This window comes from Nothobranchius furzeri, chromosome 11, assembly GCF_043380555.1.
Source record: "Nothobranchius furzeri strain GRZ-AD chromosome 11, NfurGRZ-RIMD1, whole genome shotgun sequence".
In the NCBI taxonomy this organism is placed as follows: domain Eukaryota; kingdom Metazoa; phylum Chordata; class Actinopteri; order Cyprinodontiformes; family Nothobranchiidae; genus Nothobranchius; species Nothobranchius furzeri.
In genome coordinates, this window is record NC_091751.1 from 27,922,776 (window position 1) to 27,994,864 (window position 72,089).

The 72,089-nt window shown below is 42.8% G+C and overlaps 1 protein-coding gene across 2 annotated transcripts; it reads right to left on the reverse strand.

Moving 5' to 3' along the window:
- Positions 1–1,919: 1,919 nt before the first annotated feature.
- snx13 (sorting nexin 13) lies at positions 1,920–47,910 on the reverse strand. 2 transcript variants are annotated; one of them, XM_015955869.3, is made up of 25 exons: positions 47,641–47,910; positions 22,688–22,800; positions 22,512–22,614; positions 22,250–22,339; positions 17,555–17,676; positions 17,348–17,466; positions 17,102–17,206; positions 16,926–17,014; positions 16,749–16,832; positions 16,539–16,677; positions 16,359–16,447; positions 16,170–16,269; positions 14,804–14,997; positions 14,562–14,666; positions 14,308–14,478; positions 12,098–12,167; positions 11,445–11,587; positions 11,260–11,367; positions 6,230–6,340; positions 5,924–6,085; positions 3,012–3,083; positions 2,791–2,936; positions 2,636–2,704; positions 2,444–2,556; positions 1,920–2,373 (listed from the first exon to the last, which is right to left on the reverse strand). In XM_015955869.3, exons 1-25 carry the CDS (start codon positions 47,821–47,823, stop codon positions 2,153–2,155), a joined length of 3,021 nt encoding a protein of 1,006 aa, XP_015811355.3. In that variant the 5' UTR covers positions 47,824–47,910; the 3' UTR covers positions 1,920–2,152. The 2 variants fall into 2 exon arrangements, with proteins under 2 accessions (XP_015811355.3, XP_070412149.1); XM_070556048.1 differs by having other exon boundaries at positions 11,445–11,623.
- Positions 47,911–72,089: the final 24,179 nt, after the last annotated feature.

The window sequence follows — 72,089 nt, forward strand, 5'->3', positions numbered from 1 at the left end:
GATGTAGACCTGTAGCGTTACGTGCAAATACACACCTGTTCCGTTCTGCTGTCAGGTTTGGCTGCTTGGGGAATTGTTATAATCGCCGATCCAGTTGGAAAAGCCCAGAGGAAAGCGTGATGAACGAGGAGAATATGTTTGTCTAAAGCAAGAACATGTTTTCATTTACTGGACCTCCTGTTGCACAGGTGGGGCTGCTTTCATGTGAAGTGAAATTAAATAACATTTGCAATGTAGCTTTTGGTTTCCTGACTAGTAGCCAGAAAATGCATAGACATGAGACTACATGCCATTTTGAGTTACCTTTTATTAGTGTTATACTGGTCTGAGCACAAGTGCTCACGAGGGAAACTCTGCTAAGCATGATGCCAAAAATAAAATAAAAAACGAATCCCATACTCTAGCCTTTTGAGTGATGACATTTTGATTGACTTGTTTGGGTAAAGAAAAATATGAAAATAGTTTAAAGTACATTTAGGCACACTATTAACACAATGTACACTTATATGCACAAATTCTCTGAATCATAAATTCATATATATATATTTATATACTGAGATTTTAAAAAGCCTTCCTGCATGAAGAGGAGTGCAGAAAGTTAAAGGTGACATCTCCATCTCCCAAGAGAAGATGTGCCAGTTCATGGCTTCCAGCTCAGCCAATCAGAGTCCACCAGGGCTGCTCAGAGCAGCACATCAAAGTAGGAGTTCAGCTGAGTGACTGAAACAAAACGTTCAGGCAGTAGAAACAGGACTCCCAGTTGCTACAGTAATTGCTAGTTAGCAGTGACTCCCTAGGTTAGTCTCCTCTGCGAACTCTTGGACCTTTGACAGGGGTGGGGGGGTAGGGGCGGGGTGCACCGAACCTGACTGTCCTGAACACATACGCTACCGACGAGTAAAAGCTGTAGCTATAGCCACATGAGGAAATCAGACTTGTGACAAAAACAACCTCCAGTCACTCCTGGATCAACACCCAGCAGATTCTGCAACAGTGGGCATGGGCACAAAAAACTCAAATGTTTAAAACGAGTCTAAATAAAGACAACGTTTCAACAATGGAATGTTAAGTCGTTGGGGTAAAAAGACAAATGTGGGAGACTTGTTTCATCTTTTCCTCCCTAAAAAAATCATTTTAATACACAAATGATCGAAATGCAGATGCATTAAAGAAAAAAATCGATATATTGCACCAAAAACTAATATTTTGTTAGAAGTAAAGCAAAAAGGGAAATATCTTTATTTCCATGTAATGTTCAAACAGTGAAGGAAAGCTCCCTCTAGCCTGCTTCGCGTGGTCAGTTTTCACTAAATAGATTTAAGGCTGGTACACACACACACACACACACACACACACACACACACACACACACACACACACACACACACACACACACACACACACACACACACACACACACACACACACACACACACACACACACACACACACACACACACACACACACACACACACACACGCGCTTTGGTTGTCAGGTTAGGAGATTAAAGGGGAAGTGGCCTGGTTGTTAGTGGGTGAAACACTGGAGCTCATCAGAAGAAGCACAAAGGATGTTAATAAAGAGGAAAAAAAGAAAAATTTCAAACCATCTTCAGTCACATTTTGAGAATGGCTCCTCTTCAACCCAGTGCTTTTGACAGTTTGCTACCAAAATGATATTTTCTAATGAACAAGTGCTTCTGCAGCATGTGGGTACGATTGATTCCAGCCGTATGGCTCTGAGATGGACGACTGAAGCAGGAAGGTAAGGCAAGGTGTGGGATTACACTAAGAAGTCCTCCGCTTTTTAAAAACTCTGTTGTCTGCTCTCTGGACCACAGGGAAGCAGCTGGACACAGATAAAGCTCAATGCAACAAAAAAGTCCCCCAAAAAAGGGAAATTATAGAAAAAAAGAGACTCCATGTTCAATCTTGGTGCAAATGATCAGGTTTGGGTTTGCTGTTGAGTCAGACGAGTTCGGCAGAGCTGCTCCTCCGGTTCTAATTAGTCAGACTGCAGGAGTGTTATCCACCCACAGGAGTGTGTGAACAGAGAGGGCTGGGCAGTGTTCACACCAAGCGCCCCTCACACACCCTCCCTTTCAGGCCTCCGCCCATCTGTCACGTGTTCTGATGCTGCCGTCCTTTCCTGTCACCTTTTGAGCTTCTGGCTGAATCTACGGATCCGTGGCGAGCGGGAGTGCAGCTTGACAAACAGCTCAGGGAACTTGTACTGGGGGAACATGGTTTCCAGGAAGCCCTCCAAAAACACGTAGACGAGTCGTCGATTCATAGGCTGGTACTGAAACATGTCAAAGACGCGGAGGATGCCCTTTCTGGTGGTGTCGGCTCCAATGATGTGCTTCAGCTCATCTAAGGAACAGAGATAGTACTCAGGGGTGTGTAACAGTGTGTTACAGTATGACTCAGCGTACATGTTCACCTGGCATGATGCCCAACAGGCTGGTCTTGGCAGCTATCCGTGTCCTCATTCGGATGCACTTGTCCCGGCGGGGTGGAGTCTCAGCTAGAATTCCATTAGGCCAGTAGGAATCCCTGAACGCACATGGAAACAATTACTCCAGATTCCTCAGAGGAATCAAACAAATCTGAAACCAAAGTGAGGGAATCCTACCTGAACTTCTTCACGTAATCAGACACCTGCTCGGGTGATGTCAAGTAGTCCACATGGTCCACGATTTTCCTTCAGAAACAGAAAACTAGATGAAAGTTGTGCTCCTTGTGAAGCAGAATCCTCCCGAGCGTGGGGGAACTTTGTGAGTCTCTGACCTGTTGATTGTGTCACCATAAGTGGCTCTGATGAGCTGCTGCAGCAGGTTCTTTATGTTCCTTCGCAGCCACTGGTTTTTCTCCTTCAGATCAAACACCTCGTCCATTAGAAGCAGCATCACTCGTAACGGGATGTTATCATCCACCTGATCACACATTTACCGTTTTACCAAAACGCAAAGAGAACAGAAAGACAAACGTCCAGCAGGTCAAAGACTCACATTGTCGTCAAGCTGGGCGGAGACTCGGCAGTGTTCTGGGTCGATGTCAGACTTGGGAAGGAGTGGAGGCACCTAGAGCAGAAACAGGCTGGTGTTAGGTCACCTAAAGCAGGTGCAACAGGAAGTTAGCCTAGACTCCAGTGGGCTTGGGTGGTATTACTGTAGTACCGTATACACCCGGAGCAACGGCGTCGTTCCACTACAGTCATGGAAAAAAAAAAAAACTGCCTACGAGGGTTAAAAAATAAAAACAAATAGATGATAAAGATAATTTAATGTATAAAATGGATGCATGGCTGGATTTTCTGTTTTACTTAAATAGTTTAAAATGTTTTGTCCAAATCTGAGAGACATTCCATAAAGTTTATGAACGTGATGTCATCACGTGACAGCGCAGAGACGGCGCTCAGAGAGAAAAACGGCAGCTCGCGCACCAGCTGACTTGGCGTCTAAAACCAACACAACTTCTGCAGTTTGGGAGTTTTTTAGGTTTGAAACAAACTTAAAAGGAGAGCCGGTAAACACTGATGAGGTCACTTGGGCAAACAAAAGACGACTGCGAAAGACGCACGCCTGTCGACACCGCCGAGGAGCGCGCCGTAGCCGATTCTACTCGCCAATAGGAGGTGGGCGTTAATTTCAGCCGGCCAATCAGTCCGTAGTGTCACCTTGGTCCCCAGTCAGACCACCGAGGAAGACGTCTGAAAAAAAGTCACTGCAGAATGGAAAACGCACCGGCCCACACTGACCCAGATATGGAAGCAGCTTTTCTTTAGATTGACAGCATCTCTAACCGCCGGTGTCCACATGCAGGTTCGGGGGTTGCCACCACGACACGCACCAAACACCCCGTGGTCACAGCAATTGTGTCCACTCAGACTCAATGTCCCCTGCTTCCCTCAGGACGTGTTCAAAATTCTTTCAGAGGTGGGAATTGAAGCTCTTTCTGACAGGAGACTCCACCAGACGTTCCAAGCAGATCCTCACAATACATTTAGGTCCGCCAAGTCTGACCAGCATCCTCCCCAACCATCAAAGCCAACTCACCACCAGGTAGTGGTCACTTGACCGCTCTGACCCGAGTGTCCAAGACGTGGCCGCAGATCAGATTATGAGATGACGACAAAGCCGAGCGGCAGCCTAAGGTATCCTGGTGCAAAGAGCATGGACACCTTTATGCTTGAACATGGTGCTCATGGACAATCCATGATGAACACAGAAGTCCTGTAACAAAACTCCGCTCAGATTCAGATCAGGGGGCCATTCCTCCCAAACACACCTCTCCAGGTCTCACTCGTTGCCCAGGTGAGTGTTAAAAGTCTCCATGGAGACCAATGGAGTTACCAGAAGGAGCGCCCTACAGCACCCCCTCTAGGGACTCCATAAAGGGTGTAAAGACTGATGTACAAACAGTCAGAACCCGTCCTCCCACTCAAAGGCAGAGGGAAGGGCCCTCTCTTTCAACGGAGTAAACCCCAACATACACCAAGATGGGGGCAAGAAGTATGCCCTGCTTGGTGCCTCTCAGTGGGAGCAACTCCAGAGTGGTAGAAAGTCCAACCCTTCTCGAGGAAACCAGTTCGGGAGCCAGAGCCATGCATCGAGGTCAGTCCGACTATATCTAGTCGGAACCTCTCAACCTCACACACCAACTCCCGCTCTCAGATTCTTCTGCCTCTTGGAGGGTGCAGATGCTTTTCTTTCTCCTCCCTTCTCTTGCAAAGGCTCTTTGTGCTGTCTGTCTCCACTCTACATTGTTTCTGAAATCTGGAAATTACTAAAATGTGGATCTGGTCAACTGGACTTTCAACACGATTGATGACAATGAGATTGGCGCAGGGAGCGCCTTCATGTCGGGATGGAATGCACCTGGTTTGGATTCCTGAAAGAGGTGGAATGCAATATGCCTTTCCCAGCTTTCTGTTGAGGATATTGAGGGTGTATGGATTTTTGAATTTCTGAATACCGGATTTCTGCTTTTTGGCATGGGCAGTTATCTGGTATATCAGAAATTAGGGACGCACCGAAAATTTGGCCACAGAAATTTTTCGACCGAAATGACCCAAAAGTGCATTTTCGGTTTTCGGCTGAAACACCTAAATCACAGAAACAACACAGCCGAAACTGACCCTCAGATGAACCCCGTTTTCATTTAATCTCGCTCCTCCCTCTTGTGGCAACTTGCTCTTTGCTTCATTAAAAATAGTACATTCATAGGGGTAAGCCTAATCCTGATTGGGAATCACTGGTTTAACCGGTAAAGCACCACAAAATAAATGCGAGTCACATAAAAAGCAGCTGATGACGTACGGTAGTGTTCTATACTGAACACTTAACTACAGTACATCATGACCTCAGGTAGCCAGTCAGCAGGGGAGGAGCTACATCAGCAGTGTGGAGATGCTCCCAAGTAAACGAAAGTAAGGCTGACTGTAAACTATTCATATTTAAGTAGCTCAGTTTACTGTTTGTACAGTTATTGTGTCAACACCACTTCTTACAGTAACAAGTAATCGAACAAGGACCTCTTCTGAAACCAGTCATCAGATTAACATCACTGTGTTCCTACATTTGTCATTTTCCAGAGTACACACACGTACTTGCTTTCTTCATGCCTTGGTGAGCGGCGTCATGGGTGTGATAAATCAAGTTTTTTAGCATGACGATAACACACATGTAACTGACACCAAGCTACACAGTAGAGGGAGGAGAGAGAGCCAGCTAAGGAGGACGATAAGCCTTGGAACGTCATGCTTCCTTTTTGCTCTCATTAAAACGCCCGTTTCAGCTAAAGCTGCCAAACAGGAGGTTAATGCAGATAAGTGACTGCTGCTACACCGCATTCATCTCTTTTTTATTTCAGGCGACCGGAGCAAAGATGGAAGCAGCAAGGGTCTAATGTTCAGACACACCTTGAATATGGACTGTTTGATGTCCTGACCCAGTCTTTCTGACATCCGGCCCATGTTGTCAGAGACCTTGGTCATGCCCTCGGTTAAACTGTCCGGTAGCGATTTTACTGCGTTGGACACGTTCCTCATGGAACTCCGCAGCGGGTTCACAAATGTGTCCATCTGAAAAACCAAGAAATTTTAGAGAATTTAGTTTTATACAAGCAGAACAATTCTGTTTAAACTCCGTGATCGTATTTTAAAAAACATTTTTAGACTTTTAGTTATTTGGGAGACAAAAACAAAAAATGACTGTGAATCAGAGACCTTGCGTGCAAAGTCTCCTTTGCCTTTGCTGTAGGGCTTGTTCTCCAGGAAGTCAAAGACATATGGAATCAGAGTTGGACAGGCCTTCACCATCTCTGGGTTTAGCAGCAGCTGAAAAGCGCACACGCGTGCACACACACACACACACACACACACGCACACACACAAATTACAGATACAGTGGGGCAAGAAAGCATTTGGCCACTGACTGTCCACGTTGTCCCACTTAAAAGATGAGAAGTCAGTTATAAGTACACTCCAACTGTGGTACAAAATCCAGGAAATCACATCTTATGATTTATAAAGATTTTATTTGTAGATAGTTATGAGTAGGAACGGGATGCAGAAAGTATATTTAGGGGCGGTCTTGCACAGAGACTTCTCTAAAATGTTTAAAGTTAATTATGACCCTCTGAATATGGCGATAAAATCAGATTTACAAAGACGTTTTTAGATTTACATTCTAGAGTTGATTCAATTAGATTAAATATTCTCCCAGGAAGGCTCTACGTATTCCAGTGATTTCCAACTTTCAGACCTCAGAAACAGTTTGTAAAGTGCTGTCAAAATACATTTTTGACAGTTGAAGAAAGATGGGATGATCTTCCTCGTTTACGAGAAAATTATTGTGCTGCACATTTGAGCGCATTGATATGTTTGTGTTCCTCAGAAGACACTACAGAATGGAAGGATGTGGAGGGGACAGCTATTATAACAATACCAGTTAAGGCCTTATTATCAGATTTTAAATAGCAGAATATGATCAGTTTGACTGACGAGCCTATTTGTCTTGGATTTAGAGGAGCTGATTCTCAACCTAGCTGCTTCACACTCTGCTGCGAACCACTCCAGCGAATGCCGGAGATCACATTCTGATGAAGCAAACAGGATCACATCATCTTCAAAAAGCAGAAGCCCGATATTCAGGCCTCCAAAATGGATCCCCTCAACACCTTTGCTGTGCCCAGAAATCCTGTCCAGAACAGCTATGAACAGAATCTGTGACAAAAGGCAGCCTTGACTGAGTCCAACTATCACTGGGAACGAGCCCGACTTACTGCTGGCAATGCATAACAGTCCATATCAGAAGGCCTGGCAACCCCCACAGGATGCAGTCGAATGCCTTCTACAAATCCACAAAGCACATGTAGATATGTTGGGCGAACTCCCACGCACCCTCCAGGATCCCCCAAAGGGTATAGAGCTGGTCCAGTGTTCCACAGCCAGCCAAGTGGGAAGCAGTGATGGTCAAATGAAGCCTCATGAACCAATCAGGATTTCCAGCTAATTGGTCTCCAAAACGTTCATACTCCAAGCTTCATTTGCTCAGCCCTATATAGAGACATCTGCTGGTTGGTGTTGAAACATGACAGCCAAGTCATCATAAAAACATCAAGTCAAACCTGTAATGTGGTTTATGCTTATGCTCATAAAGCTACTGCTTCATTCAAGGAAATAATTTTGGTTTCACAAGTGGGGGGTTACACAAATGAGATCTGGTGGGGTGTCCGTGATCTTGTTTTGGAACGGTTTTTCGGCATAAGGGAAAGGACGGCTGATCTGTTTAAGAAAGGATGAGTGGGGCCGTGTGTAGTGAGATTTTGGGCAAAAGCCTCCTTTAATCAGGGACAGCGTTGAAGATAAAACGTGGCTGAATTATCCAACAGGAAAATGGTGCCATTTCCACTATTGGATCTTCAGGGTTATTTAACCCATGCACGTGTCTCCACTTCAGCGGGAAGGCTGAAGTGATTTTTTCTGGGCAATTTCCAGGAACCAACAGAGAGCCTGAACAGGGGTAGGTACTCAGAATGACCCGGTAGAGTCACTGAGCAGAACTTGTAGTTAACTCACACTAATTCATTGCAACTCAGTAGGAAATGACATCAGCAGATGTCACCAAAACAACCAAACAGCACTGGTAACATTGGAAGAGTTGCTGGTGAAGCGGAGTAGAAGAAAAATAAAATAAGCAGCATTCATGCTGCATTAAAGTCACCATTATTAAAGGGAAACTGCAGTTTTGGCCTGTTTTTAGCACCCCCTAGTGTCCATTTAGTAGAAGTGAAAGCAAAACGTATCTCTTCACTGAACGTTCATATTTTTTAACCTCTTAATCCAACAGCTGAAACAGCAATTCTTCACTAAATAAAACAAATCAGCTGTGTTCATGATCTAAAACACGCAGGAAATGTGCTGGAAGCAGACTGCTGCTCCAGGTATGTAAGCTAGAGTCCAACAGGGAGAGGACCGGCACTCTGAAGTTGCAAGTGCGGTATTCAGGTCACAGTGGGCGATGGGGTCTGAGAGACAGTTCATTAACCTTGTAAAAGGGTCATTTTAACACACTGGCTCAAGAAAATAATTTTTAAAAATATGAAAAGGTTGCAAAGTATCCCTTTAAACTCCCAACTAGGGTTGTCACGGTGAGCAAATCTAACCTCATGGTGATTGTGGCCAAAATGATCGCAGTATTTTTTTTCTAAAAGTGTTGCATATTCAGACAACTAAACAAACCCTCTATGGCAGGAAAACGTTGTCCTCAGTTTGTGTCTAAATTTAGCATAACATTTGTTATTTTGTAATTATGTTTATTTACATTTTTCCCCTTTAGTCTTTAAAATATAAAAATTTGCCCATGACCTTTTATTTTTGTCTGTTTGACGTCATCGTTTTAAAAAAGATGACATCAGATGATACTCGGTACTCAAGTAGCCTTCTAATCAAATACTTTTTACCCTTGAGTAATTTCTTGGACAGCTACTTTTACCTGAGTGAAAGGTGTTGAAGTAGTGCTGCTCTACTCTACCCAGCCTCGCCTGTTTACTAGGGCGCCCAAACTGTTTAAGTGGTACAAAATAAAAATCTACATCTCCCACACCTATTTAATATTTCATGATAACTATGTGTTGTTGGTCATTTTGAGGGTATTGCATGTACTAATTATAGCACCAGAAACGTGTTTTATTTTCAGACCACTAAATAAACCCTCTAGCAGGATACCGTAAATCCTCTAATACAGGCCCGGGCCTGTATTTTACTCAAGCTCATCAAGCTCCAGGCCTTTATTGGAAGGAGGACCAGTATTAGAGGCAGGCCTCTATTTCTATTTGAGCAAAATGAACTAATGGTTTGCTGGAGCTTTTGACAATTAAAATTGCGCCCACATTTTCAAAGTTAAACACATTTCTTTCAACAACGGTAGTTTCTGCTTCAGCCCCCCCCCCCCGCCCCGCGCAGCGGCCGCAAACTCACTGATGCGCCTGCAGCCTCTCAGAGTTCCTGCTGCTCTAAACATTAAAATAATTATTTCATTTTCTGTTCCTCACTTCTGATGACCTTCAATGGTGTCTGTTTGTTGCAACCACCAGGTACAAAAACTAACTTGTTTTTATTTGACTATTTTTCTGTCCTGCCTGTTTATTATCTTCCTGCATCTCCTCTCACTCCTAAAGACAAACTGCTACCTGGGTTCATATATATTCACCTTATGAGTTACCTTTGAACTGCAGTTCTAAAAGATCTACTGACCGCAAAAACAGCGGAGTGCTCCCTGCTTGGCGGCCGCATCAGTAATCGGTGCATCACCGGAAGACAAGGTGATGTGCCCCGCTCCACAGCGAAACGCATCAGGCGCAAATAAAAGACAGAAAACATTAAAGGAAATGAACCGACATGAACGATTGCGTGTCAGTACCGACGCTCTGGCACAGCGCGTTGCTTCCAGACGCGCAGGAGCTTGTCACCTGCTGACAGCAGGCTGCTGTCTTTTCCGAGGGCTGCATCTTGCCGGTCATTATCACGTGACAGCGACTAGTCGATGACAGGCATAAAAAGTCACTATAGTGAAGTCGACTAGTTCATTCAACCCCTGCTAGTGCTCCCCAGAGTGTTCTGCAGCATAATCAGCACGTTCTCTTTGAACTTGATATCAAATTTTCGCCTCCTCTTCGTCTCCGCACGGTTAGTTACCCTCGCGGTCTATCACTGGCAAATCAAAAGTGAGACAGATGATACAACCGCCCCCGTACTTGCTTGTTACCACATTCCACCCGGCCACAATAAAATACCGGCCATTATTCACCTCCACCGACTCCGACACCGGCCAAAATATGATACCCGGCCGTTTACTGAATACAGGCCAATATTAGAGGATTTACGGTAGTTGTCCTCGGTTTGTGTCCTTCCAGCGAGCTTTGCAGATTTGGGAAAATGTCATCACGCAGTAATCGTTTAATTCATAATAATGTGGTGAGAGTCAATCTATTACACTGGCGACCAGCTCTTATCTGCCCCCTTGGGAGCCCCATAATGCATGGCATCATTTCAATATGGGGGTGTCTGTGACATGGTTTACATGCTGGCAGTGGGCGCTGCGGCTGCACTATAGGGCGATTTTTTGCATTCTCCCTCAACCTAAAGTCTTTACATCAAGCATTTCAGCTAAACCGCTAACGTTAATTTGCCTTGCATTGACGGTAGTTGTGGGTGATGGTCACGCAGATGTGTCATGAGATTTGAAGTGTTGCTGCCTTTTGCAGACACTTGTTTCTTGAACGTTCTGCAAACAAGATAGCCGTCTTCTATCAACTGTCCATCTGCATTCTTCAAATATCCAAAATATGCCTGTACTTCTGACACTGTCATCTTTGAGGGCTGATAGATGTCCTGACCGCTGTTGTCTCCTCCTTTGGTCATCATTTCTGCTTCAAGAAAGTTTTGGTTGCAAACTACAAAGTGCTCACATGCGGCAAATTCAGTGGATGAGACAGTGGCTGGTAAGGGTCACGGCCGCGAAAATCCACTGAGATAAGACGGTATATATTTTTACTGGGGTTTACGGCTACACCGGTAACCGTGAAATCCCTACTTCCAACACCAAAATTCACAGCAAGGATTTTTTATTTTATTTTTTTGTAAATGCTAAGTGAACCTTTGACGAAAATTACAGACCTCTTAACTTTTTCACTGGCACAATTGGTGGCTGACAAATATTTTTGGACATGACAAATTGAAACAAGGCTTTTTACCTGTAGGTAAGCATTAAGATCTTTTTTTCTCCTCTCCAAAAACTCTCGGTCCATGTTGTTGAAGGTTTTTTTCCCGGGCAACTTGAGGATCGACGACAGGTTCTCAAACTAGAACAACAAATACATTTATGGAAAGGGAAACATGCAAAAGGCTGCTCTACATCGACTTAAACAGCTTAAATCACCTGTCCAGTGATTCTCAAGTGGAAGTCGTGGAAGTCTGAGTAGCGCCGGTAGGTCTTCCAGGAGTCATCGCTACCGTCTTGGTTCCTTCTGAACACGGTGATGGTGTACAGTGCGTAAGTCTTTCCATGATCGTTGCAAACCCCTGTGGCACCCCAGAAGCCAGGAAGACAAGTATCAGCTACCTCACCCCACAATAAATCCCAAACAGGGGAGTTGAGGATGGGTTGACGAAAGGCGGAGAGCAGAAAGTGTGTAGGGCAGGAAAAACAAGCCAAAGAAAAATATATGAAGATATAGGGGAGTAACAGTGTGATGGAATGACATCACATGACAGAACATAAAAACAGTGCTCTGGAATAAAAAAAATAAAGAACACTAAGTGTGAAAAGAGAAAAGGGTACAGAAATGAGGAGCAAAGGAGGTAAAAAAGAACATGCATGGAGGGACTGGAGGGAGTTCAGATCCATACAAACTCAGTTACACATGCACTATCAAGTCCTCAACAACCCCAAAATAACAATATGCACAACCTACAAAGAAATCTGTGATATTTTAAAATAGGGTTTAATCAAAATCCCTGCAGAGACTTAAATACCTTTGAAAAAAACACACGCGTTAATCATTCTGACTAAACTTCATTCATTCTGTGTACCTGTGTCAGAGATAAAGGCATGTAGCTGCAAAAACTCATCCTGGCAGGCGTTGGTCAAGTCATCCAGTGACTGAAATCATTAAAAAAAAAAACACGCACATCAGCATGAACCGACGCGACCATAAAAAAAAAAGTCCTCATGCTGCACACTGCTCCAAAAGATAAAGGGAACTCAAAAATAAGACATCCTAGATCTGAATTCATGGAATATTCTTATTAAATACGTTGTTCCTTACATAGTTGAATATGCCGACTACAAACTCACACAAAAATTATCAATGGACATCACATTTACCAACCCATGGAGGTCTGGATTTGTTGTCACACTCATAATGGAGTGGTGGATCCAACTGTGATGTAATGTCCTGAAAACAGGTCAAAATGAGGCTCAGTGGTGTGTGTGGCCTCCTCGTACCCGTATGACCTCCCTACAACACCTGGTCATGCTCCTGATGAGGCTGTGGATGATCTCCAGAGAGAGCTCCTCTCAGACCTGGACAGTCTGTGGTGCAATGTTGCATTGCTGGATGCACACGATGAGACATGATGTCCCAGATGTGCTCAATTGGATTCAGGTCTGGGGGGGGGGTCAGTCCATAGCATCACTGCCTTCGTCTAGCAGGAACTGCTGAAACACTCCAGTCACACACGAGCTCAAGCATTGTCCTGCACTAGGGGAACCCAGGGCCAACCGCACCACCATATGGTCTAACAAGAGGTCTGCGGATCTCATCTCATTACCTAATGGCAGTCAGGCTACCTCTGGTGAGCATATGGAGGCCTGAGCATCCAGCCAGAGAAATGTCACCCCACACCATCATTGACACCCCGCCAAACTGGTCATGCTGGAGGACACTGCAGGCAGAACGTTCTCCATGGCATCTCCAGATGTCACGTCTGCCGTGTGCTCGGCGTGAACCCGCTTTCATCCTTGAAGCAGGTTCACACTTGCAAAAGTCAAACGTCCTGCACGGTGTTGGGCTGTAAGCACAACCCCCACCTGTGGACATCGGGCACTCAAACCCCCCTCATGGAGTCTGTTTCCGACCATTTGAGCAAACACAAACACATCTGTAGCCCGCTGGAGGTCAGTTTGCAGGGCTCGGGCAGTGCTCCTCCTGCTCCTCCTTGCACAAAGGTGGAGGTAGTGGTCCTGCTGCTGCGTTGCTGCCCTCCTACGGCCTTCTTCACATCCCTTGATGCACTGGCCCGTCTCCTGGTAGCACCTCCATGCTCTGGATACAAACCTTCTGGCCACAGCTGGATGAGCTGCACTTCCTGAGCCACTTGTGTGGGTTGTAGACTCAGTCCCATGCTACCATTAGAGTGGAAGCATCGCTAGCATGCTAAAGTGACTAAAACATCCACCAGAAAGCAGAGGAACAGAGAAGTGGTCTGTGGTCACTCACCACCTACAGAACCACTCCTTCACTGGGGATGTCTCGCTAATTGCCTATAATTTCACCTGTTGTGTATTCCATTTGCACAATACCAGGTGAAAGTGACGGCCAGTGTTGCCTCCTTAGTGGACAGATTGATTTCACAGAAGTGTGACTGGCATGGAGTTACATTGCGTTGTTTAAAGCCTAATTTATACTTCATCAGCTCCACGAGGGAGAGTCAGGCACGGACGGAGACAATTTTCCCTCATACTTCTCCGTCTCCTGTGGAGCGTTGCAAAGCAATTCCCCACCAGAACAACAGAGGGCGGAGCGCGGTTCTGGTGCATCCTGTCAAGTATCCGGTCCCAGATACTGTGTTTATATATTGTTTGTTTTTTTTGTATTTGAGACTTTTAAGATGAACAAATTTGTCACTCATCCTCCTCCACCTCTTCACACGCTCGCCACCTCTAAACCCACGTTCCCCGTCGTTTCCGTCCACGAATAAAACACTTGCTGTGTATCTTTTCACTCCTCCAGTCACCGGGAAATAAAACGTTCATATTTTTAGAGTTTTCCCGCCAGGTACTCTTCAAGCTTCCGCCAGAGGCGTCCTGACCAATCACAAGCTTGCGTTCTCCATCTCGACGGATGGATGTTTAGAAAAGAGAGCTCGACTACGTCTTGCGAGCCTGTCGGAGAGCCCTCGAAAGGACGGATAATGCCGTTGCGTGCGTGCGACCGTCCATCCCGACGCAGAAGTATAAATTAGGCTCAGGTGTTCCCTTTATTTGTTGAGCAGTGTAGTTTTTAGAGGGAGAGAGGTACCAGGTTGAGGCTTCCTGTGGGGGAGCCGTTGAAGGACTCTCCATCCCCGTCGTCAGAGCCTCTGTAGCTGGGCTCTTTCAGCATGTCCAGCTCAGCCAGCATCCGGACATAGAGAGGACTCTGCTTGAAGGACGGGTAAAACCTATCATCTCGCAGCATCATTTCGTACACCTGAAGGATAATGGGCATGACTTGGTACCAGGAACAAATAAGAATAGTATTAAAATAGCTTAGAAAATGTTTTTATGCTTTACCTTTCTCTGAATTTCATCAAATATCTCAGGTGTGGGGTCATCTTTCTGCAGCTTCTCTCCCAGTTTGGTCACCAACACTTTGTCGACCTGCACTCTGGGAGACGCCTATTAGAGAACAGACACTCAGATTAGTGAATTTAAAGACAGGAAGGCAGAAAGAGTTAACAGACATTTAACTTTACATTTACTCTGCTTATTCGTTTTAAATACTGCTATTTTAAGAGGGTTCATGGTCCTCCCACCTTGTCAGAGAGGTATTGTTCATAGACACCCAGAGCAGCAGCCCGGAGCAGCCCCTTTGTGGTGCCAGGCTGCTTGTTTTCATCTTTCTGCCAGCCCTCCATCACCATCAGCTGCTGCTGCGCTGTCACTCTGTATCCTTCCACAGTGAGCCAAAAGAAGAGCTCTGCCTGAGCTCCGGCTGCCTGCATGAAGTCTGCAGCAAAGAGACTAAATCAAACCTGGTCCAAAGGCCCAACGCAAACTTCCCCCAGTGTGGTCTGATGATGTAACTACAGAAAAACAAGGTATAGTTCCTAATGCTAAGGCCCTTTTCATGCGGGTGAGGTTTTAGGTGAATATAGAGGTGATCTACACAGATGTCTGGGATTAGTTCTGCTGAGGGATGGGTACTGAATTCGGTACATTTTAAGGTACCGACCGAATTCCATAGTACCGACCGAGCACCGATTCACGTCATTTCAAACTGTGCCTTGTTTCGGTACCCGTCCTTCATAACGAAAACTTGCCTAGACAGCTGCGCATGCGCAAGAGCGTTATGTCGTCGCTCGCTGCAAACCAGTTGTAAACAGAGCAGCATGGTAGAAAGAACGCACGCTAACGCTTGGGTCCACTTCACTAAATGTGATGGGTAACTGGGTGATGATGAAACCAGCGACAACGATCTAAGTGAGACATCCTCATCTTAATCTGCTCCGGTAGGTAAATATAATTAGCTTGATATGTTAGCTTCCGTTTCGCTAATGGTGCATTCGCTTTCTCCTCGGAACTCCGAATTCCCGACTAGAAGAACGCACTCTAAAGTTTGGCTTCACCTTACTAAATGTGACGGGTGATTGGGTGAAGATGAAACCAGCGACAACGATCTAAGTGTGAGGCATCATCGTTTTAATCTGCTCCAGCAGCTAAATAAACTGTTTAAGATAACGTTAGCTTGATATGTTAGCTTCCATTGCCACCGTTGTTATCAGTTCATGGTGCGTTCGCTTTCTCCTCGGAAATTCTAACTTCCCAGTAGGAAAAATCAAATGAAAAATGACGGCAAAAGGAATGAAGATACACAGTAAATTTAGTTCACAGTAAAGATGTTTGCTTCAGTTTAATTATCAGCTTATAAAACTACAAGGACGATGTTAAAATACAAACAGTTGTATGTTATTTATCGTGATATTTATCAAATATGGTTATAAATTGAGAAAAACATATATTTAATTATAAAAGAGAATTAAAATAATAAACACTCAAAAGTATCGAAAATTGGTACCGTTAAGTACCGGTATCGATTCGTAGGTACCGGGAATTAGTACCGGATCGATTCAAATGTCAAAGGTACCCATCCCTAGCTGAGGCCTCAAGGTCTTTACGTACCCATGAAAAACTGCAGCGCTATGTTGTGAACAAGGATGTGATCCAACGGGATGACGCACAGTTTTCCAAAGTTAGCTGCTAGCTTCAGCGTATCCACCTCCTGCACAAGATGGAAAACAGTCAAAAGCTGCAGACTGAGCATAGCGAGTTAAATGTTCCCCAGTAGAACGCTTTGAGGCAGATCCTCACCTTTCCAGACTGCAGCCTCTGGATTCTCGTCTCACACACCTTCTTCACAAACAGAAGACTGTTAATCTGGTTCTTGATCACATTGATGTCTGCACACCAAAGGGTCACGTGTTAGTCAGGTAGAAAGCTTGATTTTGTCACTGACATGTTAGATTTGAGTGTGTGAGAGAGGACGCCTACCATCTCCCGCTGTATCCAGAGAGCGGAGATACTGCAGCTCCTCCAGCACCTTGTCTCTAACAGCTTCCAGCTCAGCGGGCTTATCTGTTAACTTCAAGATGTTCATGAAGGCTTCGTAGTTACAGCTGCTGTCCCGAATCTAGACACGGATTTGGCATCAGTAGTTTCATTATTAATATGTGATAAGTTGGCTTGTACTGGGATCCTTACCATCCAGATGACAAACTGGTTAATGTAGTCGGGATCACTCAGCTGGTTGATCAGAGGGAGTAGCACACCATAAGCCAGCACCTCCTAAAATACACAGAATGTTCGAGCAAACAGTTTGCACCACAACGTGTCGTTTCTCTCCTCGCATTTTCCAGTCACTCACGTTCGAGCACTTACCCGTAGGAAGTATCTCATGCTCTTGTTGTGGAATTCACCAGGAGGTAGTAACAGGTACAGAAGCAGCTCACACAGGTCACGGAGAAAACCTGACACAAACGTTCACGTTTCACATCTCACAACGGCAGAACATTTCAGGTGAAAGTGCAGAAAAACGTTGGGATCAGCGCGTTCACCTTCTTCATCTTTGTGTGATGTGCAAACGACATCTCGACAAATCTTCCTCTCCATCTCCACCTCTGCCTCAAAGAAGGAATCAACCATCTCCTCTGTTATGTCCTCTGTTGGGATATCACCCGTTACAACCGCACATTTAGTACAAAACCACCTCATCTTTATGAGTGATGCCATGTATAATAATAAGTGAGCTGCACGGAGTTCCCTGTGGAAGCAGGTCAAACATCAGACACACAAAGCCGTACTCTGCTTGTCTTCTCTGTCAGCGAGGCGATCCTGGGCTTTCCTGAAGACACGTAAATGGGTGGCAAAGTCGTCCACCAGGCGAGTGGTGAAATAAGGCTGCCAGTCCACCTCTTTGGACCTAGACACATAAAATGGTATGATTTGTTTAAAAACAAACAAACCAAAACCCCCATTAGATTCCAGATACGAGGAAATGTGTTTTGCACCGCGTGGAAAAGTGGATGAGGGCAGTCTGTAGCATCTGTCTGATCTCCAGTAAGAAGGACTCGTCTTCACTCAGAGTGTAGTACCAGTACTGGATGTAGTCTCTCAGTGCAAACTGGATCACCTGAACACAAACGAGAGGGATGCTAAATGCCGAAAGAACTTTGATTAAAGGCTAGATCACGATAAAATTGATGTACTGTCGCGGCCTTAAGCATGCTAGCCCCAAATGTGGGACATCTCTTTAAAAGAATGTTTAAAACGTGGATTAAAGGAATCAAATATGGATTTGTGATGATCTGTGTCATTAGATGCAGAATAATTTAGCTGCTGTGCTAACTTGTAGCCTGTGTTAAAATAGCGGTCTGTTTTTAACAACAAAGGTCAAAATTAGGTTATTTTCTTGCTCGAATTGAGTTTGTCAGATTTTTTGTACAGTTGGTTTTATTTTCATGAAACAACATCTGAGGCAAAAAGTGAAAAACAAAAACGTTTTAACAGGATGCACACAGTCCTGAGATCAGCTGAAATGATAAGTGGGTTGTAGACCATGTAGAGCAGTCATGTGACCATCACTAACTGCTGTGTTTGCATTAACTCTCTAAGTTTAGATAGGAAAATCACAATGATGACAAAGCAAAAAACGGAGCACGTCACTCCAGTTTGGCTTCACTTTTCATTTTAGAATCCAGTTTAAGGCATTTAAGCCTCTGCAGTCTTGTTCCAGTCACCTCTGGGCTGTTGGTTCTGCACTCGCCTTCACCCTCACAGCTCAGGGGTGACGGGGCTTTTTCAGTAACAGCCTGTAGGCTTTGGGCTGCCTCTACAGATTAGGTTGGCAGCTTTGTCCTGCTTTAAATCCATTTTGAAAACCCATTTTTATGCTGTGGCGTTTAAAGGGACACTAGGCAGTTTTGGCTTGCACCCCCTAGTGTCTGTTTGTAGAACAAAAAAGCAAAACTTGTCTCCTCGCTGTGCATTTGTCGTTGTAACACATTCATCTCAAATATATTTTTAACCAATTTCTAAATTCTTTTTCATATTTTTACATTCTTTGTTTCTGTGAAGCGCCTCGTGATTTTTATCTTGAGAGGCGCTATAGAAATGATATTTTCTTCTTCTAATCTAACAGCTGAAACATCTCCCAGGCCTTTATTAGTGTCCACAGGAGCAATTCATCACTAAATTAAACAAATCAGCCGTGTTCATGATCTAAAACATGCAGGAAACGTGCTGGAGCCTGATCACGGCGCCAGGTACATAAGCCCAGTATTTTCCAAGTCCCAACAGACTGGCTGCTAGTCTGAAGTTGCAAGTGGAATATTCTGGTTACAGGGGGTGAAAGGGGCTGGGTGACCTTTCATTAACCCTGTAAAAGGCCATTTAGCACACACTGGCTCAAGAAAACTATTTAAAATATGACTTAGTTGCAAAGTATCCCTTTAACATTGCATAAAAGTCTATCTTAGTATATTTTATGATGTGTATCATTGTGTGTTTTTTAATTAAATTTTAATTCTGTAAAGCACTTTGGTCAGTTGTATACTGTTGTAAGGTGCTACACAAATAAAGTTGACTTGGCAAAAGGCGCTGAGCTCCTCTTCCTCCTCAGAAATGGTAATAATCAAACAATCACTAACTTTAAAACATACAAGCAAACTCAAGGGTTTCTGCATAAATGTTAAAGTATATCGCAATATTGTTGCAGTAAAATGACCATGATATTGTCACAATATTGTACAGTACGTTTTGAGGTAAGTATCACTTTTCAGGTCGCCCCACTGGAGCATAGCAAAGAAAACTACACAGACCATGATCCTTTGCTTCCTTGTCATTGGCCAGTACTGACCCTTTGCACCGACGTCACCCAATCACATGGGTCCACCATGTTGGACGGCAAAATCATGTAAACAGCGAGCGACACGAGTATTAAACAAAGGGAAAAGTAGAGCCTGAAATTGTTTTTGCGGTTAAAACAAAAACAAAACTCCAGCATTCCTTCAACTAGTTCATGCCCAGTTCAGTTATCAGAAGAAGTAGCGCATCTAGCCGGGGGCTCATAGAGAGCGGTTTGTTAACTAGCTTACCAGCGTTAGCTTACGTTCTCTCTGCAGCTGTTCACCAATGTAAACATGTTGCTGACTTTGCCTAAATTCACCCCTCTGGATTTATAACTTTGTTATAAATAGCGTTTCACTTTACACCAAAGCTGATTGTTAAAAAGTCCAGATCCCTTCTGTTGCTGGTGGTGTTACCGGGTTCAGCTAGTGCTCTCACACCGGAATGAGAAGATCTCTGAATGCCGACGCTCATATAAATAAATAACGTCATTTTAACACACGCAGTCATATATAGGAGCTTTAATATTGTTAATAATTGTCTCGCTTTACACTACAGTGGACGGAGCGCAGCCTCCGTGGTGAAATACCCATCCATCAGGCAATAACTCGTATAAACACATCACATTTATCCCTGTCCCTGTCTTCCTCGTGAAAATAAACTAACGTTAATTTTACCCGGTAAAAACATGTTCGCTGCAAATCTGAGGCCAGCTAGTCCGCTTGATTGATTGATCGCTGCAGTTCATCTCCGTCCTCAGTCTCCATCAAAGTTATTAAAAAGAAACAACGAGTTAAGTTTACTTCCTTGTCTCTTAGTGCAGCCAAGTTAAAACCATTTTACTGTCAAATCAACTAAATAAAAGCAATAAAAGACTACAAACTGGCTTGTTTTGATTACCTTCACTGGAGTTTCTACGGGTGTAAACGGTCTTTTTGCCGTCCATCATGGCGAAGGGGGCGGTCACATGAGTGGCGTGACGTCACGTGCAAAGGGTCAATATCAGAGTAGGGATTGGAGCAGAGCTGGACTTGTTCTGTGAAGGGACCACTATCTCACTTTGCTCAACTCTGATGTGGTGGAGGAGTAATGCGGAGCAACACCCACTGCTGTTGTCGTTAGCCAAGATGCATCTTCATATACCAGCTACCTCAGTAGCTAGTGAAGGGGAAATGTCATCACAGCAGGGGACATTGTAACTGCTCAGAGATCTGCTCTCCTCCTCTCAGATGTTAACATGCTAATCTTTCTTTAAAAACAAACAACCTTGAAACTGGATTAGAACTAGCAGAGGCTTACCCCAAAATTCCACTACCTCCGCTCCGCCACGAACTCCGAAGCAAAATTGGTCCCGTTGTAGTCAATCAGAGCTGTTCCACCACTGCGGCCGCCGTTCCGCCATCCGGCAACAATAGGATCGATTCTATTTTTGCCGGACGCCGGAGCACCTCCGCTGTCAATGGACAGAAATCACAACCGCCCAACAGGAAAGGGACTAAGCACAACTTCCGTTATTTCACAATAAATCGATAAACAAAAAGCGTTTTGTTTCATATGCACCGGTTTAACAACTTTTAACAACTATCAATGGCGGCTGAACTTTAAATGCATAAAAATAAGCCATAAATACAGTTTCTACTATCAAAGTAGTCACACTTTGTTGATCCAAACACTGCTGACCTCTCAGCACAAATGATGGGCAGATTAAACAGTTCATTTTGATGCTTCTCCCACACAACGGGTGTTTGGATCTAACTTCCGCGTTTATTGCTCGGACTGTATCACAAGATCTCGAAAATCCCGCGCATGCCTGTTTGCGCACCTCAGGTCTCCGCACCGGAGCGGAGCCGTTGTAGAGCGGGTACCAGTAAAAATTGAGTTCGGAAGCGAGCGGCTGCGGAAGGCGGGCGCGGAGCGGCGGTAGTGGAATCTTGGGGTTACTGTGGTTTACCTACCCGATCCTGTTTGGTGATCCTTTTATTTATTGACTATTAATGACTAAGCAGTTTTGTAGTGCCTGGTGTTTCATTTATTGAATGGGCTGTTTTAAAATGCCTTTGACTGTTTATTAAGTACCTAGGTTGCCTTTGCTTTTATACATTTGCATTGAGTTGTTACTTGAATTTAGCACTTTAGCATTGGCTTTTCAAAATGTCATAAATGAAATAAAAGTTAACGACAGATTTACCAGTGACCGGTCAAAGCAATTTCTATTGTGAGTCTCATCATCTTATCTTATCATGAGCCTCCCTACTAAATCGTATGGTGAGATTTGGATATCGTTACATCCCTCCTCCGTTTCAAGTCGGTACTTAAGGCTCACTTTTACGACCAGGCACTTTTAAATCCCTGACTTTTATTATTTTACTATGTGTCTTTTTATTGACCGTGATTTTCTGCTTTGTTGCGTATTTTATTGTTGACCGTGTATTGTTTTATATTGTGTTTTTACTTTTATTCTGTACAGCACTTTGGTCGGCTGCCATACCGTTTTTAAATGTGCTTTATAAATAAAGTTGGTATGGTATGATATAGTATTTTAATCTCCTTGATATGATGCAACACAAGTCGGCTAACAGGTCATTTCCCACCAGAAACACCAACTAAAAAAACTTCAGTAGACACAAAGACCTACAGAGTGATTACTTCTCTAAAGCTTGCGGCCACCAACGTCTAAAAAGTCTGCAGTGTTGTGCCTTAGTGCTAATCCTGTTATGGCCTGTTAGCTCTTACACGTTGTAGAGTGTCTACTAGCCGCTGATACACCTACGGACCTCTGTCTACAGCTACTAACCCCAACCCTAACCCTCGTGGTAAAGATTTCATCACAGGTAACAAATCCACAGTGAAATAAACACCTGTTGTAGTGGTTCATCAATAATACTAGAGCCAGTCAGTCTCCTGTCGATCTTTATAGGCTTGTTCTCCAGTTTCATCTCCTCCAGTGTCTGAAAGTCACAATAAAGAGAAATTAGTTAAATAAGTAAAACCTTCACTGGTCATTGCAATGCTTGCTAGCTTGGTTTATCATCATCTGCATTGTTTCGCTGATGTTCTGACATCAAAATAATCAGTTATTTATTTAAGAAACCACAACAAGCACCGGCCCTGTCCTCCTACCTTCTGTATTCCAATTTGCGTGGGTGGCAAGTAAGAGTGCTCGCATTTTTCTAGGAGTTTCTCTGAGTTGATCTTTCCATAAAGCAAAGTGACTGCAAAGCCCCTGCAACACAACAAAGGATGTTGATCAGAAATTACTGTAAAATCAGTTTTAGAAAGGTTTGTGTGAGGCTCACCCGCCAATAAAGCAAAAGATATAAAAGGCCAAGTAGAATATGGCAAAAGGTCCAAAGGTGACGAGGAACAGCACAACCCCGAGGCCCCCCCATCCCCAGATGGACAGACTGGCCTGGAACACATAATAAAAAATAGAATTAAAACAGACATTTATTCTTTTATTATTCTCAAAATGCTTTGATTTTTTTCACCCATCCTTCTTGTGTTCATCCCTGCCTGACTTAAACCCTCCTGCCCGCTCTGCGTCTGAGGTAAAACGTGTTTCACTGGTTCTTTGCGCAAAAACAAAATGCTAGGAGCATGAAAACACTCAGCCGATTTGTGTGTCCAAACATGATGTCACCCAAAGAGCAGGAACACCGGTGTAGAGACTTTAGAGCAGGCACAAGGACTCTAGATGACATGTTGTGATATTAAAGGCTGTGTGTGAGTGTGTGTTAGGGATGCACGGTATTAGGAAAACCTGCGATGCGCAATAAGAGATTGCGATGATGAAATGATTTGCAATACACAAATATTTAAATCTGCAGTGTTTGTCTTTATTCTGTGTGTATACACACTTTAGACACACTGCCATCCTCAAAATGAAAGGAAATCATGCAAGTTGACATGATGTTTATGTATTTAGCAGACGCTTTTGTCCAAAGCGACTTACAAGTGATAATCGGCATGTTGCCCTTGAGGCTAACAACAACAATAACAACAACTTGACATCAGTCATGGAGAGGAGGGAACAAAGGAGTGGACGGTAGAGGGGGGTCGGGTGGGGGGGGGGGGGGGGGGTGCTAGTTTAGAAGATGCTCTCTGAAGATCAGGGTCTTCAGGAGTTTCTCGAAAATTGAAAAGGAAGCCGCTGTTCTGGTAGTGCTTGGAAGGTCATTCCACATTTGTGGAACGATGCATGAGAAGAGCCTGGATTGTCCTGAGTAGGGCTGTCGCGGTTGAGGAATTCCCCCTGTGGTGATTCAGGGTGGCTTAATATTGCGGTGTGCGATATTATTGCAGTACTATCTAAACATAATGTTTACACATTTAAAAAAGGTTAAAAATTGCCGTGCCTTCTTTTATAACACTTTACTGAATGCAGATCAAAGGGCAGTAACAACACAGATCGCAGTAATGTTTGTTTCTGCGACAGTCGGAGTCCGACTGAACTTAAAAACAACAAAATTCAGGAGAAGGTTAAACTTTTGAATGCAAATTTGGCTGCAGCATCTAACAAATAAGAAACAAGTCCCCATTTAATTTAGTTGTTTAAAATCAAGCATAAAAAATTACATGTACCGGGCGCGGGGCACTATCATTTCACTTTCACTTTCACACACACGAATGACGGTGATTTATAGCTCGGTCACGTCCTTGTTACCCACAAGGAAAACCAGCATGTTAACCATATACGGTTTGAGAGAGGATCTGAGAGGGGTGGCAACATTTCCAGCAACACTGAAAACCCTCTCGGATGGTGCGCTCGTTGCACTAACACACACGTACCTGCGTGCGAGTAAAGGGAATCTCTCCCGGTTGTTGCTCCACCATGTCAGGGGGTTTCTTTAGGGTGGGTGCATTCCTCCTGCAGGTAGCGAGTGAGCTCCAGCTCGGCTCAAACTCTCTTCGGGACGGTTGCAGAAGCAGTGCTTGTCCGGGACTTCAGCAGGTCTCCGAGCGTTTATTTATTTGTTTATTTTTTGCCGCTGGTGGCAGCTCTGTCTCGGCCAAGGACTCTGGCTGCGCAGCAGCTGACGTACTGAAAACCAAAGTGCTCCCAAAGGAGCGAAGTAACGTTTCGTTTTGATACCAGTGCAGCCATCCTTCTCAACATACATCATTGAGTTGAACCAAGTTCAGTAATCGCGGTGGCCCATGATGCAGCGCGGTGGGCTTCTTCATATTACGATATTTCATTTTTGCGGTTACCGTGACAGCCCTAGTCCTGAGCGTGGTGTAGGCACTGCTAGCAGACGATCCTGCGATGACCGGAGCGGCCGGGCCGAGACGTAAGACTTTGCAAGAGGATTCAGGTAGATGGGAGCCGTACCATCTCGGACTTTGTATGCTCGTGTTAGCAATTTGAATTTGATGCGTGCTGCTAGCGGTAGCCAGTGGAGCTCAATGAACAGAGGGGTGACGTGTGCTCTTTTAGGCTGATTGAAGACCACGCTCGCCGCTGCGTTCTGGATCTCACAGTACAGGCTGGAAGACCAGTTAGAAGGGCATTGCAGTAAACGAGGCGGGAGATGACAGTAGATTGCACCAGGAGCTGGGTGGCATGTTGTGTTAGGTATGGTCTGATCTTTCGTATGTTATACAGCACAAAGCGGCATGAACGAGCAACAGAGGTAACATGATTTTTAAAGGTCAGGTGTTCATCAATCACAACACCCAGATTTCGAACTGCCTTTGAAGGAGCCAGAGATAGGAAGTCATTTTGGATTGAGATATTGTGCTGTATGGATGTTTTGCTGGGATGACAAGTAATTCAGTTTTAGAAAGGTTGAGCTGGAGATGGTGGGATTTCATCCATTTTGATATGTCAGAGAGACAGTTTGACATTCGTGCAGAGACAGTGTGGTAGTCTGGTGGAAATGACAGATAGAGCTGGGTGTCGTCTGCATAGCAGTGGTAGGAGAAGCCATGTGATCGAATAATCTCACCCAGTGAGGTGGTGTATATGGCAAAGAGAAGAGGTCCTAGTACAGAGCCCTTGGGGACTCCTGTGGCAAGATGGTGCACGGTAGAGGATTGTCCAAGCCAAGATACACTGAATGATCGTCCTGTGAGGTACGATTCAAACTAGGCGTGTGCTTTCTCTGTGATGCCCATGCTAGAGTGTGGACAAAAGGAAGCCATGGTTGACAGTGTCAAATGAAGCCAAAAAGTCGAGCAGGATAAGCACTGAGGATTTGGCAGTCGCTCTAGCTTCTTTTAAGGATTCCGTCACTGCTAGCAGAGCAGTTTCAGTAAGGGTCAAGCAGACAGTTTTGTGAGAGGTATTCTGTGATCTGCTTGAAAGCCCCCATTCCAATGATTTTGGACAGAAAAGGGAGGAGAGAGATAGGTCGGTAGTTCTCCACATGATTTGGAGGAAGAGACTCTTTTTTTAGCAGCGGTTTAACTTGAGCATACTTGAGAGAGGTGGGAAATGTACCGGATGTCAGTGATGCATTGATCACATGTGTGACTGCTGCGGCTACTGTAGGAGCAATAGCTTGGAGCAGCTTAGACGGAATGGGATCAAGTGAGCATGTAGTAGGGCGGCTGCACGTGAGAAGCTTGGACACACAGTTCTCAGTGACAGGGGAAAAAGAGGAAAATGAAGCAGTAGGGCTTGAGATGGATGGGCTAGAAGGGATTTGTGGTAGCGGATGTTCAGGAGTGGCCAGTTGAGTAAACTGTTTGCTTATAGCTGCCACTTTGTCAGTGAAGAATGAGGCAAAGGTGTCAGCTGATAAATTGTTGGTAGGAGGTGGAGAAGGAGGGTTGAGCAGAGTTTTGAATGTTGAAAATAGTTTCTGAGAGTCAGTAGAGCTGAGAATTTTGTCAGTGTAGAAAGCTTTCTTTGCATCAGTGATGCTGGCAGAGAATGACAGTAATTCATGAAATTTCAGTTGATCACCAGGATCTTTTGTTTTGCGCCATTTCCGTTCCGCAGCTCTAAGATTGGTGCGTAGAGACCGGAGGGTATCATTTAGCCAAGGGTGCGACTGAGAGGATCTAGCAGGTCTAGTGGCTAAAGGACACAAGTTGTTAAGACAAGGGCAGAGTGTGGAGCAGTGTGACTCGGTGGCATCATTCCCTTCATAAGCAGAGAATGTGCTGGGAGATGGAAGAGTGGAGGCAAGAAGTGGTTGGGTGCCAGATTGTGGAGGTTGCGGCAGAATGAGACCATTGGGGAGGAAGCAGTGGACCTTCCATGTAGAGTCATGCTGAAACGGATTAAGTAATGATCGGAAAGATGCAGCGGTGTAACAGAGATTGTGTCTATGACACAGTTTCTGGTGAAAATGAGGTCAACTGCTTTTCCAGCTTTGTGAGTTGGAGGACTTTGTGCTAGTTTTAGATCGAATTATGACATTAGTGACAGGAAGCCTGATGAGCTGGGATTGTCCATGTGAATATTCATGTCTCCAAGGACCATTGTGGGACAGTCATGCTCAGGAATGGAGAAGAGCAGGGTGTCGAATTCATCAAGAAAGTCTACGAGTTGACCTGGTTGGCGATGTATGACAACCAAAAAGAATTTTTTCAGTACAGTTACCTGGATGGCATGGTATTCAAAGGAGTTGTATTTAGCGATGGGTAGCAACAGACTGTATATCCATCTGTTGGAAATTAACATGCCCGTTCCACCACCTCGGCCAGAAGCACGAGAAGTGTGGGAGAAATTGTGGTTAATTGAGAGAGCAGATGAGGTGGCATTGTCACATGGTTTGATCCGGGTCTCAGTGAGAGCCAGTGCATCAAGTGACAGGTGGTTTGCATATGCGGTAATGAAGTCTGCTTTGTTTACAGCTGATTGGCAGTTCTACAGTCCCATAGACAGGTGGATGTCTTCGGGGGGAGTCGGTTTTAGCGAGCGGAGGTTTTGAAGGTTACGAAAGCGGTTTGCTGTGTGTAACCTTCCTCTGAAGCCAGTGATCACAGGTATAGGATAATGGCACATGTTGCAAGGTGTCGATGGAGCAGGGTCTGGGTCAAGTTTGTTTGCTCTATGTACCTGCTCTGTGGACACGCGCAGGTAGACACGTATGTCTTTACCCCGGAGTGTCTTCACACCGGAGGGGCTGAGACACAAGGGCTGACGCTTCAGTTATGCCACAAAATTATCATGATCTGTTTCAATATTTTAGAAAAAATGAATAATTTAAATCAGTTGGAGCAATTTTAAACAATAGGATAATTAAAATAATCCATTAGGACAATGCTGCAGAACATTTACAGAGCTAAACAGATACTTTTACTCCTGTAGCCATTAATACACATGCTACTGTGCACCTTGACCCTCTTGGCTCATTGTATTCATCGCCTTAGCCAAATGATGTGCAAGTGCCCCCATTATTTCCTTGTACCACGTTGATGGTTTCCACTCCACAAGACATCTAGTGAGCTGTTGTGTTAACGTCAGAGACTTTGGGTTTGCTAACGCTAGCTTTCTGGAGCCCTGTAAGCCCTTTATTGCTGCGTTGGAGGTGACCGTCATTTGTCGTGGTTTCCCTCATGGTTGCCACAACTGTTCGGCATGTTTTGCAAAGCACCTGTGTTTTTGAACGTCATCTCTCTTATAACCAAAATATCTTCAAATATGAGACGTGCTGTTTTATAAATGATAAATGACCCACACTTGTAGCACCTTTCAGACTGAGAGGACTCCAAAACACTTCTCACTACAGAGTATCATTCATTCATGATGAAGGATGAGCTACGATGTAGCCACAGCTACCCTGGGGCTCATTGACTGAGGCGAGGCTTCTGAGCACAGGCGCCATCAGTCTCTCTGACACACTAGCAGCATTTGCTGTCGGGAGCCGGGATCAAACCTGCAACCTTCTGATTACTGGACAACCTGCTCTACCTCTTCAGCTAGTGCTGCCCCTAAACAGGAGTTCTTCCTCACTAACATTTATCGCACACGTCTCACCTTCAGTCATGGTGACGCTCTCTGAGCTAGCTCAGGTGTTTGCTAGCCAAACAAACTAAGTGCCGTCCGCCTAGGGGGCAGGCATCTAACCAATAAGAACCCACCCGATTAACCAAGTGGGTGAAGGCCGGGCTCCATTTGATTGGTCAAAAACTTCAAGCTCCCGTTTAGCAAACATTTGAGTGCACCATTCATCACGTTTTTCTGTTCTGTGCTAAATGCCTATTGCGCATGCCGATATCGCGATGCCATTTGCAATGTACTGTGCAGCACTAGCGTGCGTGTGTGTGTGTGTGTGTGACATCCAATGGTTTTCCCATTATTGCCAATGCTGTAAGCAAGCTGTGGTTTCCAACGAATACCCGTTTCCTACCTATTTTAGTTTTACAGTATTGAACTCTAAAAACACCAACAGTAAATGTTGGGAGTTCTTGTAGACTTCTGAAGGTTTGTCTTGTTTTGCTACAGAGCTTAAACCCGAACAGTGGCTAAAGGGTTGCAGCTCTCTGGCAGGCGGTTATCAGCTCAAATGTAAAACACTTCCACCTTGTGACTAGAGAACCACACAGAGCCAATGACTCATCTGACCAACATGATAATCAGTGGCGATGATCTTCGGCTGCCCTACATTCACACCAAACCTCCTTTCATAAAGGAGCTCCATGGACAGAGCCAGATAGGTGGTGACACAGCTTCCTCAGGACACTGGTCCATTGTTCTCAGTTAGCTACAGCTAATCGGGTGATGCACATTATACAAGCTACGCCACATGGAGACATCTTCCAGTCAGCATGTCAATTAGCTGATAAAACTCTTTATTGAACCATATATGTTTACTGAAATTAGCAAGAGATACAAACAAACAAGTTCTATACCGTAACCGGCTGATGTATCACTTTAGCAGAGCCAATTTCAAGTCCATCTGCAGAAAGCCCGGTGCTGCTGCTGAATTTTATTTAAATGTGTATTTATGTTTCAGAAACAGTTCTGTTTAATAAATGCTCAAAACATTGTCATCTGACGTTTTTTCATTTAATCTGTTTTGCATATTTAATTCTTGGTCTTTTATTGATGTGTTTGATTAACCCATTGAATGGCTGACTTTACTACTGAGCAGTGCACAAAATTAAGATTTCACAGTTAACCCTCTCAGGCTCAAAATAAGTTTTGATAAAAGGATGAACAACTAAGTCCTTCAGGGGTACTTCTGAGTAAAAAATGCTCATGAAATACGTATGTGGAGTAACCAGGTAGGTAGGTGTTAACTGTTGCAAATCTGCAACGCCTGCCTCCAGAGGGTTAAATTTAACTGATTCAGGTTCAGAAATGTGAGTTTTTTTGTGAGATTTTAGCAGGCAAGTAAGGCAAAAATGCCTAGAAGTCAGCCCCAAAACAATGGCAGCACATATCAGCCAATGGCTGACCATGACTTCCACATGTCGGCATTAAAAAAACAAAACGGGTTGATCTCTGGTAAGAGCCCTTTATAAATCAGCTTGGATTTCATAAATTAACAGCCAGTTATCAAGGACAAACAAAACAGCTGTCAAAGAACCATTAAAATGTTATTTTCTGGTTTTGTTGGATTAACTCCTAAATGAGCCACATTACACAGTATGCACTATGCACCCACATTTTTCCCCCGTTACTAAAGTGGTCCAGCTCAGACTTCATAGTTTCTTACAAAATAAGTTCATGAGACAGATTACACGTTAGAAAAATACAGATTTATGCATTCCCAACTCCAATGTCTCTTCTAACAAGCTCAAGCCTACAGAAACCAGGAAGATGTAATGCATTCGTTTAGTTAGCGACCTAAACATTTGATGCTCCAGGCTTTTCCCAACAACAAATGATTAATAAACCAATTCTAACTAGTTTTATAATGTCTGCAGGGAAGAGTTACACACAATGGTAAAAACTGAAATGATTTTTTTGACAGATGTTTTTTTGGTCAGTAAAATAGTTGTTTACCTGGAAAAAGGCCAACACTAAAACTGGAACAAGGTGTCTCACTAGTTAATAAATCAATTCTCCTGGTGTACTTGAACACAGGAACAAGGGTACGAGACCAAATGAGCTGTCAAAGACTAGTTATAACCACAGCATGACTGAACTGGTCCTGTAAATGCTCTACCTCGCTCAGTGGTGAGCTGTGACTTTGGTGAATTGCTGCACAAACGGACTGGTAGGAAAATAAATTTAAAAATGCCCTCAGACTGATCAAAGTTCACAAAGCTAGTAAGAGACAAAAACTAAATAACTTTCAGATTCAGATCTCGTGTTATCTGAGCAGTAGCAACAAACTCCCAGAGAGGAAACATTACAGCACTGCAAACACACTAGTAAATAAGCAACAATTACATATTAAATCCTTGTAGTTGTTACACCTTCAAAGCAGCAGCATCTCAGACTAAACGAGCCTCCTAACAACAGAAACGTTTATAAGAACTAATCTATGTTATCTGGTAACAAACTCTGGTGACACGTCTGGTACATGTGGTGTATCCAAGTGCCCGGAAAATGTGTCCAAACTGGCTTGGCGACTGCCTCCATCTCGAGATGACTTCGGGCAGGTGTGAGGAACATTGGGGGGTGAGGGGTAGGCGTCATGGTTAGAAATACAAACAGGGGTGGATCACAAAGATTTACCAGTAACAACATTTAGAGCCATTACTGATGTCATTTTACCCATGCCAATTTATTAGGTATTTGAAAACAAATGAAAAGATGTGTGTAGGTTGCTGATGTTAATGTTCCTTTGAGAGAATGTGTTACAAACTGAATCATCCGATCTGTAACAAGAAAGCAAGCCGGTGAGGAAATAGAAGATGATTCAAATGCTGAAGCGGGTTAGCCATTGGAAGCCAGTGGCAGTGACCAAAGGTTGCCAGACAGTTGAAGGATTTTTGTGGGAAATCTTCCACTGCTGCTGTACGGGCAGTTATTGTCCTTTAATCATTAGAGGTGAACTGCTCGATATATATTGATTTTGATTATTGATACTAAATGGATGCCATATCACCCAGCCCTAGACTTTATTCAATTCAGATCGGTTTATTTATAAAACGCCAAATCACAACAAGAGTCATCTCAAGGCGCTTCACAAAGTAAACATTCCAATTGACCTTCTGAATGCCTAGGGTATGAGTGTCCGCCCTGGGACTGGGGGAATCAGGGTTCAAATCCACAGTTGGGTCATACAAAAGACATTAAAAACGGGACCCAAAGCCTCCCTGCTTGACACTCAGCTTTAAGGGGTTGGATTGGGGGGGATAAACCACTAAACAGTTCCCGTGTGCAGCCACAGCTGCAGCTCACCGCTCCCCATGAGGATGGGTCACAAGCGGAAATGTAATGGGACTTTCACGGAGTTAAATTCATTAAGTCAACTAGTAAAAAGTTTCCTAAATAAGGAACCCAGCAGGTTGCATCAAGTCACTGACTAGTGTCAGAGTCTACAGCAATCCTCATACTAAGCAAGCATGCAGTGATAGTGGAGTGGAAAACTCCCGTTTAACAGGAAGAAACCTCCAGAGGATCCTGGCTCAGTATAAGCAGCCACCCACCATGACTCACTGGGGACGGACGGACAAGCGGGCGGGCGCGCACGCGTGCACACGCACACACACACAGTTTCTATGGCTGCATACACTGATATTTTTAGTAGCTTATATTTCTTAAAGGTACATGATGTTGGAATGAAGTTAAAAATTACATCTTGTGGTCAAATTTGGTTACTGCAATCACACTCTCTCACATTCATGAACTTCAAGAAGATTTTAGTAGTGGACATAGTTATATATATATATATATATATATATATATATATATATATATATATATATATATATATATATAAAGAATTGAACAGAGCCTCTAGCCTTCTTCTTGCCACACCTCGGCAGCTCTTTGCCAGCCAGTGTTGAATAAGCTTCAATATAACCTTCCTTCCAACATGACTGACACGTTAGAGCTTTGTGACTATTTCACTGTGAAATTATTATTTACTGTTCCAAGACATTCAGTTAACAGCAAATCTTTAGGCAAGCACATTTAACCAACTACAAATATGTCCATGTAAAGCTAAAACAGTTCAAAACCATCAAGGTTCATTGTACGGTAAAGCAGTAACTCTCTGAAAATGTAACCGTATGACTGAAGGCTATCAGCAGCGCAGTGTACTGAGACCAGGCCGACTTGACTTTGCAGGAAGAGACGATAACTGATACTCCTGAGTCATTACAGCTTACACAGAGTTTAAAACGTGACCCAAGCCCATCAGGATGCACTGACTGAAAACATCTAGTCAGGTTGTTACACAGATAACACAGACTCAAGGACACTGAGTGCACTGTGATGCTGGAACCATGTGGCTCAGACAAAATGTTTGGACATGTGACGATATATTCTGATATAGAGCTGGACAATGATTAAATAATGACTTACAGTGGGATGTGAAAGGTTTGGGCAGCCTTGTTCATCATGGTTGTTGTGAAGAAATGTTTTTAGTTAAATATATCATATAGGAGAGACACACAGTGTGTTTGAGAAGTGAAGCAAATTTTATAGGATTTCCAGAAAGTGTGTGTAGCGGTGTGCAAAGGTGGGGCTGCTGGGAGCCCACCGGCATGCACTGGGTGGCGATCAGCAATCAGCCACTGGCCGACTGAAGAGGACGGTACCGCAGGTAGAGCAGAGACTAGAAATAGACTGGAGGAGCTGGGTGAGCTCCTGCCTGCATCTCAACATTGCAGCTACGTCTGTGTGCGTCAGGTGTTTAATAAAGCGGTGTTCATGCAGAAGTTGTGTCTGTGATCTGTGTGTGGGTCGGGTAGCATGTAAAATGCTAGTGTGCAATAACTGTTTAAACTAAATTGGGCAGGTGCATAAATTTGGGCACTGTTGTCATTTGCTTGTTTCCAAAACCTTTCAAACTAATAATTGGATCTCAAAATTGGTTTAGTAAGCTCAGTGATTTTTGACCTCCATACACAGATGAGTCCAGTTATGAGAAACCAGACCAGTTATGTTTCCCTCCTCTGTGAATATTCTCTGAAGAGAAGCAACATAGGGTCTCAGAACAACTCTCACATGAGCTGAAAACAAAGACCTGACACCATCATGGTTTAGGGGAAGGATCCAGAAAGCTGTCCCAGAGGTTTCAGCTGTCTGTTTCCACAGTTAGGAACATATTGAGTAAATGGAAGACCACAGGCACAGTTCAAGTTAAGGCTCCAAGTGGCAGAACAATTAAAATCTCAGACAAACAGAAGTGAAGAATGGTGAGAACGGTCAGTCACCAACAGACCAGCACCAAAGACCTACAACATCATCTTGCTGCAGATGGAGTCACTCTGCATCGTTCACCTATTCGGTGCACTTTACACAAGGAGATGCTGTATGTGAGAGTGATGCAGAGGAAGCCTTTTCTCCACTCACAGAACTAGAGGTGTGAATCTTCACTTGTCTCCCGATTCGATTACGATTATTGGGTCAACGATTCAATTCAATTCGATATCCCGATGCATCACGATTATTTCATATTGATTTTTCATCGATAAATAGAAGATGTCAGATGATTGTTTATTAGGGCTGCAACAACGAATCGATAAATTCGATGAAAATCGATTACTAAAAGCGTTGGCAACGAATTGCGTCATCGATTCGTTGTGTTGCGCAACTCTTCCAAAAGCCCCCTCCCCTCCTGCCCGCCGTTGCGCGCAGACCGGTGGAGAGCCGGCAGGTGTTTGTAAGAGGAACATGGCAGAAGCAGCGAGACCCCAAAAAAGTAAAAACTTCTAAAGTTTGGGAGCATTTTCAGTTAAATCTGGCGAAGACATGCAACGTTTGTAGGTCAGACTTAGCATGGCACAGGGATACTACGGTGATGATGCAGCGTCTTAAACGCAAGCATGTCAGAATCATCAGCGAGGAAGGAGAGAGCTCGGTGTCCGGGTAAGTTAAAAACTTTTCAAAAGTGATTCACCCAAGCCCTGGATTATTATACAGGCTAGACATGCCCTAAGCTCGTTAAAAAAAGTCTATAAAATTGTAAGCGCGACGCTATTAGATAGGCGGGGGGGGGGGGTACTCGCGCCGCTGCGAACCGGTTCCACCGTCACATTCCCCCAGAAACTGGTTGATCACACCGGGGCCAGACTAACATGTGGCTTTACAACCACAATGTCCTCAGAAGCGAAAACGCTTTTAAAAGGGAGGGAGGAGTCCTAACTGTTGCTGCAGGCGTGTTGTGAGAGTGCAGTTATATACTGGTTAATATATTTTTGGGTTCAGTTGCTTTCATGTGGCCTAATGTGAGTCTATTTGGGATCATTGGGATGATCAGCAGCATTTCTTGATGTGACTTTATGGCAGTTGCCCAGGGCATCATCGCAAGGAGGATGGCATTCATTTACTTTTGTTTTATTTGGTATTTTTCAGTCATTTTTGGAAATAGTGATTAATTTTGATTAATTCACAGCCTATGTTTAATTACATTTAAAAATTAGTTGTTTGACATCCCCAATTATAATAAATGTCTACAGATGAGATCAAACAAAACAGATGAGAATTGCTCTTAAAGAGCAAGTCACCCCCAAATAAACTTTTTTTTGCTGATAAACTAAATAAACGAGTGTCTAATCATGCTGCAGACACGTGTCGTCAATAATTTGGCACTTCAGTGCATCTTAGTTAAAATTTAAATATTCTGCCTAAAACTGGCAGTGTTGTGCCGTTGTCAGGTAAAAACTCTGCACTGTATTTTAATTTAAATCTGCCACCGCTATTGGCTAAGAAGTATGCTATGATGTAAACTGGTACATTATGATGTCACAATGCTGTTGTGAGCCTGAGTGTGTGTGTATTTGTTAGCGGCTCCGCCCTCTCGGTCTGCCAGGCAACAGCATGTGTTGCATTTTTCAAACATGAAGTGGGAGTGGAGTTAGACTCTGGTAGGGGTTGACTTGCTGTTTAACTTGGACCAAGCATTTTAGGTCACAGATAGGTGTAGCTTAGGGTCTCTGTCTATACACCTTATAAGACAATTTAGGTGATGGCATGCTGTTTTTCTGCTATTGAACTGTTTTCTAATAATGTTGTGTTTAATAAAGTGAAGGAAGGAGAAAAATAATGTTTCCCTAGCAGTTTTAAAAAATGTCCCTAGGTAATCCGATTAATCGATTAATCGTGTCGAGACCCCATCCGATTAATCGATTATCCAAATAATCGTTTGTTGCAGCCCTATTGTTTATTTTTATTTTTTTTAATCAAAAACGTAACCGAAACAGCCTGCCAACCCTCAAAAGCTCTCCATTCACAACAGGTTAGGACAAAACATTTGAAATATTTAAGAAGACTTAACAAAGTAAAACAATCTATTTCCTCGTTCAGCACGCCTCAGGCTGAGAAAAACACGCTTTGCAAAAACTCACAAAATCTGAAAAAATACTGAAAACCTACAGGACACATAATGTAATAATAAAATACAAAATGGGTTCATATATGAGAGTTTACAGTCTCTGAGCAGCTTTAGAGTAAAATATTTATGCCACAGTTCAAGTCTGTCAGAAATGACACCAAATGAAATGTTTGACTTAGTTTGTTATTTTATTTGAACCCAGTGGTTCATTTCTGAAATGTTGGAGAATGAATCAAGTTCTGTTTGATGCAGAAAATAATAAAACACAAAACAAATTCTAAACTTCCAATAATATTTAAGATGTGTGTTTTATTCTTTCTGATAATAACACCAGCAGAAGGCTGTGGGCTGGATTGGGAATAAATTACCCAGCTGATGGATCTCCTTCACTAACCAGCTAACTACAAACCTTTCCACTAACCTGTCCTGTGTGACCCTCACCATGTAACCCTCATGTCCATGGTGTCTCTGGAGGAGCAGATAGGAGACAAGACCTCCTGTAACTTAAAATGAACCAAAGCTTCCTCCCAGTTTCTCTTTCAGCTGAATTTAACATCAGTTTATCTTCATGAAACAAAATAATAAAGTGGAACAAGAACTTCTATCTTCTATTTCTCTCTCCTTTTAACTTCTTCGTGTCCCTAAATAAAGGACAGACGATTAAGCTGCAGCCGCCGTCACTGACACTCAAGTTAAGACCCTCTCCTCATTGGTCAGTCCACACGAGGTGAGTCAAAGTTTACCCTGAGCAGGTTACGAGATGTCAGGCATTCAAGTATTGAGTATATTTACTGCATATTACAGTAAAATATTCTGTATGTGACCATATTATGGTGATCCTTGGGTCGTGATGATGGGGCCCTTTAATATTGTTGCCTAGGGTACAACAAAGTCTTAATCTGGCCCTGAGTGCACCGCGTGACAACCCGCTCAATAACATAATTCACGGGCCGTGAATAACATAATTCACGGCCCAAATCCAACAGAACCGATCGGGCTGATTCGGTTCCGGTTCGCTCTTAGGCTACAACTCTACCCCTGCAGTACCACATTAAGGCAGAACCGCTTGGAAAATGTGGAGGACACTCACTCTGACAATTTGGATGCTGCGCTGGTGCCGCCGTTAAAAAAAAAAACAAAACTACATTCCACAATAATAGATTATGGCGTACTCTTCTACGATGCAGAATCGTTTATGTCCGCATCTCGATGCATCGATTATTTTCCTCAGCTCTACACAGAACCAACACAGCTGCTTGAGGTTTGCTAAAGCACATTTGGACAAACCAGCTTTGTTTTGGAATAATCTGACATTTTAGTTTGTTTTCTAATGTTGCAGCAAATAACATAAGCTAGGTTTCAGTCTCAGCTCTACCTAGCTGCTTACATAATGCTAGGTTTTCCCTCAGGAAGCAAATGTAAACACTTCATAGCTCTGGTATTTCTGTGTTAGCATCATAGCTGATGACAACATTTCATCAGGGTCAGATGTTTAATTTATTTTCATTTCACTTATTAATAAATCACTTTACTGCCACCAATCAAGGTGGCCCAAAGTACAGAACAGACACACAAACAGTAGATTGCCTAGGGCCAAGATGTAGCTTCTGAAACCTCTGCTAGTCAGTAGGCAAGGGTGATGAAGCAATTTAATGAGTTAATTCGAATCTTTTGTTGTAGGCAATAAAAAAAAAAAAAGTAAATCGAATTTTTATGAAATAGTGCCTATTTGGTCCCCAGGAGCTTCCGTGGCATTAGTTTCACATAACCGCGACATCACAGCACGCACATAAGACAGCAACAACAAGCGACTCCATGGCCACCGATGAGAGTTGAAGTTTGTTCCTAAGAAAGGAATTAAATCATCCGTTGTTTGGAATTGGTTTGGGTTTGCTGCGACGGACGTGGAGCGTGGCACTTTTATTCCAAGAGGGTCTTAATTTCTTCATTATTCATCTCAGAAATGAGGGTTACATTTGGCTTGCTTGTGATTAAAAGAAAAAACAAAACTGGCTTTAAGGTGCCTTCCATTTGTACTTATTGCTATTCTTAATAATTGAGGGGGAGAGAGAATCGGAAAAAAAATCGAATAAAAAGAAATAAAATCGGAGATTTTATTTTTAGGCCGTATCGCCCAGCCCTACTAGTCAGTCATATTTTTTTTTCTCAGGAATATGACGAGGAGAAAGGATTTCGGATAGGCAGAGAGGAGCAACTATTTCATTGGATTCCAAAGAATGGCAAGCTTCAGCCAGAACAACAGGACACGTTCAATCCTGCTAGACCCAGACGACCGATCTGCACGTTGATGGCAAAGCCTAAGTGGAGGAAGATGTTGAATGTCTTCTGACCTTGTTCCATTATCTGAAGCCCTCATCGACAAATCAGTGACCGAAAACACAACAAGCCCCAGGACTAAAAATAAATCACTTCAAACTTAAATCACTTAAAACACCTCTGGGAACTCCTTCAAGACTGTTGGAAAACCATTTCAGAAGCTCATCAAGAGAATGCCAAGAGTGCAAAGCAGTAATCAGAGCAAAGGATGGCTATTTTGAAGAAAACAGAATATAAAACATGTTTTCAGTAGTTTCACCTTTTTGGGTTAAGTACATAACTCCTCATGTGTTCATTCATAGTTTTGATGCCTTCAGTGAGAATCTACCAATGGTCATGAAAACAAAGAAAACACATTGAATGAGAAGGTGTGTCCAAACTTTTGGCCTGTATACTGTATTTTGTGGAAAGGGACAGACACTTTCTGTGACAGCTGGATGTTGTGAGCTGATAAAACAATCAAAAACTTATAAAAACATTTTAACTTTACAGATAGATAAAAAACAAACAAACACTGGAATAAGGAACAAATAAGTCATTGAGATGTTATTTTGTTGCACCTCTGCTGGCTTCTATGGTAGACCTCCCATAAATAAAAATTAGGAGATTCTCTATTAGTCAGGTTTTAGTTTCTTCATTTAGGATTTCATTAATCAGCTTCACAGCAGATATCTGATGTAAGACTGGGTTTCATCATGCATCATAATCAGATAGAGATTAATCAATATCTCTTTCCTTAAAGGTGTGATTCACTGAAAAAACATTTGATTGTTTCCGCTTATAATCACTCAGTTTTTCATGCAGGCTGAACATGAAGATAGTCTCCTACACCTCTCTCCTGCATTAGCTTCTGATAGAAAATAGAAGGTGAAACTCTAGGATAAGAAAATCCTGACAGATCTACGTCACTGTCACTTAACATTCATGGCGTCACCCATCTTGACTCATAATGGGGAAAGCTGTTGTTGGTTTAGCATCCAGGAAACAGCAGAGAACGTCTCAGCTAGTAGAAGCTAAGTGTTAGCATTAGCAACTACACCACACAGCAGAAGCTCCTCCTTTTGTCTAGCAGCTATAGATGAAACTGAACTACGGAAGCTCTGCATGGACAAGACGTCTAAAACTCTAAACACAAAAGTCTTCAATAAACTGGACACACTTCTTTCCTGCAAATAAATTTTCACAGTTGATGCAAATACCTATGCTCCTTCAAGCGATGTGCTCCTGGTTGCAAAGCATTGCACCTTCAAATACAAAAATGTGTCTTTACTTGTGAGTGTTTATGTATATGTAGACAAATAAACTTGTTGATATGATATCAATCAATCAATCAATCTTTATTAATCCCAGAGGGAAATTAGAGTTTCAGTACACACAACTCAGAGATCAGACATACATGGGCAAGACACATGACAAGAATTGGTGACTGTGGTCATTCGCAAGCCGAGTCGCGCTACCTTAATAGAGATAAGAGGGTTGCATGAGGGTTGGTTCAGGTGGAGGGGAAAAAAAAGGCACTTCAGAGTTACCCTCCACTGGGAGGGCAGCTTTGCTCTGCAAAAAAACACCTCAACAAATATGCAACAGACTTCAGACAACACAACATAACACGAGACTCCAATAGGAAGGCCGGGGGGGGGGGGGGGGGGGGGGGATCCTGTTTCTCCCAGCGAGAGCAGCCATCTACGGCGCTCATCTACTGTACAGTAACAGGTGGGAGGGAGATCTTGGGAGAAGCGAAAAGCATGTTGACTTCTGCAGATTGATGACCTCGCCAGGCTGAAGTCCACCAATCCGAAGGCGGTAGGTCGGGTTTTCACAGCATCTGTCTGCATTCCTTCGTGGGGGGTTGTTGCTTGCCGCTCAAGGCTACCAGGGCGTCAGATTCAGACAACAAGAATTTGTTTGGGTCAGGCTGAGATAATTTTCCTCTCTGCATTCAGTCTTTAAACTGATCAGTTCCAGTCCTCCAGTGATGCCAATTTTGGGTTTTAAGCTTGTCCATACCGTCCGGTGACTCTCTCCGAGATGACAACCATTTTGCGCACTAATACCGGTATCGCAGCTAGAACATTGTCCAGCTTATGATTCACCTCGAGTAAACTTCCCAGTCTGAGAAATCTCCACACGGACGGTGCTTTCCGTGGGTGCGGGTCACCCTCCAATCGCTCCCGTCTTCCCAAATTTCCAGAAAACCAGATATCCTCCCACTCCAATAAGGAGAAATCCAGTGATCATCAGGCCGAATATCCACACGTCTTCGATGTCCTCAATGGACAGCTGGCTGAGGCATATGATCTTCCACTCCTTCCAGGAATTCAGCATATATCCCACCGGGTGTGCCCCTGTGGACATGTGGGAGCCCCCTGCTCCGTTCTCATTGTTGAAAAAACTCATCAATTGCATTGAATGACCAATATATCAAATCCATGGTTAGTAAAAATAGTTTTTCAGACGAAACGCAGAGAAGCGCTCCGTGGGCAGACAGGACAAAGAGCCTTGGGAAAAAAAGATAAGGGAGCGAAAAAGAAGCGTCTGTACTCCTCGAGTGCCTTGAAGAAAGTGGGTGATATGTAGATAAATATGTAGATACATAAACTTGTTTATATTCAGTACAAGTATCGTAGATTTTTCTTGCTTCTGTTGAAAAATGTGAAAAGCCCCTTGAGGAAATAATTGTGAATTAAATTGCAATTACAATATTGAAGTAAAAAGTCACAATTTGATTATTTTCCAAAATCGTTCAGCCCTAGTGCCGACAGCAGATCCGTCTGGAGCTATGCTGTGATTTGGGACACTTTGTGGTGCGACAGATAAAGCGCACAAATCTGATTCCAGTCCATGTTCTATTTTAAATTACAACTACGAGAACCCTCCAGAACCTCCTCTGCCCCCGATCATACATGTGTTGTCAAGGTAACAAGACTGAATGACAGCTTAGAAGAGGCTGCACTCTCAGACTTTTCCAAATAAAACTAACTCCAACCAGAACAACTCCTTAAATGTAAATGACAACCCACTTCTCTGCGATTTATCATATTAAAGTGTTTATTAATTTCTGATGGGAACCTCTCCTCTGTCCCGACCGCGTTTATAACCTTTGCAACTTGTTTGATTCTTTTGCACTTCAGCAGCCAAACAACAAAACAAAATCGTCCAACCGCCTTTTCTACATATCGTTATTGGTGTCGGTAACAGAAAAACCTCTACCCAGAAGTTCCCAGAGTGGAAACACAACTTCTACCTCCTTCATTTCTCTCATATGTTAAATGTTCAAACAATTTAAGGTCACAAGGCCACCATGACTGGAGACGAGTCAGGTGCAACACTGAACCTACATCTAAGCCTCAGCACACATGACAACCGGACCCTGACTCTTTAGAAATGTCCTGTTTATGCCATGGCAGCCATTTGTAACAAGTGCAGGAAGGCAGGAAAGAAGTACTGGATGATAAGCAGCACGTTGCCCTCAATGTCTACTGAGCTTTTGATTAAGACAGCTTAATGAGGTTTAGTGAAAGATGTAGTTCACAGAGTAAACTTGTGTGCAACAATTCATCTGACTATACCAGTGAAACACAGTATGATAGTAACCTCATATCAGGAGTGGTTTATTCATCTTCTAAATTCCCTATAATTGTTATATAACTCACTGATCATACCATACCTGAACTACTGCATTGAAATCTGGGGAACAACATATAAAACTTACACAAATTCCATTTACATCTTACAGAAAAAAGCAATAAGAATAATCAAGGAGCAACTACAGAGATCCGTCCAACCTATTACTTATAAAATTAAAAACACTAAAATTCTACGATCTGGTGGACCACAATATTTTAAAATTTATGTATAATGCAAACAAAAGGAACATACCTGCTGGTTTAATCAAAAGATTTACAAAAAGACATAGCAAATGTGATTTAAAAGGACATGAATTATTTAATATACCTAGACATCGGATAATCATAAAGGAACGATGTGTGTCCATATATGGAGTTAAAATAAGGAATTAATTAAATACCGAAATTAAGAATGCAAAAACAATATTTACTTAAAAAAAAGAGATAAAAATGAAATGATGAACTCATATAGATCTGTTACATAAATGCGTGGGGGAGGGGGGTTGGAGGGGTGAAAAAAGAAAAAGGGAACAAGTGTATGCGTATGTATATATGTATGTATATAACTTTATTCTTCTTTCTGTGTAATTTGTTTTCTCTCCTTGTTTTCAATTCATGGGTTGAGGTTATGTTGGCCAACCAGTTCAGAAATTATATTGTTCAAATGAGTTAAGAATCATACTGTTGTTTCATTTGTATTAATGTTATTTTAGTTAAAAGGGGCAGATAACACAAGTTTTTCTTCTTTCTGTCCCCTTTTCATTTTGGTTTTTAGAAATTTAGTTTTGTATTTTGATTTTAATGTCAATAATTTAAAAAAAAGAAAGAAAATAAATAAATCTGATAAAATCCAACAAATCTGTGACGCACTAAAATTAAACTTTTGCTTATAATGTCTGAAGTGTATGATGACTGAAGTATTTTTACTATCCAACGTCTGCAGAGCACTCTTCTTAAATGACAGGTTACAAGGTGCCTAAATGAGTTTGCTAGCATTGTTTAGATAAATAAGCTGGCCAAGAGATCAACACGACTGTCACTAACCATCAAAAATCTTCTGAGATACTTGCAGCTCAGGTGAGTGTCGACACCATTTTCTTTTCAGCAAATGTTTTGGTAAGTAACTTGTAAAGTCATAAAAATATCCTGTGTGTGTGATGCGAGAGGAGTAGCAAAAACATGTAATTACGGTGAGCAACAACTTTGAAGTCAAGCCTTCCATTTAAGATGTCAGGACAAGCCTGTCGTTTAGCGATGCACCGATATGAACTTTTTGGGCCGATACCGATCCCCGATAAAGATCACTGTTAAGGCCGATAACCGATATTTGTAGATACCGATATACTGACATTAATTCTTCTAAATTCAGCAATTTTGTATAAAATGAAAATGATTAAAGCTGAATTTACGTTATTATGTACACACAACACACACATTTACGGTTCTGAGATGATTTCATTCATTGTTCACATGACTAAACAAACACACATCACCCCCCTCACGCTCTGAAACAGGCACACAAATGGACAAGATGGAAAAAATATTGGTTGTTAATATCGGCCCGGTTTTATTAATCGAACCGATACGATTTGTTAAAAAAATTACTAACAACGGCCGATATCGATATATTGTACACCCCTACAAGCCGTTTGACTGAAAACAGACAATTCTTACTTTGTTAAATATATTGCTAAAAACGTCCCAGCTCGACCAAAACGAAGCAGTACAAGAATGTAATTTAAGCATTTAGATCATTCATCATCAACTGTCCCTGTTGAAAAGTCTTAAATATATGAGATTTGGTATTACAGATGAGACGCTATCAGGGTACAAATTACACAGACGCTTCCAGAGGAGTGTGTGTGTGTCTATTTTCCCTTAGCCCCCAAATGCAAAATTCTTGCTGTCAGTATTTGCAAGATATTGGTATTTGGGTCTAGCCTAGTGAACTAGACCAAATTCTTGCTTTGCAAAGAATGGTCTAGGCATGCTCCATTGGAACCTCAGCAGCTCCTACCAGGACTCTGGCTAGCCAATCACAGCTCTCTAGAGGGGTTTCAAGCACATAAAGAGCTGTGATTGGTCCATAATGGTGGGCCAATCATAGTGCTCTATCTGCTTAGTGAACAAATCACAGAGCTTTATCCGCTTTGTGGGCCAATCAGGGCACTCTATATGCCTGGTGGGTGGGATGATGCAACAGAGTGAAACAAGAGTATGTCACATTCATTGTCCAGTGGAATGCGGAGATCATTTGAAAGACAACGGTAGAACCCGCCCCACAACCGAGAGCCGTCAATGGAGCGTGGCCAGACTAAATAATACATTTATTTAGTCTGGCTTGCCAGGCTAATTTGGGTCTGTACTGGTTAGACTTAAATGAGTTAAACCAAGGTCTATAGCCCTTGGGTCATAGACTATGAGCTATAGGTATATTGGTCTTTTTATACTGGGAATCAGGAGTTATTTTAGTGATCATCTTGTTTCTTATTTATTTTTGCCCTGATTGTGCCCTGAGCAATTTTATGACAGAATAAAAACAAATAAAATCAACATTAATTGAAAAATCGTCTTAAATAATTGAGATCTCAATTTCAGTCACAATAATCGTGATTATTATTTTTGCCATAATCGAGCAGCCCTAATTTAATCCATTCAGACGAGCGCATCTGCACTATGTAAAATGACCATCAGGTTTTCACTGCACTCTGTGAGACAGCAAAGCCCCAGAGAATTACGTTACTGGCGAGAAATTCCACAGTGTTTCCCTACCGAGTTCCAACCAATCTGTCTGAGTGTTCCGCTCAGCAACTCCATCAAGTCCTACCCCTGATCAGGTACTTCGAAGGTTCCTGAAAATGGTCCGGAAAACAGCTGTTCGGCCGGCCTGGTCAAGTGGAGACACGTGCATTTCGAGAGGTACCTCTACATTTACCCTGAAGTTCAAACAGTGGAAACGCACCTATAGTGGACCTAAAGTCCCCGTCTCTGACATCACAAACGGGGAAATTAGCATCACTGCTTAACATTTTGAATTTCAGCTGAATTTCTGGAGAATCTGGAAACATAAAAGTTTCTACAGTATATATATATTTTTTTCTATATGCTGTAAAATCCCCAAAAGGTAAATCTCATCCATTTCAGGTGTCTGTCGTTAGGTCTTCCAGCCATCAACCCAGCTAACGCCCAGCTCACCTGTGTGTAGCGTTCAGGTACCTTACTCGTGATCTAGATGCACTCTATCGGCAGGTGATCTGAGCGCAGCCGTGTTGACGCTGCGTCTATGAAAAGCTACTTTATTAACGTTGGAAATCCCAGAGTAATCCGGGCTGACAGGCAGAAAGCTCAGCGGCTCCGTCCGCTCGCGCTCCGTCTCACAGGCTCGGAGTGTTTACCTGCATCGAGAAGCTAACCGTCTGCAGCTAAACAACCACGAACAACACATTAATGTAACACCGTGTGTCTCAACTTACCTCTGCAAACATGGTCTAAAGGCAGTGCGTGTGGCGGCTCTAGCTAACCCCACCACATTGTAACAGGCGAAGCAGAGGCTATTTTGTCGGCTATAAGCGGTAAGACTGCCAACCTCCGTACTCTCCTCGGAGCCTCGCCATGTTTGCTGGCTTTACGTCTTTAGAGCGTCGTCCTCGAACATCGCTACGTGATTGGCTGACAGGCGATGACGCAGAATGCAGCGATAATCTGGAATGACTGACCTAAATAAAATAATATTTCAACTATTAACCACTTTCTTAGCCTGTTTGATTAAATATTTTTGAGTCATTATATATATATATGTGTGTGTGTGTGTGTGTGTGTGTGTGTGTTTTCTTTATTTTCATGACCATTTACATTGGTAGATTCTCACTGAAGGCAACAAAACTATGAATGACCAAATGTGGAGTTATGTACTTAACCAAAAAAGGTGAAATAACTGAAAACATTGTCACCCTTTTCTCATATTATTGCTTTGCACACTCTTGGCATTCTCTTGATGAGTTTCAAGAGGTAGTCACCTGAAATGGTTTTCCAACAGTCTTTAAGGAGTTCCCAGAGGTGTTTCTCACTTGTTGGTCCCTTTGTAAATGGCCATGATCATGAAAATAAAGAAAACACATTGAAGGAGAAGGTGTGTCTAAACTTTTTTGGCCTGTGGTTTACACACACACACACACACACACACACACACACACACACACACACACACACACACACACACACACACACACGCGCGCGCGCACGCACGCACGCACACACACACACACACACACACACACACACACACACACACACTGCCCAGCCACCTGGATCCGACTAAATACTGTAGGTATACTGCATGGGTGGTTATCTTTTAGCTGGACACAAGTTATTTAAGCCCAACTGATGCGATGAGTTGCTTCTCATTTCTTAAACAACCATGTGGAAAGACACATCTGTTGGCTGTGGATAAGATTAGTCAGTGTGAGAAGCGTCAGATCATTGGCATGCATCAATCACATAAGACATCTAAGGAGATTGCACTGGGCTAAGAGCTGTCCGACGCTTTATTAAAACTAGTCTGATGAGTCCAGATGGACCCTGTTCCAGAGTGATGGAGCATCAGTGTAAGAAGAGAGGCCTACTGTATGTACTAGTGCCTACTGTACAAGCCTGTGGGGGAAGGGCTATGATCTGGGCTTGCTGCAGTTGGTCAGGTCTAGGTTCAGCAACAGGATGTGCTCCAAGAATGAGGTCAGCTGACTACCTGAATATCCTGAATGACCAGGTTCTTCCATCTTCCCTGATGGCACGGGCATGTTCCAAGATGACAATGTCAGGATTCATCAGGCTCAGATAGTGAAAGAGTGGTTCAGGGAGCATGAGACATCATTTTAACTCATGGATTGGCCACCACAGAGTCCAGACCGTAACCCCACTGAGAGTATTTGGGATGTGCTGGATGTGCAGCGGTCAGACTCTACCATCATCAATGCAAGATCTTGGTGACACATTAATGCAGCACTGGATGGAAATAAAACTGGTGACAATGCAGAAGCTTACTGAAACAACGTCACAAAGTCGTAATCAAAGCTAAAGGTGGTCCAACAAATTATGAATTTGTGATCTTCTCACCAAAATTGGACAAGAGATGATTGGAAAAATGTTGCTGGTCTGAGTCTCGATTTCTGCAGCAATATTCGGATGGTGGGATCAAAATATGGCATCACCAACATGAAAGCATGGATCCCTCCTTGTATCAACAATTCAGGCTGGTGCAATGGCATGGGGGGCATTTTCTTGGCACACTTTGGACCCCTTAGTACTAATTGAACATTGTTGAAACACTACAGCCTACCTAAGAATTGTTGCTTATGGTGTCCATCCCTCTATGATCACAGTGCACTCATCCTCTAATGGCTACTTCCAGTAGGATGATGCACCCTGTCATAAAGCTCAAATCATCTCAGACTGGTTTCTGTACTCAAATGGCCTCCACAGTCACCAGATCTCAATAGGATGTGGTGGAATGGGAGATTTGCATCATGGATGTGCAGCCGACAAATCTGCTGCAACTGTGTAATGCTATCATGTCTATGTTGATCAAAATCTCTGAGCAATGTTTCCAATATCTTGTTGAATCTATGCTGGGAAGGATTAAGGCAGTTCTGAACGCAAAAGGGGTCCCAGGGGGTACTAGCAAAGTGTACCCAATGAAGTGGCCAGTATAACTGTTTGTGTACATAAGACACAAAAGAGGAAAATTAGAGTCCTCTGAAAATGTTCTTATATTATTTGTATTTCACCGACAAAACAAAGAAAGACCAAAATGTTGTTTGATCACCTGGTTTATCAGCAGCTGCTATCCCGTTTTAAAGCATGATTCATCGACCCATGAAAGAGAAAGACTGACAGACATCACAAACATTTCTGAGCTCTTTTGAGCCATCGTACCCGCCTGAAAGCAGTCAGAGTTCTTGTTGAGTCCCACAGGAGCAACAAATGGAACAAAGAAAGTTGTCTGGCTCCAGAATATCCAAGAGAGCGGAGAGAACACACCAAACTGCCCATACTTTTAAAATCCAGATGTGCACTGAGTTGAAGTCCTCTACTGTCCCGTGGTTTATGCTTGAACATTCCTACATCTTCAGCTTTTCTTGTCCATTTGTCTTCATTTCTCTCTACGACCACTCTGACTGAACTGAAACCGGTAAACAAGTCATTTAAAGCAGACTTTACACTCTTGCTTTATGATTTACGTGCCTGCTGTAAATGATAGCATGTGACGTGCTGGCTGATGTTATGCATCTAAATTGGTGAGTGTGTCTAGATTAAGCAAAAGCTATTTCCTGTGTGCAAGAACAAGAAGAAGGTTGTTGACCAACCTGTTTGGAAGGACAACCTTGTTTGTGTTACATAAGTCTTACATCATATTATGAGAGAAAATAACTCCAGTTTCCTCCCACAAAACAAAACATGCTTGTCAGGTTAACTGTAGACTCTAAACTGTCCCCAGGTGTGAGTGAGTGACTGGTTGTTTGTCTCCGAGGTGGACAGCAGACCTGTCCAGGGTGTCCCTCGTCTCTCACTTGACGACTGCTGGAGAGAGACACCTGCTCTGACCCTACCAGAGAATAAGTGTTTAAGATCATGTACGAATGAAATAATGTATGAATGAAGATATGAGGGTTTCAAGGAAAATATTTTTACCTGTAATATTGTATCTAGACCACTAGAGGTCAATGTCACCCAAGAGTTGTACATGCACATACAATTACATTTTCAATTCCAGATTAAAGTCATTTCATGAAAATTAGACCATTTTCTGCACTCGGATAAACAGAAACATTTCGTTTCTTTGACTAAATATTTAAATCTGCTTTACTGTGATTTCTGAGAGCACCATGGACTAAAAATACACACAAAGACCTCACAAATATGCAGCACATGACATTATTTCAAAACATCAATAATTGTTGTTGAGTTGTTAGAGAGTCCTGACTTTGAACCCATAAGAACCTTTGGGATGGGCTGGAGAAGATTTGTGCAGCGGTCAGACTCTACCATCACCAATGCAAGATTACAGTTTTTCTCAGTTGCTTTGGTGCATTTCTCACAACAGAATCAAACTTTGCACAACAGTTAGTTCAACCTCCACAACATGTAGTCATTTTGGTACAACCTAGTGGCGGTTTCATGTCCAAAATGCCACCCAGGACATGGAGACCCCAGCCCATCTTGCCAGGGCCCAAAGCAGCAGCATCACAGAGCCTCACTGTGTCCGAGAGCACCAACCCAGCCCCACCCCAGCAGAATATCTACTCCCATCCCTGCATTTGCACAGCTTCCAGAATATATAAGACATAGGACATCCAGGTAAGGTTGGGTCCTCCCCCTCCGGGACACCCCCCTCCCCTGTGATGGGTCAGCAGAGGAGCCAAGGTCTACCTGAGGCTCCTGAGCCCGGGCTAGGCGCTGCCGCATGTTCCCGCCTTCTTCCCGGCAGCATACATGTCAGAAGAAGAAGAAGAAGAAGAAGAAGAAGATATCATTTCTATAGCGCCTCTCAAGATAGAAATCACCAGGCGCTTCACAAAAACAAAAAATGTAAAAATATAAAAAAGAATTTAGAAAATGGTTAAAAATGTATTTTAAATGAGCAAAAATTGTGATTTAAAAATGTTAAGAAAGAGAGAGAGTGAATAGGAAAGAGGAAAATCAGTGGATCCTGAGGAAGGTGGAATAGGTGGGGAGAGCAGAATAAAGAAAGAGTGGTGAAGAAGGTCATTCAAAAGCCAGCTTGAACAAGTGAGTCTTCAGCTGCTTTTTAAAGGAGACCACTGAGTCCACTGATCTCAGGCTCAGAGGGAGAGAGTTCCAGAGTCTGGGGGCCACAGCAGCAAATGATCTGTCACCTTTGGTCTTTAGCCTGGTGCTGCACAACCAGTAGGCTTTGATCACTGGACCTCAGGGACCTGCTGGGGGTGTAGGGACTGAGAAGCATGATTCATGATTACATGGTGCTTGTCCATGTAAGGCCCTATAGACCAGAACCAGGATCTTGAAATGAACCCTGAAGTTGACTGGCAGCCAATGAAGCTGGAGGAGAAGCGGGGTGATGTGGGTGTGTTTGGAGGACTTGGTCAGAAGCCGAGCACAGGCACTCTGAACCACCTGTAGACGGCTCAGGGAGGTTTTGTTCAGACACGTGAAAAGAGAGTTACAGTAGTCTAAGCGTGAGGAGATGAAGGTGTGGATAACTGTCTCAAGTTCAGAGCGGGACAGAATGGGACTCCGCTTAGCAATGTTCCTGAGATGGAAGAAGGAAGAGCAAACAAGAGAACTGACATGAAAATCCAGGGTGAGAGCTGGGTCGAAGGTCACGCCAAGATTCCTGACGGAAGGTTTGGTGTGGGAAGCAAGCTGACCAAGAGAGTCTCTGACTTTGGGAACCAGCTTGTCTGGGGCACAGATGAGGATCTCAGTCTTATCTTCATTCAGCTGTAGAAAGCTCCCAGCCATCCAGGTTTTGATAGAGTCTAAGCAGGTGTGTAACAGCTGCAGTTTAGACATCTCATGGAGCTTAAAGGAGATGTACAGTTGGATGTCATCTGCATAAATATGGTAGGATATTCCTTTGAAGGAGCTCAGAATGTGCTGAAGAGGAAGCAGATAGAGGAGGAAGAGCAGAGGCCCCAGCACAGAACCTTGTGGGACACCATGGGTAAGGGAGGTGGTGGAGGACCTAAACTTGGAGACGGCCACAGAAAAGGAGCACTCAGAAAGATAAGAGGAGAGCCACTCCAGAGCAGTTCCTGATAGGCCTACCCAGTCTCTCAGCCTCTCCAGTAGCAGGTGATGGTTAACAGTGTCAAAGGCTGCAGTCAGGTCCAGCAGGACCAGAACAGAACAGTCCCATGCATCACTGTGAGTCAGAAGGTCATTAGAGACCTTAAGAAGAGCTGTTTCAGTAGAATGACCCTAGAAAGAGCTGTTTCAGTAAAATGAGTTCTACCCGACCCCCAAGGCCCCGCCCAGATTCCCACACGGGGCCGGCCACCCCCACACCTCAAGCCCCCAGGCCCCCACCCAGACCTGCTCAGGGGCAATGCAGCTGCCAGGCAGCGACCCATGGCCACCGCCAAGACCCCCAAGGGGCCCCAATCACAACCGCCAGTAGTCCACCCCCCGAGGCAACACAAGCACCTCCAAAGGGAGGCAGCAGCCCCCCAGTCCCAGACACCCACAGTGAACCCACCTCCAGGGAACGTCTGGATACTCCAAACTCACATCATCTCGCAGGACAATATCAATGATCCCTCATCATCCCTATGTGATGGAACCGATCAAAGGAGCCCAGAGAGATTGATTTGAAGTGGAAGCAGAGGCTGTATCAAGTGTAATATGATCTAACAAAATGTAGGGTTTGAGAATTGAGTGCTTTAAGAGCTCATTATATCTTACCTCTACTTGTGACCAATAAGCTGTGATACTCTATCTAAATATAGAATATCAACCTGCTTGGTCTTTACGGTGTTTAAGCAGAAGATTCTAGGATTCTTTGTTTTATTAAGGGATTGTACACACTTCGTTTTGATTCAGAAAAGAGTCAGGTTTATAAAAATAAGAATTTATTTTACAAACAAAACATGACAGGTTAACCAACATTTACTGTGAGTGGATGGAACTAGATGTGATGTATGAAACCTATGTGTGAATGCGATATTATCAGAACTTCCGTATATAGGAGAGCTGAGTTCTGGATGTAAAAGAATTTGGTTTGCGTTATAGTTTTTCTCAGTCGCTTTGGTGCGTTTCTCAGATCAGAATTAAAATTCTCATAACTATTAGTTCAACCTCCACAACATTTAGTCATTTGTGCACTTCATAGTTAGCCTGGCAAGCCAGACTAAATAAATGTATTATTTAGTCTGGCCACGCTCCATTGACGGCTCTCAGTTGTGGGGCGGGTTCTATCGTTGTCTTTCAAATGATCTCCGCATTCCACTGGACAAAGAATGTGACATACTCTTGTTTCACTCTGTTGCATCATCCCACCCACCAGGCATATAGAGTGCCCTGATTGGCCCACAAAGCGGATAAAGCTCTGTGATTTGTTCACTAAGCAGATAGAGCACTATGATTGGCCCACCATTATGGACCAATCACAGCTCTTTATGTGTTTGAAACCCCTCTAGAGAGCTGTGATTGGCTAGCCAGGGTCCTGGTAGGAGCTGCTGAGGTTCCAATGGAGCGTGCCTAGACCATTCTTTGCAAAGCAAGAATTTGGTCTAGTTCACTAGGCTACATCATAGTAGCAATTTCTCCTTTCTCTGAACAAACTGCAAACGATTTTGGACATGTATCAGTTGCTTCCATGTATTTCTCTGCTGTTTTTTGACATTTCCATTTGCTTATGTCATGCCAGTCAAAATTAATTAATGCTGAATAGTCGTTCTCAATAAAACTAATAGTCTTACTTTCATTACTTGAGTCATTACACACAAAATAGTTGAACTAGTTATCAAATGTCAAATATTAGTCATCTGTCAAGCAAAATCTATAACTTTCTTTATCATTTTTTCCTGGAAATATCTCCTAAATTGAACAATTGATCACAGGTGAATTTCAGCTGTCACTCATGAGGAGGTGAATCCTCAATTGGCAAGCATACACGAACTGAGCAGGGGCTAGCATGTACCATTTCTACACTTCTGTGACACAAAATGGTAGGTCAGCATCGTGGAAGAGGGGTGAGGATGCAGGGAGGAAGGGGAAGGGGAAGAGGGAGAAGAGGGAGAAGAGGCAGATATAGGCACATTCCTAATGAAATTAGGGCTACAATTGTGGACCATGTTGCCAATCACGGCCTCACCATGGAGGAGGCTGGTCGAAGGGTGCAACCCAATATTGGAAGAACTACAATCAGTTCAATCATTCAAACATTCCGTAGGGAAAACAGGTATGCATACAGTAATTTACTGTACTGTACTGTACCATCTCATACATATCTCATGTTACTGTACTGTATATAAAATTTTACTGTAATTTTACTCTGTACCACATAGGATTGAAAGACAACCTTGCAGAGGTGGAAGAGGGCCCCTTTTTACCCCCCAGCAAGAGGAAGCCATTTGTGCAATGGTCATTGCAAACAATGCAATAAAGTTGAGAGAAATACAAAGCGCTGTCATAGAGAATAATGCAGTATTTGGCAATATTGAATCTGTTTCCATTTCAACAATCGACAGAGTTCTCAAAAAAAAAAAAAGAAATCCGCATGAATTGTATACAGTGCTGTTTGAACAAAACTGTGAAAGGGTGAAGGAGATCCGTCACCAGTATGTGCAGGTAAAGCAGGTCTTCTATGTTCAGCACTGTAAACTGCTTTACAGTACTTTGTAGTTTCATGCAGTACACTAGCAATTCTACAAAACATACTCTACAATGTGTTTTACCAAATGCTTGCATTACTGTTTGTTACTGTACACAGGCCAATTGTGAAATTGCATTTCTGTCTCTCTCTCAAGCGTGTACTGGAGCTGGAAGCCACGGAGCCACTGCACACATTCATACATGTTGATGAGGCAGGTTTCAATCTGGTCAAAGGCAGAAGGCATGGAAGAAATCTCATTGGACAGAGAGCAACCACTGAAGTCCCTGGTCAGCGCGGAGGGAATATTACCACGTGTGCAGCCATCTCACCCATATCCCCCTTCTTGGTCCATACAATACCCAACATCTCCTGACATTTTTAGACACTCTTTACAGGGACCTAGACCCTAAGAATGAGAGGGGTGGAGGTCAACTCAGCAAGTATGTTGTTGTCTGGGATAATGTCCATTTTCACCACTCCCATCTGGTCAGAGAGTGGTTTGCAGCACATGAAAGAATGCTGTTTGAATATCTCCCTCCATATTCCCCATTCCTTAATCCAATAGAAGAGTTTTTCTCTGCCTGGAGGTGGAAAGTTTATGACCGGCATCCACATGAGCAAATGGCCCTGCCAGCAGCCATGGATGCAGCATGTGACAACATCACAGCAGAGTCCTGCAGAGGATGGATTCGCCACTCCAGGAGATACTTTCCTCGCTGCATTGCGAGGGATGACATCCGTTGTGATGTAGATGAAAATATGTGGCCAGACAGACAGGAACGTCTGGATGTGCCAGAATGATTTACTGTACCTGTATGTTACAGTACTGTGCAATACTGTATGTACTGTTACATGTACTGTATATTGTTCACATTTGTGCACAGCTCTACCAAAAGGGTGATTTAATGTTTACATGTATTCTACCGTAAACAAGTGACTGTAGCATATTTTTCTTTTGCACAATGCTGTAGAATTACAAACACTTCTTTGCAGTAAAAATGTAAAACGTACGTATTCAGTGTCTCAGTTACTCCCAAAACTCCCATAACATCTACAGTAACTTTACTGCACATTTCAAATGGCTGTACAAGTAGGGCATACTGCTGTCTTGAGCATTTTCTGGTGTCACCAAATATTCTTGTAATGGAAAACACTGAAATTATAAACTGTCATAGTGAAAACATGACAAAGCCATTTGACTAGTTCATAAAGATGGTGTCAAGACTTTTCATTTTGATGGCACTGACAGTTTCATTGACATGAATACTTGCTTTTGATGAATGGATTATCAATTTTGAGCATGTGACGTGCTTTTGCAGGCTATCCACTAGGTTTTGCAGTTTGCACTAATTGTTTTGAGAAATGCACTAACTGCTGTGCAAATGTTAATAGTGTTCTGAGAAATGCACCAAAGCGACTGAGAAAAACTGTAAGCTATGAAGTTGATTATTATCAAAAACACATCAGATGTAATCTGTCATGTCTACATACCCACTCAAAGACCCTCGTGAAAGATCCGGAATGTCGAGGTCCTCGGACTTCCAGGCACCGAGGTCCATAGAAGAAACTGCGGCACTACTAGACCGGTCTTAGACTTGTCTCCGGGTCACAACAGATGGATGGAACCGCGCGTCTGGCGGACTCTTAAGGAGTCTGAACGATATCAGCTTTTTCTGCAGGAACTGTTTGCTGTATCAGCTTCGCAGGTGCAAAAAGGTTTTGATGACATGTCAAAAGCTTTGATGGGTTAGAGAGGTGTTGCTTCAGATGGCGGGTCTGAAGCTTTTCTCAAGAACTCCTGAATCACCAGAGTGATCTGGTTTTAATTTTCTCATGTTATGATTTGTGTAGCCAACCAGAGGTTGACAAGTTGAGGAATATTACCAAGACAACTCAGAAAACATGCCTTCCTTGATACCGATGCTCTGATCTGGGGTAAAGGGCATTCTATGTGTCACGTCTTTAACTTGACTTAACTTTGTCCTTGTGTGAGTGCAAATGGTAATAACCTTGTCATATCAACATGTTGAAACATATATCAATCAATGTAATCATAACATAACATTCATTTCAAACTTCAATCATTGAGCACAGATTAATGAAAGCATTTCATTATATTATAATTATTATAAGTAGCAATAAACAAACGTTTATTTAATGATTATTTAACTTATAAGTTTTAAAAGTTCATTTTTAATTTAAGTAATCATTCTTTGATTTAGCAACTAATCCGAGCTGCGAGTGTTCCTTATTTAGAGGCATGAAGAATCCTGTAGAACGATAAGGGAAGCTTGGACCTTGAGTGGAGAACAACAGTAGCCACGTTTACATGCGCATATTTAATCGTATTGAATGCCCAATCAGATCGAAAATTCTGCATGTAAACATGTCAATTGGAATATTCTGATCCGATTCGGCCCGATTGGATTGAAATTTCAATCCGATTGAGAGAGGTGGTTTATTCCGTTCTTCATTCCAATTGACGTGCATGTACACAGCCATTCGGATTGTTGGGGTAAAATAATGCCCACTGCGCATGTGTGCAACAGCGAGCGGGCCTCTCCGCTGTCATTTGGACTGCCTGACTTCAAAAATGACGGCGTAATTAACGAGCGGCGGCTTTTAAATCCGACGACAAGCCGTCCCCGTTTCAGTAATATTTAATTCAGAACTTGCGTTTTGTGGAAGTAAAATGAAAATCTGATTATTGCACAAATCATTTGACAAACATGTTCAAATCCGTACTGGAAATACGCAGGTTTATTGCAGATGCTGCAGCGCACGGATCCCCGTTTCTGTCAGCTTTGAACGCAGCAGCTTCTGCAGCAGGTGATGGAGTTCTTGTAAAGAACACAGGATAATATGGGTTTTACAGACCTGAGTGGAGGCTGATGTTGGGTAGGAAAACGTCCTCGGTTAAATACTCTGGACGACAGTAAAGTCCGTGTTAAAAGCACGTAAACGCAGATGACCTGATGCGGTTTGTTAATGATGAACACAGGCTTCTAAACTTTCTGAACATCTTCTGTTATTTAGTTTGAACAGATTTTTCTCAACAGTTTCAGCGGATTGTCACATGTTATTAATAATAAGCCACAACAGAGCTCAGTAATAAAACATGAGTCTAACCCCCCCACCCCCGCTCTGTGACGCAGCGCAACAGCACAGCTGTCTCTTCAGACCCGCGGACCAGCTGATCAAGAGGCAGAAACATAACCCTCCCTTATTTTAATCAACAATAAAATGCAGCAAAGCATATCTGCAGTTATTCACTGAAGAAAACATAACTTCTATGAGCTAAATAAAAATATTAAATTGAATAAATGGATCAGGAAAGCAGGAAGAATAGTTATTTCTGTTTTTACATTTTTCATTTCGTTTCATGGCGTTTGTTTACAATTTTTCTTTCGGGAAAGGCAACTCTGAGCATGCTCAACCTATTTAATCGGATTAAATGCTTGGTGCGTATGTACACACGGCATGATCATTTCAGTTTGTGTCCATGTGAACAGAGATTCGGAAATTCCGATCAACCAAGATTTCAATCGGATTGAGGAAATTTGGCACATGTAAACGCAGCTACTGTTGACAATTCGTTATCATGTGTTCAGAGCTGCAGAGAGGCTCTGAGCTCCAGCTGATGGGATGAAGGCAGGCCGATTTAAAGGGAACACATGCAGGCTTGTGTCTCCATTTTGACCAGATGTTGAATGGTCAAACTGTACCTAAAAACTGACCATTGCTGGCCATTACAAAAATATTTCTATATTGGTTAATGCAAAGAGTATCTCTATTTTTCCAATTCATGAGGATGGTTTTCTTAGCGATGGATATGGCAGGCAGAACCACATGAATCAAAGATATTTCAGTCGGGACATCGTCCAGGTTTCCCAGTAAACAAAGAGAGGGGGAAGTTGGGATATGACATTTCACACACTTTGACAGGTCTTCACATACTCTACCCCAAAAATCCTGGACAGGTGGACAGGACCACAGTGCGTGGAAGTAATTGTCAAGAATGCTGTTTGTGCAGTGTGTACATGTGTCAGATGACACAAACCCCATCCTGAACATCCAATGACCTGTATGAATTCTGTGTAGAATTTTGTACTGAATTAATTGTAAATTGGGGTGTCTGATCATTTTAAAAGTTTTGGTTGAGTCTTTAACAGCAGATATGGTAATTTTGTATTTATTTATTTTTAACTGGTTAGCTAAAAATGTACCTGATTTATTACTCATTTAATATTTATCAAAATCTATTTTGAATTTAACAGGCAGCCAATGAAGGGAAGCTGAGACAGGAGAGATATGATCTCTCTTTTTAATTCTCATCAGAACTCTAGCTGCAGCATTTTGGACAAGCTGAAGACTTTTAACTACATTCTGTGGACTTCCAGTGAGTAATGAATTACAGTAATCCAGTCTTGATGTAATAAATGCATGAACTAGTTTTTTAGCATCACTCTTGGAAAAGATTATTCTAATCTTAGCAATATTCCAAAGGTGGAAAAAGGAAATCCTACAAACCTGTTTAACTTGGAATTTGAATGACATGTCCTGGTCAAAGATAACACCAAGTTCCTTACTTTGTTCTCGGAGACTAATTTAATGCCATTCAGGTCAGGTGATTTCCTTTTCTGAATTTCAAGTCCAAAGATGAGAACTTCAGTCTTGCCTTGATTTAAAAGCAGAAAGTTTTGAGTCATCCAATTTTTTTATGTCTTCAAGACAAGCCTGTAATCTAACTAACCGATTAAATTCATCAGGGTTAATGGATAAATATAACTGAGTATTGTCAGCATAGCAGTGGAAGTATATTCCATGCTGTCTAATGATTTTACCAATTGGAAGCATACCGTAAATCCTCTAATACAGGCCCGGGCCTGTATTTGACTCAAGCCCATCAAGCTCCAGGCCTTTATTGGAAGGAGGGCCAGTATTAGAGGCAGGCCTCTATTTCTATTTGAGCAAAATGAACGAATGGTTCGCTGGAGTTTTTGACAATTAAAATTGTGCCCACATTTTCAAAGTTAAACACATTTCTTTTAACAACGGTAGTTTCAGCTTCAGCCCTCTCCCCCCTCCCCCTGCGCAGCGGCCGCAAACTCACTGATGCGCCTGCAGCCTCTCAGAGTTCCTGCTGCTCTAAACATTAAAATAATTATTTCATTTTCTGTTCCTCACTTCTGATTACCTTCAATGGTGTCTGTTTGTTGCAACAGCAGGTACAAAAACTAACTTGTTTTTATTTGACTATTTTTCTGTCCTGTCTGTTTATTATCTTCCTGCATCTCCTCTCAATCCTAAAGAAAAACTGCTGCCTGGGTTCATATATATTCACCTCATGAGTTACCTTTGAACTGCAGTTTAAAAAGATCTACCGACCGCAAAAACAGCGGAGCGCTTGCTGTTTGGCGGCCGTATCAGTGATCAGTGCGTCGGAGGACAAGGTGATGCCCGCAGCGCCCCGCTCCACAGCATGCAGCGAAACGCATCAGGCGCAAATAAAAGACAGAAAACATTAAAGGAAATGAACTGACATGAACGATCGCGTGTTAAATTAGTTTTTGAGGTGGCGACACCTGATTGTTACTGTGGCCGTGCTCAGGAGGCAGATCTACCGACCGCGAAAACAGCTGAGCGCTCCTGCTTGCCGGCCGCATCAGTGATCTGTGCGTTGGAGGACAAATTGATGCGCTCCGCTCCACAGCAGCGATACACATCAGGCGCAAATAAAAGACAGAAAACATTAAAGGAAATGAACCGACATGAACGATCGCGTGTCAGTACCTACGGTCTGGCACAGCGCGTTGCTGATCACAGAGAATGTGATCATACGATAATTCAATAGGGAGCGTGGTTTCACAGACGCGGAAGTGATAGCGTCAGTGAAACGCCGGCTGCTCTAGGAAACCCCCGAGCGTTCGAGCGTCAACGAAGTGACACGGAAATGCCGGGCTTTCCAGAAGTAAGTAAGATAACTTACTATGAGCTGATAGTTCGTTGGATTGATTGGTAGGTTGGAAACTCTGATCATGAATCTGAAGAAACGATGACTGAGCTGGAAAGGCGACTTCCGTTTATAGCCGCGGTTTGTGACGTAGGTGCGACGTGGAGGGAATCCCCGCGAGGGGCATACTGGGAGTCCCTACTTCGCGGATTTTCACCTATAGCGGCCAGGTCTGGAACGCATCTACCGCGATAAACGAGGGATTACTGTAGTTAATACACCCCCTACTGCTGCTCTCCAGAGTGTTCTGCAGCATAATCAGCACGTTCTCTTTGAACTTGATAGTGTAATGACCTGGCTGGGGTTGTAAGCCAGGTGCATTCTGGGTATTGTGTTATATGTGTTTCCTATCGTTCTGCTAGTTCCTATGTGCTGATTTGCGTGTTGTGTGAGTGTTATGTAAGCCACAGGGAAGGTGATGTGTGTTCTGTGGAGCGGGTTGAATTAGCATGGTTAACTGACACCGTGACTCTGTGTGGTAGGAGCGTGATAGAGGATCGTGTCTGTAGCGTTACAAAGTGTTGAAGAAAAAGCCCAACAAAGGTCTGCGTGAACCTCTACTGCCTCCTGCTGGTTGATTTGGGGACTATAACCCTGCCACTGGGACGCTCGTACTTGCTTGTTACCACATTCCATCCGGCCACAAAAAGAGAGCGGCCAATATTTATCTCCGCTGACTCCGACACCGGCCAAAATTGGAGACCCGCCTTTAATTGAATACCGGCCCGGCCTTTAATTGAATACCGGCCTGTATTGGAGGATTTATGGTATATATAGTAAAAAGAATTGGTCCAAGCAATGAACCATGTGGTACTCCACAAGTAACCCTGGAGTATGAAGAAGATTTGTCATGTACATTTACAAAATGAAATCTATCAGACAGGTAGGATTTAAACCAGCCTAGCGCTGTTCCTTTGATCCCTACAACATGTTCAAGCCTTTCTAAAAGAACATTGTGATCAACTGTGTCAAAAGCAGCACAGAGATCTAACAAGACTAGAACAGACAAGATTCTTATCAGAAGCCATGAGAATGTCATTTGTAACTTTTACTCATTTAGTTTCAGTGCTGTGATACTCTCTAAAACAGTGGTCGTCAATAGGCGGCCCGCAGGCCCCCTTTTTGTGGCCCCCAAACTCCGCGACCTCCGGGACCTCCGATTGGCGTAACCGGGTGTCATTACTGCCAGCATGAATAACAATCTTACTGTATTTACGCTTATCCTTAGCCAGCAGTTTCAGGTAGGAGTTAATGTCGCCCGCTCTGGCCCCAGGTAAACATTTAACTATGGTTGCTGGAGTCTCTAATGCCACGTTTCTTACTATGGGTTAGGGTCTGGCTTAGGGCCCATTTTGTCCCAATATTTTGTACTTGTAAACTTGAGTTTTGTAACTGTAGACTGAGATGTGTGTTTTGAGAGTTGTTATTTGAAACTTGTACATTGATTGTTTTCTGCAAGTTACAAAATGAAAGTTACAGTTACAAAACATGTTACAGGTTACAAAACTTTGCACAAGTTATGTGTAATATTGTCCCAATCCTAGTTCCATACATATGTCAGAGTCAAGGCCCGCGGGCCAGATGCGGCCCGCGGGGCATTTTTATGTGGCCCGCGAGATAAATATCAAAAATATATTAAAACTGGCCCGCTGGCCGATTTTACCGCAAAGACTTCAACTCCCATGATGCTTTGCGGGGTCAGCGCAGAGCCGACGCGCCCCCTCCTTTGTGTTTTTTCAGCGCCTGCTGCCGGTGTCAGCAGCTCCGCTGTCTCGGACAATCTACACTCCTCTCACTCAGCGCCGAGTTCACTCAGCTGTTTTCTGACGTTGAAGCCCAAAAACGGAGATTCTAGCCGCTCAGTAACGTGTTCACGACTGAAAGAGAAAGTTTTCCAACTAACGTCCAGACAGAGCCGATGTAACTCCAGCGAGCAGCGACATGCTCAAACCAGCACGGCTCCGTCGTTGTGTTTCCTCCCCGACACACAACAACGTGGTCAAGCTGCTCAGACATGTTCATCAGCACAAATCTATGTGAGCACCTGTTGTCATCTAATGTTGTCATTATTATGATGTAGATGAACAAAACAACAGGAGTCTCCTCCTCAGCTCAGATCAACCCCATGATGCAGGTATCTGGCTGGAACAGGTGAGCATCACAGTAAACCAGTGGAACAAACTGAGCTTTAAATATTTTGGTTTTAAGCTCTTTTTCTGCTCCAAAACATGAAAGTTAACAGGTGAGATGTTGCATTTTCATTTAAGATAAAATTATATTTTTATTTTGTTGTTGGCCCGTGAGAAAAGATTTAACCTACAGTAAACAGGAAGTGGAAAGGCTGCAGACAGATGAATAGAATAGAAAATCCCTTTATTGTTCCTCAGTGGGGAAAGCTAGACGTCACAGCAGCGATGACACGTATTACAGGAGAAAAAAAGGAGAATAAAAAATAAGAAAAATGAATAAACAAGAAAACAGAAATCCTGAATAGATTTTAAAAATGCTCATTATACCACAAGTAATGAATACCACTGATGTGTTTTATTTAAAACTGACTTGCTCGTGTGTAATTTGGTTATTCCACATTCAGTGTTAATGCAGAAATATGTTTGTTTCCAAATTTAAAGGTTCAAAATTGCATATATGTTGATAAAGAAAATGTGCAAATTTGCCATCACTTTTTCAAAAATATTAAATTTGGCCCCCGACTTCGTCCCAGAGTTTCCTTTCGGCCCCGTGTTTGAGTTTGACACCCCTGATCTAGGGAGTGGACTGCTGAGATGTCAAGAATTGTGGTCAATCCTCAAAAGCTGGATCAAACAAAACCCACAAGTTCTGACCCCATCCAAGCACCAATTCTGTAAAAAGGGTTGCCATCAATCGGACCAAGTGCACAAAGTAGCTTTTTGGAGGAAAAATGTCAAAACACTTTGATACAGTGCTGTACATAATCAAATATGGAGGAATTCCCTAAAAAACAAACTTTTTAACTCTGCTTTGTCAGACACAAAGTGACCTGAGGCACATGTCCTCATGTTGGTTAGGCCTGGGGGAAGAGGACCGGTGTGTCACAGGTCAGAGGTCAGGAGGTGGAAGGTGATGGCCAACGGTTAATCTAATGACAGAGGAAGTGGATGATTGAGCTCCCCATCAACTTTAAGAAAATGACAAAACTACAGTATGAAAAAAGTTTTAAGGAGGAATGTTCCTGGGTTGATGTTACTGGTTATTCTTTGCCGCAACAGAAGCTGAAATATATTAACGAGAAAATCTTACTTCTGGATGGTTACATTTTCCACCTGGCTCAAAGGTTTTATGTTAACTGTGTGAGTACCTGGTGTCGTGGCTGTGTGTGCGTTCCCATGGAGTCTGTGGTGACATGGTGACACAAGGCAGATTAGAGATGGCATTGGCTAAATGTTTGCAGATGAGGGCTCTCAATATTTAATCACCACAGTAACAAGGGTCACCAGGGTGGGCCAGAGAGCCAAGTAGCCCAGGGGGGAGATCAAGCATGTTTGGTTTGGCCTTTTCTCTAACTCGTTGGTGGCTATGTGTGTGATTGTGTGTGTGTGTGTGTGTGCATGTGTGTGTGTGTGATTATGCCCTTAATTGATCACCCTGCCTGAGGGAAAAGTGTGTTTGGTCACTTCTGCTCCAAACTTCGTTAAGCAGGATGGGGAGAGAAGAAAGGATGGTCCTTTTAGGATGTATGCTAAGGATGTGGGTGACAAGCTATTTACTGTCATATTGATTTAATAGTTTTATTTTTGTGTTTTAGTGACAGTATCTCAACTTTGATTTTATCTGCCCATGAAATTCCATTTTGGTTCTTATTTGTAAACAAAGTACTATCTGTGTATAAATGAGAACCAAAACTCGAATTGAGAAAGCAACACAGAATGTAACCATGTAACCACACCACCCCAGGACCCCTACATCCAACACAATAATTTTCATGATCAGCTGCAGAAATGATTTTCATAACCAAAGGATTTATGCAAAAACTGTCAAAAATTGTCTCAAGGAAACTCATCTTAATGCTCCTCATCTTCATGATGGTCTGGACCACACTGCAGATAGTCATCATAAACGTGGTGAGTGGGGTAACGCTCACATTCAATGGATTTTGGCTTGTTGGAGAGGCATTCTGTTCATGGGTGAATCCTGCTTTTCACTGTTCAGGGCAGATGGCAGACAGCATGTGTGGTGTCGTGTGGGTGAGCGGTTTGCTGATGTCAGCAATGCTCTTCAAGTGTCCCATTGGTGGCGCTGGGACCATGGTTTAGGCAGGTGTATGTTATGGACAATGAGCACAGGCACTTTTTATTGATGCCATTTTGAATTAACAGAGACACCGTGAGGAGATCCTGAGGCCCATTGTTGTGCCGTTCATCCACGACCATCACCTCCGGCTGCAGCATGATAACTCATGGTCCAATATTCCTGGAAGCTGAAAACATCCCAGTTCTTACATGGCCAGTATACTCACCAGATGCCTGACCCGTTGAGCATTTTCGAGATGCTCTGGATCGACGTATATGACAGCATCTTCCAGTTCTCGCCTCCTAATCGGGTACTTTGCATAACTATTGAAGAGGAGCAGACCAACCTTCCACAGACCACAATCAACACTCTGATAAACTCTATGGGATGTAGATGTGTTGAAGTGTGTGAGGCAAATGGTGGCTACACCAGATACTGACTATGTAGCCTCCAGGAATGGTCAGTTTTCCACCTACAGTCTGACCTCTTCAGTGTCTGGCCGTTTGGAGACATAAGTCTTAACTGGCGCTTTAAATCTGCAAGAAAGATACTGTTGCTTGGCCAAGGTCCCTCGCAAGCTCACTCTTATCTAAGACTGGTTTTTATTCACAGAACAAGACGGATGAACAATGTGAGTAACTAATCATATAATGAACTGGACAATATGGTTAAATGAAATGTTTTGATTAATCTGTGCTTAAATTACTGAAGTTGAAATGAATATTATTATTACGCTGAAAGATTAATACGGATGAAATGAAAAATATGACCCATATATGTAATCAGCGCACTGACTAGACAAGACATACTCACCATATCTCCATGATGCAAGCTACAATTAACATCACTGCACATAGATCTTTTCTTATCTACAAAATCAGCATCTTCATATCTGAGGGAGGAGTGTATCTGAGTTTGTTGGCAAAACCCTTTTAAAGAGCAAGTTCTGATTTATCAGTAAACCAAGATATGGCCATTATTTAAACTGCATCACATCCTGAGTGATTTCAGTTTAGCCTAACTCTGACTGGCCATCGGAGGGAAACTCTGCTCCCATCGCATCTTTGACAAGCTGTCAAAACCTGTTGCATGCTACAGCTGTCCGCAAACGGTTCCTTCAGAACAAAGCTGAACAGGCTTCGACTCCTTAAGAGTCCTCCATAGACGCAAATAACTACCTGTCGTGACCTGGAGACATCTCGAGACCGGTCTAGTGGCACTGTGGTTTCTTCTACGGACTTTGGTACCTTTGGGGTCCACGAACTTCAACACATTTCGTATCTACCACGGGGGGTCTTCGAGAAGGTACGTAGACTCGACAGATTGCGTCTGATGTGGTTCATCACTATAGTTTATGGCATAGCAAATTCACTCCCAGTCAGAACTCAGTTTCTCCAGATGCGAAGGCTCTGATAACATCACATTCACATCATCACACCTCACATTCCATCCACTTAGATTCATTCATCACATAAAGTGTTTCCTAGTTGTCATGTTTTTAATTGTTTAGAAAATAAATTTCTTACTTTTTATAAACTTGACTCTGTCTGAATTAAAACGAAGTGTGTTACGATCCCTGAATAAACAAAGAATTCTAAATCTTCTGGTTAAACATGTAAAGATCAATCAGACTGGATTTCCATATTTACATAGAAATTCACATCTTATTGGTCATAAGTGTAGTGTAGTATATTTAGCTTTAAAAGCACCCAAAACACATACGTATGCTATTCCTACACTGGTTTTCCGACCTCCTCCCAGTAAAGTGCACATGTGCACATTTCAGTGCCCTTTATTGTGACCAGTCTAAGGCACACCTGCATAAAATTCATGCTAATCAGCATCTATATGCCACACCTGTGAGGTGGGAGGGATTATCTCAGCAAAGCAGTGCTCACTAACAGATTTAGGCCCTGTCCACACGTAGCCGGGGATCTGCCAAAACGTAGATATTTTTCTACGTTTTGGCCTGTCATCCACACAAAACTGAGTTTTTTCACACGAAAACGGACATTTTTAAAAACTCCGGCCAAAGTGAAGATCTGCGTTTTCTCCGTTTTGGGTGTCTGCGTGTGGACAGACAAAACCGGAGTTTTAAGGTCCGCAACGTCACTTTCCACGACAAAAAAATGCTGACATCACGTGTGCGACCTGTGTTTACACTAGCCGACAGCATGGATGCCCTCAGAGCTGCGCTCGCTTTAACAATTGTCCAAGCGCTTTTTTGCTTGTTTGTTTTTGCAAGCGGAATTACTGCTCCTTGCGGAAGACCACAGACGAAGGACGAGGTTAAGAACGAGGGAAGTACTGCCGCCTACAGGTCTGGCATGTCCTTAACAACGTATTTATCCGGGTACGTGTGGACAGAGTTTTTATTTAAAACGAGGTGGTGTGGATGCAAGTTTTTGGAGGGTCGGATATTCGTTTAAAAAAAAACCAGCTACGTGTGGACTAGGCCTTAGACAGATCTATAAACAATATTTGAGTGTTTGTAGAGCAAGTTTCAGATCATTAAGTTCAGCTCATGAAAAATGGAGCAAAAACAAAAGTGTTGCGTTTATATTTTAGTTTGATGTAGTTTTTTTGCATCTACTTAAATTGTTCTTCAGCAGCAACATTTTATCTTCGAGTTATCCTTTAAAACAAATAAAAAGTGTATATATTTATTTTAAAAATCAAGACTCTTTGTCCACTTTGCACTGAGATCACTAATAAGGTAATATTACTGTGTTAATCAGCATCGTTTCTGTGTTTAAGTCTAGTTTTTGACACATTTAGCTTTTACTTGAATATTTTTTGCCATAGAGTCAGCTCTGTAAAACGCCACCCTGTCAAGTATTGATACTAAGAAAGAAGTCAAATGAGCCGTTGCGAAATTCCATTAAAGTCTGTGTGTGGATACTGTGGGCAGGAATACCTCAAGCCTGCAGGGAATGAATATTTCCTGGAAATTTGGGGCCTGTTCAACCACAGCGGCAGCTCATTTTTTAAAAAGCAGCAGCCCGTTTTGAGATAACACAGGTAGCAGAGCCTTTTGTTTCCCTGATTTTTCTCTCTGGAGGATTTGAAATGAAGCAATAAATGAAGCGAGGAAGACGAGATGGGGAGTAGAGAAGCACAGGGGGAAGAGGAAAAGGTGCATTTTTCAAATGGTGAATAATTTGTGTGTCCTGACATGATGCAGTGCAGGACCACTTCCTGTAGCTCAGATTTCACTGTGTGTGTGTGTGTGTGTGTGTGTGTGTGTGTGTGTGATCTGCTGTGGGGGGAAGGTCTACTTCCTGCAGTGAGCCCCTGATTTTCAGGGCCTTGTGTTAGTGCAAAAATTTGATGCAAGAAAAGAAGAACAGAACTGCTGTTGGATGTGAAGATTCATTAAAAGGTGAAATGAATGTAAGCAAATGTTGGGCAATTGGGACATAAACAGGAAGAGACAGGATAACGAGCTTAATTAAAGAGGTTTTGATATGTTCTTTTTTTCTCTCGGGGCAAGAAGAGTTGCTTAATCTTCGTCAGGCTCTTGTTTATCCGCGTGGGAGAGAAGGAGTATTTGAACGTTACAGTGTGCAGGTGTTGATTATATGTGTGGCCTCAGGAAGTCAGCTACATGCCATCCAACCTGCCTCAGACACAGGCTTTCCCAACTTTAACAGTAGAGTTAATGAATCCCTGTTGTGCTTTTGCTGTTAAACTTTGATTATCTAAAGCTCTGCAGCCAAGATTTACCGCACTCAAATAACGCTGGAAAAGACACATTCTTTCAGAATCCTAACCCGTTAAATCACTCAACTCAGTTTAAACTTCTCTGCTTCTAAAATTTATTTAACCTACCTATGCTTTACTGTGTGTGTGTGTGTGTGTGTGTGTGTGTGTGTGTGTGTGTGTGTGTGTGCATGTCCTGAGGTTTCTGTGGCTGCAGGTAGCGGACCTGTTCACTTAAACACTGTACCTCTAATGTACTCCAGATGATCCCACTATTTATAAGTCTCCCCCATGTGTGTTTTTCTCTCTCTCTCTCACACACACACACACACACACACACACACACACACACACACACACACACACACACACACACACACACACACACACACACACACACACACACACACACACACACACACACACACACACACACACACACACACACACACGATGTAATCCCGGCGCCTGCCTTTTTATTATGCCATAATTTCTAGAAACTGAAGCAAACAAACACTTGCAGACATCTAGATTCAAAGGGTGCTGGGATCGTTGGTGAGCTGTAAATAACAACAAATGTTTTGGAAAACTTTTGAACTCTGATGCCACTCAAAAAGTGTAATGCCTGTAATGCCAAAATAATAATTTTCTAAGACCAGTTAGGTATTGTTAAAAGTGGAACAGTTGTTCGTTAAAGTATCAATCTCACATTACATCCTATATTTATGAAAAAAAAAATAAATAAATAAAAAATCTTATGTAGACTAGAAAATAAGAGGGCATTTATAAACCATGCTGACACAGGCAGGAAGAAAGTAAACACAAATATTTTATTGTTTGTTTAGAGGATTGTGTTACTCCTGGGACGTTTTTCACAGAGAAAACAGAATACCTACCTCTACAGGCTCTGAGGAATTATTGATTTCAAGTTTGCATTTGGTTTGTGATGTAAACTAACTTATTTGTCAGTTTTAGAATAACTTTGTCTCTCCATTTAAAAAAATCTTCCAAAAAATCATGTATTTATAGTGGACTTAACAGTCAGCCTTGGGGAACTCCTTAGGCTTCCATCTGTTTGTCAAAGTTTTTTAATTGGCTCAAAACTCCTCAACAGCTTCCTTTATCTACACACACCACAATATTTTTGACTCAATTTTACTCTTGCAGTAATCTTAACAACACACCCTAATGCTAAAAGATAATATTTTCTGGTCTTCTTGTCATGTGTGGTGTATCCTGAGGACAAATGAGTGTGAAGCCTGTTGAATGTGATGTGTAGCCAATCAGAACTCGAGGTGATGGAAGCAGTGGAGTGCAAATCTTCTCCTGTTTCTCCATGTCTGTTTAAGCAGAAGTCAAGTTTGATCTCGAGAGGTTTAATGAGATTCCCTGTCGGACCTGGGATTGTTCTTGAATGAATCTGTTCATGTGTGGTAAGTGATCTTTGCCATGTGGCTGCACACCACACTCCGTTAAAGCCTTGTGCACACCACATGCAAAAGGGACGAGGTTGGGTTTCTGCACGGCTTCCACATGGATCAAAAATCACTGAGTCCAATCAAAGCATTCACACTGGATGTGTTCCAGATTATAATGTGGAGCTCTGGAAAGTTTTTGAAAGGAGGCTTAAGCCATTCAGGAAATGAGATATGTTTCAGTGAGGTACTTACGGTTATTTCAAAATAAAATGTTTGTTGCAGTATTTTTGCCGGCTTTAGTTTTATTATGGAGCTGAATCCTCCTCTAAATCAGAGACCATGGTCTTTAATCGGAAAAGGGTAGAATGCATTTTCAAGATATGGGATGGGGATCTTGGCTGACCAGGGAACGCCTTGGAATTCCCCTGGAGGAGCAGGCCCAAGTGGTTGGGGCGAGGGAAGTCTGGGCTTCTCTGCTTAGGCTGCTGCCCCATGACCCAACTCCGGTAAGCGGCAGAAAATGGGTGGATATTAATATTAATAACAGGGATATCAGTTCAGTTTTTGTATTATCTTTACATGTATGTATATTATATATATATATATTTAACATATTATGTTAAATTTCTAATCATTTGGTGCTCTTGTGGGCAGATTTCTGGAGACATTCAGCTCCCAAACCGGAGTCAGTGTGAATGGCAGTCCGTCCAGAAGCCGTACGGAAACTGATCAGTTCTGCACTTGGTGCGGAACAGGCTTTAGACTAAAACTGTTGTATCCAAGATTTTTATCACCACATTTGGAGTATTTCCTGTTTTGAAAAATGTCCAACAATTTTAAGATCTTGTCGTGTGAACCGGATCTTAGATGATCAAGCTCCTCCCCTTATTCCTACGATTGAGCCCAGTCAATGGAAGATGTCTTCAGTTGCTTGCATACAGGATCTCCTGCTGTTGGTCTCAATCCAAATCCTGTGATCATAGCAGAGAGTTGGAATCTAGACGGAGCACTAAAATGAGAGATTTGCCTTTACATTGTCATTATTTTGATGACCCAGACCTGACTCAAATGCTCCCATTCTTCCTCTTGGTGCAGCAACACCCAATCCAACTAATAAAATGCCCAAATTTATGCACCTGCCTAATTTTGTTCAAACAATTATTGCACACTTTCTGTAAATCCTATAAACTTTGTTTTACTTCTCAAATATCACTGTGTGTGTATATATGATATATTTAACTGACGTTTTATCATAACAACCAACAATTTATACAGGAAAATCATGACGATTAACAAGGCTGCCCAAATCAGATCCTAAAGCATTTTTAAAAGGCCAACTGGTTAAAGCTTCTCGGATGAGAAGTGAAACGTTTTCAGAAATTTACAAACAAAAACAAAAATCCCATTTTTAAAAACCCACAGCGACTCAATGTCAAGAGATGTCATTCATTTGTGGCTGATGGCCTCTTGTAGTAATGGATGGATTATTCTGATCATATTTGTGTCTGGTGCTGAAATGAACCCATTCTTAGGGAAACCTCTGTCTGTGAGCTTCTGCCACACAGTTTATTTAGTGGTTGGATTCAACACAAACCCAGTGGATTCAGAATCAAACCCAAAAAGGACTGCTCATTGTGTTATCAGCTACGACTCAGAGTAAAAAGGCTCTGGAATGGTTACACAACATCTCAACTTTTGTTTTGGAATCTGAATTTTACAAACACACAGCTCTTCTAATGCGTTTACTGTGTTTACTTTTGGTCTCAAGACCTTTTGCCTTCTTTTTTATGAGGGGTGGTGTTACTTTATACGTTTCCTGAAAGTGTGCCATGACTACAGTTTTATGGAGTGTGTTTGTGCGTGTTGGTATGAAAAAGTCTGAAAGTTGGCGCTGATCTTCAGCCGTTTGGGGAGAAGAGACGTTTCATAGGCTCAAATGACACCAAACACCAGGCTTATAAAAATCACACAACCAACACCTTGTGGGGGAACAAAAAGACAGGAAGGTGTAAAAAAAATCTTCTGCTTGAAAAGCACATTTCATGTTCTAATTTTAAACTTTTTTGTTGAGTCAAAAAGAAAAACAGAGGAAAACGCTGACTGCAAATTACCACTAATAACAAGTCCCAACGTCTTTCCCTTCAAAGCAAACTCACACACTGTCGTGGAGCTGAGTAAACAGCAAGGCAAATTTAATACTTTGGGATTTGTGCACAGAGGGAGGAAATGAAAGGGGAAGGATTAAACTGAGGATGATTATAAGAAAGATACAGAGAATAAATTTGATGAAGGCATGCAGAGGGGTGAACCTGGATGATAATAAGGGAATATACAAAGAAAAGGTTGCCTCCTCGATTTAAGCCTCCTATTGGATAATTACTACATGGACAACTATCCTTCAGCTGGCACCTAGTTAACTAACTCCAACTGGTGCAATGAGTTGCTTCTTATTTCTCAAGAACAGAAAACCTTTAATGGAGACGCAGAAATGACTAAAACTGGTTTCAGAACTGTCCAACGCTTTATTAAAACTGCTCAGATGAGTCCAGATGGACCCTGTTCCAGAGTGATGGTGCATCAGGGTAAGAAGAGAGGCAAATGAAGTGATGCACCCATCATGCCTAGTGCCTACTGTACAAGCCTGTGGGGGCAGTGCTATGATCTGGGCTTGCAGCAGTTGGTCAGGTCCAGGTTCAGCAACAGGATGTGCTCCAAGAATGAGGTCAGCTGACTACCTGAATATACTGACTGACCAGGTTATTCCATCTTTGCTGATGGCACGGGCATGTTCCAAGATGACATTGCCAGGATTCATCAGGCTCAGAGTGGTTCAGGGAGTATGAGACATCATTTTCACACATGGATTGGCCACCACAGAGTCCAGACCTTAACCCCATTGAGAATTTTTGGGATGTGCTGGAGAAGGCTTTGTGCAGCGGTCAGACTCTACCATCATCAATGCAAGATCTTGGTGACACATCAATCATCATCATCATTGTTTATTTATAAAACACCTTCGTACGCTTGTCATGCCCAAAGTGCTTTACATGATACAATGGAAATCACATCAACTTCATACCGTTTCATAAAAAAAATAAAATGAAATAAATGTCTCATACCCAGACAATAACAGTTGAGACAATAAATACAGATAATAAAACAGACTCACCCCATCTCCAATAAGAAATCCTAAGAATGGGTCTTTAGTCTACTCTTTAAAACATCCAGTGATGGAGCTTGCTTAACCACCAGTGGGAGATCCTTCCATAATTTAGGTGCAAGAAATAAAAAAGTCTGCTCTCCTCTGGTGACCCGATTTACCTTTGAAACTTCCAAAAGGTCCAATGTAGTAGATCTAAGGGGCTGTGATGGAACGTTTTGGGAACGTTACGGTGGGGCAGTTTCATAGTGATTAAAAAAAAACGTTTTTGAATTTAAATGAATTCCAAAACGAATAGGGAGCCAATGCAGTACTTCCAGTATGGGAGTCATATGATCCCTCTTCCGGGATCATATGACTTGGATCTTGGAGATGAAGAGCAAATGTGACACAGACCTGTAATTAGGTAACATGGATGCATCTAAATCTGCTGCCTTCAGTAGAGGTACCACAGCAGCATGCTTA

Bases quoted from the DNA above. Each gene is read 5' to 3' on its own strand.
- snx13 (XM_070556048.1), bottom strand. From the start codon at position 47,823: ATGTTCAAGCATAAACCACGGGACAGTAGAGGACTTCAACTCAGTGCA. The intron at 14,998-16,169 runs GTACGTAAAGAC...TCTTTGCTGCAG, and splicing joins AGCGCTGCAGTTTTTCATGG to ACTTCATGCAGGCAGCCGGA. The intron at 11,368-11,444 runs GTGATTTAAGCT...TTGTTGTTCTAG, and splicing joins ACTTGAGAATCACTGGACAG to TTTGAGAACCTGTCGTCGAT.